The 72,089-nt window shown below is 30.3% G+C and overlaps 3 protein-coding genes and 1 pseudogene across 7 annotated transcripts; 1 reads left to right on the forward strand and 3 right to left on the reverse strand.

Annotated features, from left to right (window-relative positions):
* Window positions 1-10,794: 10,794 nt before the first annotated feature.
* LOC112695122 (uncharacterized) lies at window positions 10,795-17,638 on the reverse strand. 2 transcript variants are annotated; one of them, XM_072196485.1, is made up of 17 exons: window positions 17,410-17,634; window positions 17,151-17,289; window positions 16,222-16,290; window positions 16,015-16,131; window positions 15,835-15,908; window positions 15,180-15,282; window positions 14,794-14,836; window positions 14,370-14,432; window positions 13,845-13,878; window positions 13,649-13,760; window positions 13,067-13,187; window positions 12,887-12,990; window positions 12,514-12,627; window positions 12,265-12,435; window positions 12,012-12,155; window positions 11,780-11,925; window positions 10,795-11,229 (listed from the first exon to the last, which is right to left on the reverse strand). In XM_072196485.1, exons 1-17 carry the CDS (start codon window positions 17,471-17,473, stop codon window positions 11,078-11,080), a joined length of 1,770 nt encoding a protein of 589 aa, XP_072052586.1. In that variant the 5' UTR covers window positions 17,474-17,634; the 3' UTR covers window positions 10,795-11,077. The 2 variants fall into 2 exon arrangements, with proteins under 2 accessions (XP_072052586.1, XP_025603119.1); XM_025747334.3 differs by having other exon boundaries at window positions 13,649-13,878; window positions 17,410-17,638.
* Window positions 17,639-22,357: 4,719 nt separating this feature from the next.
* Window positions 22,358-24,854, reverse strand: LOC112695124 (GDSL esterase/lipase At4g28780-like; annotated as a pseudogene).
* A 5,921-nt stretch (window positions 24,855-30,775) lies between these two features.
* Window positions 30,776-36,400, reverse strand: LOC112695125 (uncharacterized). Of its 4 annotated transcripts, none has more exons than XM_025747336.3 (7): window positions 36,003-36,305; window positions 35,468-35,838; window positions 35,159-35,354; window positions 34,561-34,640; window positions 32,558-34,396; window positions 31,769-31,895; window positions 30,776-31,646 (listed from the first exon to the last, which is right to left on the reverse strand). In XM_025747336.3, exons 3-7 carry the CDS (start codon window positions 35,295-35,297, stop codon window positions 30,919-30,921), a joined length of 2,913 nt encoding a protein of 970 aa, XP_025603121.1. In that variant the 5' UTR covers window positions 35,298-35,354; window positions 35,468-35,838; window positions 36,003-36,305; the 3' UTR covers window positions 30,776-30,918. The 4 variants fall into 4 exon arrangements, with proteins under 4 accessions (XP_025603121.1, XP_072052587.1, XP_025603123.1 ...); XM_072196486.1 differs by having other exon boundaries at window positions 35,159-35,305; window positions 36,003-36,185; XM_025747338.3 differs by lacking the exon at window positions 35,468-35,838 and having other exon boundaries at window positions 35,159-35,305; window positions 36,003-36,400.
* Window positions 36,401-61,011: 24,611 nt separating this feature from the next.
* LOC112695126 (photosystem I reaction center subunit IV A, chloroplastic) lies at window positions 61,012-62,791 on the forward strand. The gene is made up of 3 exons (XM_025747339.3): window positions 61,012-61,544; window positions 62,391-62,456; window positions 62,530-62,791. Exons 1-3 carry the CDS (start codon window positions 61,290-61,292, stop codon window positions 62,632-62,634), a joined length of 426 nt encoding a protein of 141 aa, XP_025603124.1. The 5' UTR covers window positions 61,012-61,289; the 3' UTR covers window positions 62,635-62,791.
* The last annotated feature ends 9,298 nt before the right edge of the window (window positions 62,792-72,089 follow it).

Consider the following 72,089-nt stretch of genomic DNA (forward strand, 5'->3'; position numbering starts at 1 on the left):
TAAAATAAATAAATATAATTAGATAACTCTAGTAATAATATTTACTACAATTATTATCTCAATATAATAGGAATGATTAATATATTTATTAATATTATATATTATAGTATATGAAGAGAAAAGAGAAAGAAGAACTTTATGTATTGCATGTAGAGAGAAGAAATATTTTTATATTTTATTGTGTGTCAAATACCTCAATTTATATTTCTATTTATATATGTGCAAGATTTCACTTTTTTAAATATTGAAAAACATGCCCTGTTTATTCTTTAATGTTTGTACTTCCCAAAAGTACTTGATTGGAAGAATAGATTATGATGAGTAGACACTGAATGGACATCCATATTGTAACACTCTCCTTTGAATGTTTATTTAGGATTATACCTCATTAAAATCTTATTAAAGAAAAATTCAATGGAAAAAAAAACTTTAGTGAAAAAAAAATACAAAATCTTTTGTGATAGAGACTGTCTTATTAAAAACATTGTCAAGAAAAACCAATAGAAAAAAACCTTATTAAGGGAAAAAGAATACAGTCTCCCCCTCTTGTCGACATTATTTAATATCTCGAAATCGGCGCATTCCAATTTGATGTACCAATCTTTTAAAAGAGGATTTTGGGAGTGACTTTGTAAATAAATTTGCCAAATTATTGCTTTAGTGGATTCGTTGGACATCAATTGTCCATTCATTTTGAAGATCATGAGTGAAGAAGAATTTGGGTGAAATATGCTTTGTTCTATGACATTTGATGTATCCACCCTTAAATTGAGCAATGCATGTTGTGTTATCTTTAAACAGGACAGTTGGAGCTATCTTCTGATCAATCAGTCCACATGATGACAGAATATATTGGATCAAACTCCTAAGCCAAAAACACTCGCGACTTGCTTCATGTATCGCTAGTATTTCAGCATGATTAGAGGAAGATGCTGCTATCGTCTGTTTTGTGAACCTCCATGATATAGTTGTACCATCATATGTGAATAGGTATCCTGTTTGAGATCTCCCTTTGTTAGGATCAGACAAATATCCTACATCTGCATGGCCAACTAGTTGTGACTTGGATCCATAGGGATAAAACAATCCCATATCAACCGTTCCATGGAGATATCAAAAAATTTATTTGATTCCATTCCAATGTCTTCTGGTTGGAGAGGAACTATACTTTGCTAGTAAATTTACAGCAAATGATATGTCAGGTCGTGTATTATTAGCAAGGTACATCAATGGCACTAAGATATGGTATTTCAGGACCAAGAATATTTTCATTTTCTTCTTTAGGACGAAATTGATCCTTTTCCACATTCAAAGATCTTACGATTGTCGAAGTACAAGTTTTAAATTTGAATTATTAATATAAATATAATAAACAAAAGATTAAAACTTATTTAATTAATACGAATTACTACAACACAGGCAGAGAATTACAGCAGCCATTTAGCGTCGGTTTACATAACCACCGCCAAATTAAAAGATTGCGGCAGCTTGGTCGGCAGTTTTTTCGGGCGCAACAATTTAGTGGGTGTCCATTAATTTTCTTTCTCTACCTATTCGAACCTCTCTCAAACACCTTAATTCATGTTCTCGTCTCTCTCTCACAAATCCTTATTTCTCACATCACAACACAACACCACACGTTTTCGGATTCGAATTTAAATTGAAATTGCAGCTCAAGGATCATATCTATAGGTTCCCAATTCCCCCAATTTCATTTTCAAGTAATCACTCAAATTCCATTCTATAAACTCTTGAATGCCAGTGCCGTGATCGGACCCACCTTCTGCCGACGACAATGCCAGCTCCGCAGAACATCATGGCAGGTCAATACTGGTAGGTTGCTCCTCAGGGACCTAAAAAACAATGGCGAGGACGACTCCCCTGCCGCCAAGAAGCCAAAATCGGAGAAGTTTTCTCTCAACAGATGCCAATTTGCCGCCACCGTTGTCGTATTCTTCTTTTTTGCCACCGGCCTTCTATATCTACCTCACCGTGCCTGCCTTCGAGTTTGGCTGCATCAAGCTCCGTTGTACCCTTTCCAATCTTCGTCACCTCAAGTAAATAAAGATTCTCCTTTTCTTTATTATGTTATTATCTTCATGGATTTATTTGAATCAAATTAGCATTAGATGAATTTTATTAGACTTATCTCGACCTATATTAGTTGGAACATTATATTAGACAGGTGAAAAAATAGCCTCTTTTTTGGGTAAAAAAAGAATTCTACATACTTACATATCTCTCTTTTTTCAATAAAATTTCATGGCTATTGAAAGCCTACAACTTAGAAAACAAAATCAGTTCAAATATTATTTGTGCGAAAATTGAGTATGCCTTTAGAATTATGTTATTAGTTAAAGGTTTTACAAAGGGCCACCGGTTTACAACATGGAGGAGAGGTATGCAACTTGCCTCTGTGTGTTAGTTTTAGGATCATATTGCATAACATATTTGAATCCTGTTTCTTTTTAGATATCCATTTTCCTATTAATCTCGGTTCGATTTGTTCTATTGATCAAAATAAGTAAGTAACTATATGATTCATCTTAAATTTTGAAGTTGTAGCATTTTTACTATACTGTTCTCATTTATTATTGTTGTTTCTGTTGCTGGTGGAATTTTCTTGTATATGCTTCAGCTAAATAATACATGATCTTCTCCTTAATATTGTTTATTTAGTGTTATTTAATACGACGGTTTAAAACTTTGTAAAGAGAATAAGTTATAGTAAAGAAAAATGGCCTAAACTATTGTAATTATTCAGTTTTTTTATAAGTCCATGTATGAAATTACGACGGTTTAAAACTAGCGCATTTTTTTTAAAAAACCTACATAGACTTGCGGATTTTAAAATCGCTGCAAATTTTTTTACAATCCACTGACTAAATAGCGGCGGTTTGCAACCGTCACAAAATCAAATTTCCTCCTCCTAAATTACAACATTTATGAAACTGTTTGTATATTATTTTGTGGCAGTTAAAAACTGGCACAAATTTCTATGAAAACTATTGTTATTTCGTGTGTTTCTTGTAGTGAATTATAATACTACTTATTTAATAGAAAGCTTCAAAAAGTGAGTCCAGAATTAATAGATTTTAAGAGACCATTAATGTAATGCATAACATTAGTTGAAATTGACGCGCTATAAAATTTGAGGTCTATAATCATGATATTATGACTAGAAATTTTTTATGATAATGATTTTTTGACAAAAAAATTTATAATCATAATTTTTAGCAATGACTATAGTTTTTTTTTTTTTTTTGTAGAGACGTAAAATCTTATTGTCTTAGTTTTGAATTCATTACGATTTATGAAACAAAATGAATGAATAGATTAACTTGGTGTGAGTTATTAGAACCCATCCAATGAAACATGGAAACTTCAATAACGTTAAATGCTTTGTTACAATTTCTTTTGTCAACCTAAAAGTAAAACAATACTGTCAGTGGTAGCCATATATATATCATAAATATGAACTTCATGTTTATATTAAATATCGGTTTACTCCTTTTTATTTAAATTATTTACTTTTATTATATATGAAAAAAATAGAAGAAATTTGATTTGCAAATTTTCTTGTTTGAAACACTCTTCTTATATATATTAAACAAAAATCATTAAGAGAATAGAGTATTTACCACCTTAATTATTTTCATTTTTATTATCATCGTATAATTTAATTTAAAAAAAATAGTTTAATATACATGTTAATATTTATTAATCACTAATATTATGTAATAAGATGGATACGAAAAATATTCTTTTAGGAAGTATCTAATACTAATTTTCTCATATTGTTTGAATAGGATAGCTTTAAGATATTTTTTTTTTGGGTTGACTATATAGCTTTAAAGATTAGTTTAATAAAATTTAAACTCACTGAGCTGAGATTAATTTACTCACAAAGTACTCAGCACTATCATTTATAGCTATGGAAATGTAACAATAATTGACGAGCTTATAATAATATTTTTAAATACACAATGATATTTCACCTATTAAAATTAATCATATTCAATATTTTTGCGATAGTTATTTAATTATATTCATTTTATCAGATCTTAGATCTAAATCTTTAAAAGAAAAACAGAAAAAAAACAAAAATAACTACTAAAAAAATAAAAAAAATAAAAAAAGACGGATGAAAGAAAAAAAATATGCGATGAAAAAGTATAGACGATAAAAAAGTGACCATAATAGAAATATAATTGACAAAAAATAAGAATGAGACTGTAAAAATAGAAAAGATGATAGATGGTAAAAAAAAAAAAAAAAAAAAGGAAGAGGAGAAGATTAAAACTTAAAAGGGAGAGAGCAAAAAAAAAGGAGGGTTACGTAGCTCAGATTGAAGCGGTGGCGAAAAGGTTCATGGTTGTTTTTTTTCCTGGGAGAGATGTTTATCCTATAGCACAGTTTAATATATCAAAATTAGGCCACAGACTAGACAAAATTAGTTAATAACATCATACATTATTGCATTACCATTATTTATTTTCGAAAATAAGCATAAATGTATCAGTTTTGCTACATATTCAATTATTTTTATCAAATAAATCTATTTAAATTGGCTTAAACTTATCAAAATCACTCACATAATATGTGCGTAAATTACGCACTTTTTTTTTTACATTTTTTCTTTTTTTTTACACATATTCTCTTTATCATTGTTCTTTTATTGTTACTATTGTTGTTGTATTATTTTTTTATTTCTTCTTATCCTTTTGTAGGTGGTTATTGTAGTATTTTTTTTGTTTTGTTTAATTTTTTCTTCTATTTTTTTGTTTTTATATATTCAGATTAAAAGGGTGAAACAAAAAGAATTTTGAAAAAGTAAAATAATAAGAAGATAAAAAAAAAGAAAAAAAATAATGATGAAGAAAAAGAAGAAAAAGAGGAGAGCTTTGAATTTATAAAATTTATCAAAAAATAGCATCGTAATTTTTTTAATGTGACACAGAAAATTTCTTAATTTTGGTACTAAAATTTTTCAATTGTGACACAAGTTTTTGTAAGCATGTGAAATAAGAGGAATTATAAAAATGTGAAACAAGAAGTAGATGAAGATGAAAAAGAAAAAAAGGAGGAGGAGAAAAAAGTCTTGTTTTGTGTAGAATTTATTAGAAAAATAGTAACACAATTTTTTAATTGTGACATAAGAAGTTTCTTAATTTTCATATCAAAATTTTTTAAGCGTAATATAGGTTCTTGTTAAGAAAGTAAAAACAAGAAAAATTACAAAAATATAAAATAAGAAGAAAAATTTCTTAACCGTGACACATGTTTTTATTAAGAGAGTAAAATAAGAATTATGAAAATATAAACGAAGAAGAGGAGGAGCTAAGGAGGAAGAGAAAAAAAATTTTAAATTGTGTAAAATTTATTAAAAAAATAACACCAAAATTTTTTAAATATGATATAGAAAATTTTTTAATTTTAATACTAATTTTTTAAAAACAATTTTATGTTATTTATAAAAAAAATTATATATCATTTTTAATAGATTTTTTGTATTATTAACTAAAAATTTTTATGTTGTTTTTGTTATTATTAATTATATGATATTAAATTAAGAAAAAGAAAATAATAATGATAGTGATTATATATGATGGTGATAATTGATAAAGATAGAGAAGGAAAAAGAAATATAAAAAGAGAAAAAATCAAATAAAAAATAAAAAATAAAAAAAGGAAGAAAAAAAGAAAATAATAATAATAATAATAATAATAAAAAGTAGAGCTGAGAAAGAAAAAGAACAAAAATAAAAACAAAAACATAAAACACACATACGTAATTTGATTTGATTGGATATAGTTAAAAAAATTATTTATCTAATATTTTTATAAATTTATTTTATTTAGAAAATGTAATGTGACTAAACTCACTTTGCTTTCCCGAGGGCTTTAATTTATTTCAATATTATCACAGAACCAAAATAATAATTAAGTATGAATTGTCGTGATAAACGGATAATAATTAATATACTAATTGACATCAATTTATCAATAGTAGTGTGAAACTAAGCAACATTACCTAATTCTCGAACTGATCAATTTGGATTAATTAAGTTATTAGTTCATCAATTATTTTAAATAAGTATGGTTGAATTTTATTTTATTTATACAATAATTTATTAATAAATAATAAATTTTTAAATAAAATTTAGATTTATAATAAATTAATCCTTGAAATTAATTTTTCTTTGGATACATTATTATTGAACTTAATAAGATTTTTTTTTAAGTTAATAGTAAAATTTATTCTCAAAAAATCACTCATTTTTTAAATATTCTCCTAAAAATTAAATTAGTTATATTAGTCTCTGAAAAATAATTCATAAGTTAAATTAGTTTTTCTGTGAGTTAGATAAAGATATGTCATATTAAGTGTCACATAGCATGATGATGTCTAATGTTAATAGCAGGTATCATAAGATAATTGGTTGTTGTGTTAGATTAGTGACACATAGCATATTACATGTTATTTGGTATATTATTTTAAATTTATTTAGAGTCAAATTACTTTCTGAAAATACACATATAAGTTGTTTTTATTTTTAAAATTTTAAAAATTTATTAAATTAGTTCTTATATAAATTGTTTTTATTTTTTTCATAATATTAAATTTTTTATTTTTTAATATTATTTTTTAGACTTTAATAAACAAAATTTTCTTTACATAAAATAATAAAAATAATTAAATTATTACAAAATTATATTTGTCATTTGTATTTCAAAATTCTACATTTAAAATTTTTATTTTTCTAGTGAAAATTTTTATTTTACATGATTTTATCAAACTATTATTAATTGAATACTTAAAAATTTAATTTTTTGAATTTCACTAAATAAATATAGTTATTATTTTAAAGTTTAAAATGTTTAGATTTTTAAATTTATTTTTTATTATTATTTAATTTATATAGCAGAACTCAATAATTAAAAAATTAATTTATGAGAATACTCGTTGAATCTTAATATCTTAATGTAATTTTTTTAATATTATTACTACTCAATTATCGTCATTTATTTATGTCTTCTTAATTGTTAGCCTTTTTTTTAAGTTAATTTGTTAAAATGAATTTTAAACTAAAACAAATATAGAAAGATAAATGTAGACAATTAGTGATAGAATGGACTAATAAATTTTGAGTAAAATTCAAAAGATTAAAATTTTTAGTATATAATTAATAATAGTTTAATAAAATTATTTATATAAATAATTTCACTAAAAAAACTAAAATTTGAAAATGTAAAATCTAAAAATATAAATAAAAAAATAACTTTGTAATAATTTGATTATTTTTATTATTTTATCTGAAAAAATTTTGTTTATTAAGATGTAAAAAATGAGATTAAAATTCGTAGGATTAACCGATTAAATAATATTAAAAATTTAATATTATAAAAAATAAGAAAAATTTATATAAAGATTAATTTAATTAATTTTTAAAATTTTATGAATAAAAATGATTTATTTGTGTTTTTTTAAAAACTAATTTGACTCTAGATAAATTCATAACATGTCAAATAATACATGATACACATGTCACTACTTTGACACATTAACTAATTATTTTGTGACACATGTCATTAACCTACTACGTCATCATATTACCAATATTTAGTGTGACACATTATCATCTAACTAAAAAAATCAATTTAATTTATGTTTTTTTTTAGAAATTAATATGACTAATTTAATTTTTTTAAAATCAATTTAAAAAATATATATTTTAGGAACAAATTTAATTATTAACCCATGGGACATATATATATATATATATATATATATATATATATAAAGCCGTGATATGAAATTAAATTACTATAATGTTACTAAATTAATTAATTTTCATCATAAATTGAGGCATCCCCTCTTCAAAGGAACATCTTAAGTCCCAAATGAGCAACAGATAACATTAAAATGGACAAACATATTTTGACCAACTTCGACATCTTAGAAAGCAACTCATTACAAACAACTATAATAACATAATTAAAGTCGAAAACATACATTACTTCTTTTTATCCTAATGTATCATGCACCAGTATGATAAGGAGCAATGCAAAAAGTCAAAAACTATTATACAGAACCTTTCAGAATAATCTATTTCAATTCCCTCGCTTCAATGATGGAATAAATAAAGCTAGGCTTGAAATTAAGGTATTGGAACAATATAATGACACTAGTTCTCACACGTTGTTGATTTTGAAAATTCACGTATTAACTATGGTGTCATTATTAAGTCAGTTCATATCTATCTATATCAAAGATAATGTTAAAAAAAAAGTCCATAACGTTGCTAAAAATGAAAAATATGAGTGGTCTATTTTGGATAAGAGTTAATATTTAAAATGGTTCTTAAAATTTGCTCTCGACATCAATTTAACCTTAGAAATTTTAGTTGGCTCAAATTGAATCTATAAATTTCAAAAGTTTGCTCACATTAGTTTTTCTACTCATCTTCATTAATAGTATACTTAACTAGAACGTTAAATGACACGCTGACAGTTACTAAATGATATCGTTTTAGTCTTGACGTCTAATTCTCTTTCAAATGATGCCGTTTGAGATAACAAGGGACTAAAACATAAATCCACGCCAGTTTTAATGATCAAAACACTGAAAAAAGGATATTCTTCTTTTACTTTATTCCCTCGCATGCTCAATAATGAAGAAGATCAATACCGTTAATGTGGATCTTCGACAAAGCTCGATTTAATATTCCTTCATAAATTACAAACGAAAAGCATAAGAGGCATGAATCATGCAAGAAAATAATTTATGAGAGAACAACTAAATCGAATTTCGTTGAAGACCTACAGTAGTAGCATTGATCTTCCTCATTACTGTGCATGCGAGAGAATGAGGAAGAGTCTCCGTATTTTGATTATTAAAACTAAGGTGGATTTGTGTTTTAATCCCTTGTTGTCTCAAACAACGTTGTTTCAGGGAGGATTAGACGCTAACACTAAAACAACATCATTTAGTAACTGCTAGCGTGTCACTTAATGTTTCAGCTAAACATGCTGTTAACGGAGATAAGCGGAAGGACTAACGCGAGTAGACTTTTGAATTTAGAAGTTCAATTTGAGTCAATTAAAATTTTGAGAGTCAAATTGAAGTCGAAACCAAATTTTAGAGATCATTTTGAATATTAACTCCTTTCATTCGTAATCTTATTAAAAAAATGAAATTATACTCTTACTAATATAGTTTTGACCCAATAAAAAAAAAGGTTGGTTAATAGAAAAATATAAGTAGTGTTTTTTTTTTCTCTCGTTCTCCTTTTTTATTTTATGTTTTTGAAATGTTAGGTAATTAATTAATTAATTAATATATTATTAGAAATTTCAAACAATTACTTAATAAAAATATATTAGATGAGCCAAGTTAATGTTTTATATTAGAACAGATACATTAGCAGTTATGAGTTTTTTTTTTTTTTTCCTCCGAAGACTCGAATTCGCAACCTCTTAAATGAGTATATATATAGGAAGACTCGAATCCGCAACCTCTTAGATGAGTATATATATATAAAACATCCACTAAGATTAGGTAGACTTTTATAGTCGATAAAGTTTCAAAAGAATAATCATAAATATTTACTATAAAAAGATGTTATTACAATAAAAAAGAATTTTTAAATTCATACCAGTATCAGATATATTTTGAACTTTTACCACATGAACCGAGTCACTTTCTCATTAAAAAGTTATGAACTTTTTAGGGTGAATCCTAGTACCGTGGTTGAGTATTGCATGATAAGAAGGTGACCCAACAGACAAGGTTGTTGATGTCCTCATGGTCACCGGTGGGATGTCTTTTTCATTTTCTATTTCACCATCATTACGACCACACTTACTTTTCCTCTGCCACTGTGATCATGCAGCTCCGACAATAGTAGAACTGGAGAAGCTTAATTAGTTAATTACGACTCTATTATTATTTTTATTATATTTTGGTTTTGGTCACAGCATCACCACCTTGGTCTATTACTATTATTTGGCCGAAAGCTTTTTTTTAGATGAATTAGACAATCTTTAATTACTCACACTACATATTCATATACACAACACTTAAGAGTTCTCATCCACTAAATTTTTGAACTCGAATGCAGCATACTAAGAGGCACTCTGGTTTATCACTTGAACTACGACTTCAGCTGCAATGAAGTTAAGAGCTGCAGTGAAGTTAAGGAAAATTAAGCTTGACTCGAGTCTAGCAGTATCAAAAGTAGTCCAGAAAATTAAAAAAGCCTCCAAAGTCCAAGCTTCAAAATCTTCCTGATACCACACCAGACTTCATCCTAGCATTACCAAAAGTTAAAACCCCACCAAAGTCCAAGCCCCAAGAAATATGCATTGTCCAGAGGACTTTCAAGATGCAGTTGAGACTTGTGTATATCCATTTGGAAATTTCAAATTTGACAGATAACCAAGTTAACATGAAAGAATGTGTAGGGATTTACTCATTAAATGATTCACTCAAAAAGGCAATGCAGCATGGCCACATGGGCACTTACATTCCAGTGCAACATCCTAGACCTGACATCAATGCGACTTTTTCCCATTCCAGGTTATGGATTTAATTTGCTATCCAAATGAGGATAAATAGCAACTTCAGTGGACCATAAAACAGTTACATACTTGGGAACAAAACTTTGGCAATGAGGGTAATAAGCTGAAAATCAATCAAAACAATAAAATTCCAGTGACCAAACCAGTTAAGGAAAGAGAAGTTTTCCAATTATGTGATCTGATAGAAGAAATAAAAATGCATTAAAAGGATTAATCCGAAATTCCAAACCACTATGAAAACCAAGTGTTTATTCTGTGTCTTACTACAACAGATTAATAGATTACAACTTATTAAATATGTCCTGTTTCAAAGCATCTAATGAAATGTGCTACTCCCTCTGCCCCCTTCATCAATTTGGGCATGAGTAATAACTGCATTACAATCAAGGCGTTTTACATGAAACGGGTTTGACATTCACAATGGTAAAGAAAGAAACAACTACTACTAGCTTTTACCGTGCAATGTCAATTGAAATGATACTATATACATTTGCTAAGGATCATCGTCATAGGGTACAATAGAGGCTGATGGTAACGGAAGAATCAGCCTAGGTTTGCCATTATGTACAAATTCAGTGTCGATGGAAACACGATCCTGCTGGTAGTCCCATATATGTCCCGACAAGTCCAAGTGCTCAAGATTACCTAAAGCATCATAACTTTACATGGTTAAATCTGAAGGTGGCAAGAATCTTTTAGAGTGTGATCAAAATTTTCAATAGCATATTTTGTACCCTGCCTATGTTTTTCTCTATCATAATTTATGCCAAGAAACTTCCGAGCATTAGGCATGTAACGATTTGCAAAGGTATGAAGATATACTGTCCACATTTCTGCAAGTTAGCATCATGGCATTTTCCTCATAACAGTTTTATTATGTTGCAGCATGTATCAACAGGAAACGCACAAAGTAACAACATTATAGTCAAATATAAGTCGACAATGGTATACAAAATAGTAGCTGTCCTAGTTTCAAACAAAAATTATTCAGTTTCAAACTTCAAGGCATATATTTGTTATCTATATAAAATATGGTTCTAGATCTCCCATTCTGGAAGAAATACATGTCAGGTATTCTCATTTAGTAGAAAGCAGAAATTCAGGCTGTAAAAGGGGTATTCTTATAGCTAAAGTTAGTTATATATTGTGAGTTACTCAACTGGAAGCATCTAAGAGGCATTAGAAGAGATAATACCTTCATAAGATTTTAATGTAGAAAAGATGATGGCCAATGATTCTATCGGCAAAAGATTGCTTGCTGCATTCACATAAACTAGTCGCGGAGCATGTGACAGCAATTTTGACAAAAACTTCAAAGTCTCCATGCCACCACGGTTTTTGCTGTGCAAATTTAAAAGCATGTCAAGTGATTGTATGTGAAACATCAAATAAGAGTGACAGAAGAACTCTTAAGTATTAATCAGAACCTTATATTAATTTTCACCAGCTTAACCTCCTCCTTTATTAGATCTTGAAGCTCCGAAAAACCAGATGAACCCAATCCAATGCCTGCAACATCAAGCACTTCGATAGGGGTGCTCATAAATTTTCCCAAAGCTCCAGCCACTTGACTGTATAGATTATAGCAAAATGCATTCAAAGCAAAATCAACAGATAAATAGTATGGGTGTGTGTGTGTGAGAGACAGAGAGAGTGATATTTGATAGTCTATACTCAGACCTCCCAAGGTAATTGTCAGCAATAGACAGAGATTTCAATGGTCCTTTGAAGGTAGAAAGGGCATCTAGAAGATTATTCACCCCATCATGGGACAGCTCACAATTCTCAAATTTCAAATGCGACAAGTGAGAGCAAGTCTCAGCTGCTCCAACAAAATAGGGAACTAAACTCCTGTAAGTTTGATGATGGGCAATCAGAAACTAATTTTACATCTTCAAAATATACCTAGAAAATGGAAACAAAATTGACCTGATCCCATCATCCTCAATGGAATTGTCACTTATATCCAGTTCCTCCAAGTTAGGCATGTGACCAAGAGCATATCTAAGATTTTCCACGTCATCTTTCTGTAAATTGTTCCCCCTGTAAGACAAAAACCAGATTAGAATATCTTTTTCATCAAACACCAGTCACAATTTATATTTAAATACAACAAGGTCAACCCTTTGTCTTACTGCAGCTCACATTATGTGACCAAAACAAAAAGCAATCAAACATAGAGCACTCTAGTATTAATTTTCCATACACATGTAATTATATTCATCACAGCCAAAAAGAAGTCAATTATACAAGAATCTCATATCACACAGAAAGTACTCAATCATACTTATTATCATGCTACCTCAGGTTGAGTACACGCAACATTTGCAAGGAGTTTCCATTTCCTGGACACAGATTCGAACGGCTTGCAAAAATCCTGTTAACGTCATAAAGCCATCCTCCTATCTTGAAGAGTGCCGGGAACTATATGTTAGCCATCAAATAACACTAATAAAACAAAATATGCAGATTAAAATCTCACCCTATTATCAGAAAGGTCAAGGACAGATATTCTAGGCAAATGGTTCAGAATAGTCACAAGAAGAGATTTTGCAAAACTCCGTCCAAGGTGGCTGTCAGAAAATTTTAATGAGCACAGGGACCTAGCAACAGCACAAAATAAGGTTAAAAGAGAGAGAATCTTTTACCTATATATTTATCCAAGTAAAAGACAGTTATGCAAACAGCAAACTGAACAAAAGATTAAATTAGTTGATGATACAATTGTCATGTGAAACATAGTAGGAGATCTCATTAAAACACATTGAATGTAGTCTACCATAAGATCATTGCTTCTTAACAATTTGGTTAATTCTTCCCTGTCTATCAAATCAATTCCAAATCAAAACTAGCATTGTACAATACTACACGTTGATGGAAAAAGAAAAAACTAGAGAAACAACTCATTGCTCCTTAAGAAATTTAGAACTTCAAGTCTTATTAAGTCTTTCAAGTGGTCCTGATTACTTGGACCACATTCCAAACTCAATGAAATCACAAGGTATAAACAGAGGTGCTAAAAATATAATAAGGAAAATACAGAACTAAACTTATGCTCATATACCTTCCTGAAGACAAAAATGACACAAGTCCACTAGGTAAAGATACTGCACATGGTTCCAGAAAATTTGAGGCAATAATTGAGAAGTTTTGTATCCCATGTCTTTGTACACTCTCTGTGACCATAGAACCACATAATCCATTAATAAAATCGGCTGAAATTGTGCAGTGAACAAATTCCAGGGACGTTAATGTTTTACTATGTTGAGCGAGAAGTTTGCATAATCCATCAATCTGTGAAACATTGCAAGTGAAACCATCAACACCAAGGTCATAATTTTGAGCAAATAAAGAAATACTTCAAGTTATTATCACGATTGTTGGTCATCCAGAGATGATTAGACTTGACGGGCTCCGACTGGACCAACCAGACTACAGTGAAATCTTGGTGTGATTTCTCATTTTATGGTTGTAGTTGTCATGACATGAATAAGCAGCTTCAACTAAATTGAATCAGACAGAACATCAGACTAACAAACTATAAGATTGGAGTAGAGCATAGCAGACCAGCTTAATTTTAGGGTTAAAAAAGAGAGTTTTATTAGCTATATATTGTGTCTATTCTATCCACAGCTAGTTTTAGTTCAGTTTGGCACAATTACTGGACAAGCAAATCCAGGAAATAAAGCTAACCAAAGATATGGAACAGATACATCATATCCATGCAAACTCAAGTACAGATACGTTACAGATCACTCAAATCTATTGGATGAATGAAAGCTTACTTGTTCCTTGGATCTAATACATCTTAGCACCAGAATCTGCAGCTTGCATTCCCTTAATAAATCCTGCAAGTCAGAGCATATAAGATGACATACTGTATCACCTGTTTTAAAGGGATAAAGGAGTTGAAACCTAGGAAGAACAACAGCTACATGAATTTTACTGTAAATTTGTAAATTTAATATTTTGTAGATACTAATTATAGTTTGTGAGCGAAATAAGAAATTTCTTTTCATAACTATTTTTTAGAAAAAAAAATGCTATTACATAATACATACAATTGAAAATGTATGCACAAATCGAAATTAGATATCGCCATTTGATAAGATGAAAATATAATGATTGTCATTCCAAAAGGATAAATATCAAATAGTCTCTGGATTTAATAAAGGATTTCTTCAGGATATTCTAGAAAGCACAACTTACACTAGTTTCTGCAGTACACAGAACATTTTGCAGCCTCAGACGACTGCATGAACACAAACATAAATGAATAAAAGAACTAGTCAAGACAACATGAGGTGGTATACAGTATTACTAATTCATCAGCATGATTATCATTGTAAACAAAGACCGTAAAATCGTAAACCACAGAAAACCAATTTTAACTAGTCAACTGGATCCACTAGACCACTACTGATGAACAAAGCAAGGTTAATCAACAAGCAAGCTTCATTAACAGAAAAAAGGAAGTATTTATCCAAGAATATAAATTAAAAATCCAGAGGACCCTCCCTCGTTCGATATCTAAAGTCAATCTTAACTGATCGTTTCCATATAAATTATGACACAACAATACTATAATGTCTTACCTCGCATGACTGCCAAATCGAAGGCAATGGTAAGATAATTTACAATGGTCACAAGTTGAATGATTTGTTCGTTCCCCAAAACCAATATGTTTCAATATTGTATCTGAAATGAAGATAGTGAAACCAGAATAATTTATGTTTATAAATTAAAGGGATAGAAACAGTGGATGAGGGGGGTTGTGCATCCACAAAAAGATTATTTGTGCACAAAATCAAGATGGAGGGGACCTTAAATATACAGATAGTACAAATGGCATTGATGCAAACACAAACTTTTAAAAACTTTACTTCATCAGAAGGTATAGGGAGGTGGGATTGAGAATACTAAAAGCATCAATTGGCGCTTCAAAGGGTTTCGCAAAAAGGATAGTCAAACAGTTCTAGAAACTTTCAATCACCAATAGCTCATTCATTCTTTATCTTTGGTCAAACCAAGATGGCCTTTGTCTGTTTAAAAAACTTATATGCTTAGAAGTAGAAGTGATATTAACATTGAAACTCAAATATCTTCATGGACACAAAGCAATATTAAGAGCAAAATTAAATGTTTCCATAAATGCTTTAAAAATCAGACGTGAGCAGATTTTTTCCTAAGCTAGAACTAGAAGAAAACTTCACACACAAATTTTCCAGAGGGAGAGAATTATCATTATACCTGGAATCTGTATGTTGCCAAGATACCCATTAAAAGACGGGACTAGTGCTATTTCTGCTGCTTCATCTAAACAGCTGTTATGTCACAAGGTTTTATAAAAGATTAAACTATGAGCAAAGACAATAGTAAATATTAAATAATAAAAATATATTATGAAACTGATATTATGTGTTAGCATACTTCTGTAAATGGTTTTCCCAATAAGCTTGCAGCCAGTCTGCTGGTTGCATCTGGTCAATGAGATGAGGCCACCGTAGTTTAAAAAAATTCCGCCAAATTGTATTTAGATTCCAATCCCTGTATCAGCAAGAAAACACAAGTCACAACAAATAAGAATTTACTTGCACAAAAAGGTAAACTATCTACAAGTACAATGTTCTTTGCAACCTTCCACGTTTCCTCTTGTTGGTTAATTCATCATGAGAAAATCCTTCCTCAATCTGGTCTTGAAATGGCCTGTTACATTAACAACAAGAAGTGTGTCCAACCAATGTAAGATAGAAATCCAGAGGTAAAAATAAAAAGAAAGAGATGTAAAAAAAAGGCAGCTTGTAAGAGCCAAATAAAGAATTGATGCATTACTCACCCTACTACAAAATCATGCTGTTATCAGTAATAAAAACCATATGCTCACATGCAACATCAAGATTATAACATTTTAAGCATATTTAGACGACTGTTGCTTAAAATTTACAAAACCTTCCACCAATCAATCAATAATTCATAATTACTTGTTTAGACAATTCTTAGTTATACTATTACTAGCTACTTGCCAGGAACACATTTTAATGTATTTTTAAATGTACCAGCTATATGTTTTTTATATGATAGAAGAATTGAAAATCAATTATAGTTTAATGGTTAAGAATCATGTGCAAGGTTCATAACTTGGCAGAATCTTTATAAATTTATATTATATATCTAGAATTTAATTTTGATGCACTATCCGTATAAAACTGTTTTATACGTGCATCCAATTACATCACGTGGTGTCAACAAAAACAATTATCTTTTACTTTGATCACGTGAATAGTCATCTAAAAAAAACGAATGTGATTGAACAACATTGTAAAATGTTTTACAATGTAAGAGCATCAAAATTAAATTCATATATCTATATATGTATATGTATGTATAAATCTATAGTATAGAAAAGTAAATTAAAAAGGGAAATGGCGGTTACAAGAGTGTATACCCATTATATATCAAATTATCTATAGAGATCAGATATAGATAGATTATGCGAAAATGAAAGCAACAAACATTGGAGCAAAATGTGATAATAGTAATAGCTGGTAAAAAAGAAAGAAAAATACATGTGAAGGTGGAACTTTAGCAATGCGAATGGAGGCAAACGAGTGATTAAGGTGTTGACCAAATCGAAAGGAAGGTCGTATATAACAGAAATAACAGCACCATCATCGTCGTCGTCGTCGTCGTCATGGTCGTTATCCCCTGCAACCATTGCACATTCAACACTCATCTATAAGCACTCTAGAATCTCCAATCCTATGCAAATTAATTAATTCCAGAACAATAAACGATTAATTGAAAAGAAAAAGGGGGAAATTTTACGGAGGAAGAGTTGGCGAGCGAGTGTGTCGATGCAGAGAGAAACTAAAGAAGGGACCTCCGGCATTTGGGACCGAACTGTGCCACCGATTGGGATGGCGGCGCCGGGAGGGAGAGGAAGACGAAGGCCGAGTTACAACGACGCCGTTTCGTACCAGTGTCTTACGGTCTTACCACTTACTTCCCAGCTTAGTAGATTCTAGATAGAGTTGAATACAGACTTGGATTATGTAAATTTTGAATTTTATTTCAGAGAATAAAATATAATTTTATATTATTTATTTTAAAAATAAAATTAAAAATAAATATAAAAAATATTTAATAATAAAAAATTATATTTTTTTTTAAATAAAAATGTTAAATTTAGAAGATCAAATTCTTTGGTTACAGACTTACAGTTAGTAACGTTTGTCATGGACCTCTCTTACTCAGGTTCATGATACACCATGTCTCTCTGGCCGTTGGATTTGCACTAGACTCCTATTGCACTTTTTGCCAACAAATTGTTCCTAACAAATTTTAGCTCCGATATTTTGGTTGGATCGTTTTTAATCAAATCTTTAATACATGTGACATATTTATTAAATTTTATTATAAAATAAATAGGTCTCAACTTTGATTACTGCATGATTCTGTTATGTCCGCATCATAGTACTTATAAAAGATTACTAAAATGCTTTGAGGTAATATCGAGATATCAATTTTGAGATGCGATGATTTAAAATATATTACTTTTTAAATAGTAGCAGATATTTTTGAAGAAAGATTGTTTCCTGTGGAAAAAGATAATTTATTCTGGTAATAATGAGTCTCCATGAGATGATGTATGTTTACTAAAAAATTCTCTGTAAAAGAGGACAATAGAAAGACATATACGATCTACAAATAAAAGAATAATATGTGAATGATAAGTTGATCAATGGGCTATTCATAGTGGTAGGGAATGAGAAGAGAACGAAATTTTAAGAAGATACATGGTTGTAGTTTGAAAATTTGAAAGTCTTCTTTTCAAGATTATACTCAGTGTCTAATCAACAAGGTTTGGTGACAGAAAATTATGAGTTTTGAAATGATCTAAATTAGATGTGAAACTTTTATTGGAGGAGGGAGCTTCGACAGTAAAAAATAGATTTATTGAATCAGCTTCATGGGCTTTTGCAGTTAGTTAGCTTGTTGAAAGGGAGCAAAGACATCGTGGTGTGGAGTTCAATAGAAAAAAAAAATCTATATTCAACTGATTTTTTTGTATAGGTGCTATAGACAGAGCTGTTATCTGAAGGAGTGATGAGCTATAGCTACACTAATGATATCTAGAGGAGGTTAGTGTCTTCGAGAGTTAAATTGCTCTGTTAGTAGGGGTGGCAAACGGGTCTAAACCCGTCGGGCCGGCCCGCGTAACCCGCCAAAAAAGGCGGGCTGGGCTGGAAAATCGGGACCGCCAAATAGCAAAAGCCCGCCTAACCCGCACCGCTTAAACCGCGGGTTTTGGCGGGCTTTGGCGGGGCGGGGCGGGCTTCCCCGCCGGGCTAAGATTTTTTTTAGTGAGGGGGTATTTTTGCAATTTTTTTTCTAAAACCTAACTTCCCCCAACCTAACTTACAAGAGTATGAAGATAAAAATTGAGTGTTTTGAATTATGTTTATGTTATTTTGGAGACAATATTTATAATTATGTTTTGGATTATATTTATTTTACTTTGGAGAGAATATTTATACTTATATTTTGAATGAAAATTTGGTTTATAATTATATTTATTAGATATTTATAATTACAAAGACTTTAATGTTTGTGAATATAAAAAATATAATTTTTTATGCCATTAGAAATTATAAATTTATTAATATGGTTGTGAAATTATATATATTACTTAGTAGTTAATAGTAAAAAAAAAAAAAAAGAGCTTTAGCGGGCTTAGCCCGCCAGCCCGCCAGCCCGCAGTTAGGCGGGGCGGGCTATGATTCTAGGACCGCCTAATTAGGCGGGGCGGGGCGGGCCAGCCCGCCAAAGGGCGGGCTTCTGGCGGGGCGGGGCGGGGCGGGGCGGGGCGGGCTTCCCCGCTTGCCACCCCTATCTGTTAGTTTGTCTTTTATTGATTGAGTTAATACAAAAGACATCTGAATGAATTGTATATTGCTAAAAGTATAGAAGAATAACGCATAGAGTAAATAATACGAATAGCAGATTAAAGAAAAGATAAAATTAAATTTAAATATGACGAGTTTATGTTTTTGTTAAATTCTTTTCAAAATAACTAGTTTATATTAAATATGGATTTCACACGTTTATTTTTGTGCTAGTGATTGTAAATTTTTTATGTTAAACGGAATGTTTTTTGGTTAATTCATAAGCTGTTTTTTATCAAATGAGTTTTTTTTTATCAAATGAGTCGAATATTCATTTTATTATGTCTGCGGATAAATTTTTTTTATTCTGATATAAATGTTTATTTAGATATACTATTAATATTTTATTTGATTTATTTTGTGCTGCATGTACATACTTCATATATTTATCTTATTATGTAGTTTGGATTAGATTTAGTTTAACATTACTTTAATTCAAGTTGGATTTAAGCTATGCTATACATCTTATATATATATATATATATATATATATATATATATATATATATATATATATATATATATATATATAATTTTTTATTTTTATAAATTAAATAAATATAATAATTATCAAAATAAATAATTTTAAAAATATTTAACGAAATAAATATTTTTCTTTTATCTTGTTTACACTATAAATGAGATAAGACAGATGTATGCGACACGTGTTTATCTCGTTTACACTGTAAACGAGATATATGTATTTTTTTTAAAAAATTGACAATAATAAAAAATATTAATAATATCAATAATCCAAATTTTTGTCATGCAATTAGTACATAAAAAATTTGATAGAATAGATTAAAATGGATATGTTTGATTAATTTTAGTCCATTTTAAATGATAAGGATTAACACGTTTACTTGGAAACCATTAAACTGCCCACTATTAACACGGTTACCTCTTTTCTAACTGTTAAAAATTTAAAATATAATTTAAATACATGTGATTTATTTAATGACCCAATTAATGCATGTCACTATTCTATTCTGAACTCCTAAGACCCACCGCGGCAGCTCGTTGTATGACTCATCCCAATCACCGTAAATATGAGCGACGGCCTTCTGCTTCGCCAACCAGACCCTCCTATAAGTCGGCCTGAACCCAAAGTGTGCCTCCATCGCATTCGGCAGTACCTTGATATAGACGGATGCATCAGCTCTAACCATTGGCATGATGAAAGCCGAGATCACATGATAATCGAGACTCCTATGGTCGCTCGAGATCGACGTCGTGAGACATGTATGATGTCCGTTATACCGTTTTACCTCCCAAATACCCTTGCGCTGCCGGAGACTTAGCCTAATCAACCATGTGCACCCGTTCCCAAACTCAGAACACTTCCCTACATACCGGCGATAGTCGAACTCCACCACTTTGTACTGTACTCCGCATCGGATGCTATACGTCTTCACGCTTAACACAACCTCTTCTTTATCTTGAAACTCTGTAAGACCCCCAGTCCCCTGGGCATCTCTAGCACCAAATCCAATGGGTTCCCCATGAACCCCCACCTGTCTCATGGCATTCAAGTCCAAAGATGAAAAGTGCGGAGGGTATTACTGTGTCCTAGAGCTAAAACCACCGCCAGCCCCAGTTAGATTACTCGCTACAATGTCATCGTCATTGTCATCAGCAATGATGAGGTCTGACTCCACATCATCATCGTCATCATCATCCAGCAATGCATCACCCATACGCGCGGTGCCTTACACTGTAAAGAAGTCGGCACCCTATCCATGATACCAACCTCTCCGCCTCCACTATAGTTTAGATCAACAGCGAACGATAGGGAGGCAACAGTCTCGTTCCGAGGTGCATTCACAGGCACGGACGAAGATGCACCAACATGTCTCGAGCTAGAATTGGCTACCGTGCCTACAGTGTGGGTAATTCGGTTCGAACCCCCGAGTTAGATACCACATCAACCAATTTTGCCAACTACTCAAGTGTCTTAACCTCGGAAAACTGCCGACGACAATGGAAGAGGACCTGCAAATCCTCATCACTCCCTATGGTGAAACAATCGTACTGCACGTCTTCTCGCAGCACTGAGATCGAAATGCGATAAAATAACTTCTGAACTCATTTTACGCCTTGCAGCCCTAGTTTCTGTAATATAGAATTCACGAAGTCATCGAATCTGGTCGTAGGTCTCAAAAATACTGAGAGGATCCTTATCAGTGAACTTCACACCACATCGTGTTTTTCTCTTTATTGATCCTTTATAATGCACTAACACTATAAAACTCTCTTCACTAGCCATTTTGTCATTCTAATGAGAGGAATTCACGTTCACATTATATTTATACACGTCTGTCCCTTCATAATTCGAAACAGCCTATTTCAAATTATTCTCATAGTAATTCGAACCAGCTTGATTTGAATTAGTATGAATTAGTGTGTGTAATTCAAATCAGGTTGATTCAAATTAGTGCTTGAATGCGTACGTGCCTAATTCAAATTAGTGTAATTCGAATTACTATAAATATTTAATTTGAATTGCACTAATTTAAACTACACAAAAATGTCTTCTTGATGAAACTTTATAATATTTTTTTCTTTGGTAGAATCATGTAAATTTTTTCAAACCATGGTTTATATAGGTCATTTGCCCTAAAATTAATCAAACAACATCATAATATTATATATATATATATATATATATATATAAAAGATCATGCAACGCAACTTACACCTCTACGAGGATTTACCTCTTTGAATATCCTTAGTCCTATACACAATTACGAATGAATATTTATTAATCTATCTATGTATTTGAAATGATGAGGACAATTAATTAGTAATTATCATTGTAGCAACTACAATTTGGAAAAGTCTAGGGGCCAGCAATTTTATTACATTTTGGCCAGTATGTAACCAGCAGAGAAATATGAGCTATTGGATAAAATCTCACACCGTCAAATCATCATTGATGGCTAATTGATGGCTACCAATCACAAATATTGTTGGCCCATAGCATTGCTTCTAAAATTTTATTAAAAAATTTGATTAAAAATTAAAAAAATAAATAATATTAAAAATCGCTTAAGATAATGTGTCATCCCTAATAAATATAGAAGCACAAAAAATTTACAATTACAATCAATAAAATTGAAGCCTTTATTTGCATGTTTGGCCCCCTAAACCAATATAAATAAACTAGATTATTGTAGATTAAATGTTGGAGTCCAAGGCCATGACGGTGGTAAGGTTCATAGGGCTCATAACGTCGTTAGTTCCACTAAAGATTGCATCGACGATGAAACCAAGAGCACGTTGTGTTGGGTGGAAAGCATCCCAAAAAGCATAGATATCACGGTTTGGACAAAGGTTCGACAATGAAGTGCACGTTCCAATCCCATTGTATCGACCTTGTCCACAACATGCTACCTTTGATGTAACAAAACCTGCATAATAATGATAATAATAATAATAAGCTATGTATTTGCTACCATGTATAAGAATAACAATATTCAGTTATATATACCAAATGTTTGAGGTTTGGTGATGAAATCCATGTTCATAATGAAGGCATTGACAGCGACAAAAACGTCAGAACCAACTTGGGAGTTGAGATCTTTAGTCATCTGAACAAGGAGAGGGTTGTAAATCTGCGCAGCTTCTTGTAACTCCGGCACACAGTCACCATTGGTGCTCTTTGAGGCAAGCTGTGACGGAACACATCCCAATGGACCTGTTCCTGACACCAACACCCTCCGAGCCCCCAACTCATACAACCTCTGCATTTATTAATTCTTAAATTTTATATTCATACACCACACCAGTACATGTAATGTAATGATATGAAATGAGGAAGTATCAGTAGCTATAAAATGTGTACAATGAGAGTATAGAGATGTTCGATTCAATAAGATCTCAGATGTTTGTTATTTTTTGTACCGGATGGTTAGTCTGGATAGTACGAGTGTATTGTATTAAGCTGAATGTTTATTTTTTAACTATTAGACTAAATAATCTATTGTACACATTATACAAATACCTCCATAATCGGATCCGATAGAAATTATTACCTGGAGAATTTTACTGTACTAAGAAATAAGGTAGCGAGAGAATTGGGAAACGGTGAATTGGCGAGACCTAGGGGAAAATGGAGTGACAAAATAGTTGTTAACGAAGTCGTTACCACCAAGTGTTATCAGCACCAATGCCCCATTCACAATTTTCTTTGCCCTTTCTGACCCCACTTCTGCACTTAAACGTTCTTGGTATTCTTCAAACAACTCAAACTGCTCATACATTCTTAAGATCCTCACCTGCTTATTCACAAATTCGTCATAAAGTAAAAATACATGTATTTTTTATATGATATATTAAGTAATAAAAAATTTTGATTTTAATTTAGAATGTCAATTTAAGAGAGAGTATATGATTACAAATTGGACGCCAGTGTCATTCAGGATTCCAATGCCAGCAGAAGCAAAGTTGGCCCCAACTAAGAGCTTTGGCCCATTTAACTCTGGGCTCAGATACGGTAATGTGGGCTCAGATCCAATTCTCTGGCCTACATAACAAAATATCAACTACCATGAATTGGAAACAATTATTTAAAATTGGTTTAATTATTTTGTTAGTATATGTAATTTCACAAAATTTTTTGTTAAATTTTTATAATTTCAAATTTTATAATTAGATCTTTATATTAGATAAAAATTTATAATTAATTTTTATGTTTTAGTGAAAACATAATAATATTAAAATATTTATTTTTAGAGTATATTCTATAATTTGTTTCACATCAAAGTCTTAAAAATAAAATTGAATGTTTTAGAAAAAGATTTATTTTTCAAAAAAATATTTAGAAAGGATTTAATTGAAAGTTTTAATATAGTATAAAAATTTAATTACAAAATTTTAAACTATAAAAATTATATTAAAAATTTGATAAAACTATAAATTTATAACGATCAAGTAATTAAATTTTTAAAATTAAATCGATATTATTTAATTCTAACCCTTACGTACTTATAATATCAGGTAGGTTGAAGCCATTAGAGAAGCGACCGGTAGGACGATGAGTAGGATAATCGATGCCATAGGGGCGAGAATCGGCGCGTGCGGTGGTTGGCAAGTAATTGTTGTTGCCACTGTCAACGAGGGAGTCTCCAAACACAAAGAAAGCTCTGGGAGCAGCTGCCTCAGCTCTCTTTGGACCAAAAACAACAATAGTCACCACCATTGTGGCCATCACCACCTGCTGGACTCTCATAATCATGTTTTAACAATGTGAATTCTGAAATCTATAAGAGTTCCCTGCAATGCAATGGCCTTATATAATGCCTTATTTGCACTTGTGGTTGGTCCATTTCCTGTTCAAAGAAAATGACACTAAAGATTCATGAGATACGTTTTGAGCAAATCTTATTCAACAAGTTTTGAGTTGTAATGTACTTACAATTTTGGAATTTACTAATAACAAATTTTTAATTATGTTTTCAATTATATATACAAAACATTTAACTATATTGTGTCTCAATAACACAATTTGATATTATAATAATAAATTTTTTTATCTATTTAATACATTATAAATGTAAAAAAAATGCCTTTTCAATAATTTTTAATAAGATATAAGATAAAGAATTATTTTAGTCTTTAATGTTAAGCTAAATTTTAATTTGGTTCTTAATGTTTTAAATATTCTATTTTAATCTTAAATAGTTTTAAACAGGTTCAATATTATTCCACTATTAAATTTGATACAAACAACTAACACATTGAAGATACAATAATACTCAATTTTAATAAGTAAGCGAAATTGACCCTCCAACGATCACCAATATAAATGGCTTACCTTACATTTTAATTTAGAATGTTGATAATCGATTATTAGAATTTGAGATTTTATACGAAAAGGAAAATGAAAACAGGAAGTGTATAAGAAGGTTTTGGTTATGTTTTTCACAAAAATAAAGAGATATGACTTAATTAAAAATGTTGTTAACGTTCAAGTTATCCACTCCATAAATTATTCATATAAAATTTAAAGGTGGACAATATTGAATCCGTTTAAAATTTTATAGGACTAAAATAGAATATTTAAAACGTTACTAATCAAATTAGAATTTAGTATAAATATTAGAGATTAAAATAATATTGTACCTTTGATAGTATTATTAAAATGTGCCTTTAATATATATTAATGGTTAGAAAAAAATAGATATTTATTTTTGTAATTGTTGAAGAGGCAAAGAGACATCAATTTCGTGTGGGTAGGCATCCAATGTGTTAGAGTCCTTTTTGCAATATTAATGGAAAAATGTGGTGATTGTCACGTATGTTGCATTGATACCTTTTAACCTTTTTTGTTGTAGTGTATGACCAATTACACGCTCTAATTTATTAGGTTGGTAAATGAAGTTGAGCACTCATGTGAATTCAATAAATATACATAGTCATCGGCTAAGTTAAATTTAGATCATTCTTAACCTCTTCTTTTTTCTTCCACAGATGGTTTCTTATTACAAAATACATAATCAAAAAATGCATCCAACATCATGGAAACTCTAACTCTCACTTAAATAGGGTCCTTCCACTCTGTAAATTTCCAAAATTTGATATCAACCAGAAAATATATATATATTAAAAGAAAATTCTAAAATAACTTAGTTTAGCAAAAGTGAGTTATTTTATGAACGAATTTTATTTATAAGGTCCATAATGGCATAATTTTAACTTTTTAAAATTCTTTTTAAAAAATGTTATTATCATTTATCATTTTAGATTTTGATGATTTAAAATTTTTTACTTATGATTAACAAAAAATTTAATACTATCATAGATGAAAGTATTTTTTTTTAAACAAAGAAGATCAACACAATAAAATTTAAAACATAAAATCTGTTATAAATTCTTACGTCATTTTTGGCATTATTATTAACAACTGTTGAAATTGATATTCTTTCATTTTTTGTAGTTCTTATCTGATGTAGCAACCACTTCTGCAACATTTGATACCTTTTTTTTTTAAAACACCCTTTAATGGAAATGTCTTCGTTATCCATTAATGGTGGCTCAAAGAAAGAGTTAGTTTTCTTATTAATGTTATTGTTACGAAAAAACCTCCAAAATGGAGAAGAGGGCCTAAACACATTTATCATTGGCATCTATCTACCTTCTGCAATGCCAAATGTTCGATTGAGACTTCTAATAATCGAATATAGTTCTTCTTCGTCAAATTCAGAGCTTGTAATTAATAATGAAGTAAATAGTAATTTTTAATCATGAAAGATTCAATCCCGATAAAATTGATTACGAAAGAACTAAATGAATTTTATATTCATGAAAAATGAAGTTTGGTTTATTTTGTCCAATTAAAAAATATCAATCATAAATAACATTTTTTTCTTTTGGTATTAAAAAATAGATGGAGAATAAGGCCCAAATGTCTACAGACCACAGAAATGCAATATGTTGGAGCCCATATAGGCCCAGAAAATAGAAAGATATAAAGATTTGTGCTTTTGGTTAACCAAAAATAATTTATAATACGAAATAGAATAATAAAACACAATAAAATATATCTCTTTTGTTTTATCATATGAATTAGATAGTCTCTAATCTTAGATATTACAACATTACAAACTCACACACACTACACACTCACATATGTAACATTTAAAGATTTACATTCATTATTTAGTTTCAACTAAGGTTTGAATTTGGGTACAATACCGTAAGAAGTACCAAGATTTACCACTAAGTAAAAATCTCAGCTGCAAATATATCTCTTTATCAACCTTATTTCATTGACTAGACTAGTTCATACATAAGTTCAATTATGTCATAATCATTACTTAGTTTAGCTGCTTCTAATTTCAGCTTGATCGGCAGCTATGAAAAGCTTATATAAATAACATTAAAACCCAACAATTCTGTGAGAAATGTTGGTCAAGGTAATGGCAAGTGACGAGAAAAAGTAGGGGCGGAGCTAGATGAAATATTAGAGAATGGTCAAAAAATATTTATACAATAAAATAAGACTAAAATTTACATATAATTTATATATAAAAAATTAAAATTAGGGGGCATTACCCCATTTCTTCCTATCTGATTCTGCCCCTAAGAAAAAGGAAAAAAGAAAAGAAGTTCACAAGGTGAATATGAATAAATGTCTAATATACTCTAAGAAAAGTAAAAAGTATAATATTTCTTACAAAAAAATGATGACCAGATTGGAAATACTAAACAAATTAATAAGTTTTAATTTTTATTTTTTTTATAAACTTACAAAAAATTAATTAACTTGATTAGTATGCTATTTTTAACTGTTAATATATGTTTGCACTTTGGAATACGGATGAAAGCAACAGTGATATTGATATCTAATATCTTGGTACATATGTGGATATTTTGTTCTTATGTTGCTTCTATTTTTAACATCACAATTGGGATTGATATAAAATGTGGAATACTAGGGCCAACACTTTTAAATGTGAAAAAAAGGAGATAGTTGATTATTGATGATTCATATAAGTTCAACATTTTTTTAATCTACTAAACTCAAAATTAGGCTTATACTTAAAGGAACTAAAATATATCATTTTCACTATTTTGTGTTGGTATGCAAGTTTAGTTTTTGTTTTGAGTATATTATTAAATTTGAGTGTTACAATTTGTAGGGTTTGTTTAGCGCTTTTTTTAAAAAAATATTTTTTAAAATAATATTTTTTTAGAAGATCTTTTATAAAAAAAAGAATGATTTTATGTTTGGATATCTCATATAAAAAAGATTTTTTTATTTATCAATTATGTTTGGATAAAATAAGATAAAAATACTTTTTTGTTTATTTATTATGTGAAAAACATCTTTTTTTAAAAAATCTTTAAAAAAAAGATGTAAATTGTAACTTTTTAAAAAAGATGTTTTTTTTTTTAATTTTTCTAATGCTTTTACTTTTACTATTAGAAATTTGCTAGACATACTAAAAAATAAAAAAAATTATTAATTTAATGGCACCCAAACAAATACATAAAGTGATTTGATATTCATAAAAATTTAGATTAGTTTGACAAAATAATTTAAAATAAGTAATTCGTTGGATAATTCATAATTTTGTTAAATTGACTCAATATTTAATGGGTATTAAATTAGTTTATATGTTTTATGGTTAAAATGATTGACGTTATATTTAGAAATTCAAACAAGACAATTTTCCACTACGATCCATTGTTTAGATTGCTGTAACAAATTATAAAGGCATGCAAGGAAATATAACATGCAAAAGCAAAAGCAGAAAGCTTCTTGTATTCTATCCAAATCACTCTGTCTCTTTTTTGACAGAGAAGTGACAAGTGATGAAAGAAAATAGCAGTCCCTTTCAAGAATCATTCATGCTTAGCCTGTGGTTTAGGATCTCAAGGATGCTCTCAACTTAATTATTCTCCATGCATAAGTTATTATTATTATTATTATTATTCAAAGTCTTAGCAGCAGCTGTCACGGGATTTTTGGGCTATGCTTTCAGTTATTATTATTATTGAGTGATTTTGGATTCTAGCATAGTTAGAAATTGCCATTTGCTATTAACAAATAACAACTGCCACCACTCAGGAATATTCTCCAACTTTTTTTTTCTCATTTTGACAAATGCTTTTTTGTCATTACCCTTTCAAATTTTGGAGAAAAAAAGGTTTGTCTCCTTTGATTCAGGTTTTCAGACTTTTATTATTGGCAGCCTCGTAAGTCATATATGATGTAAGAATCTTTATTCTCTAATTCTTTTTGTTAATAATATTTGATTATGTTCCAGGAGTTGGTGTGCTATGTGGATATAACTATGACAAGTGAACCAACTCTATAACCTGATTGATTATTAATCAGACTTTGATTAATTAATTGTTTTATTGTAATTATTTTTCATGGAGTGTTTTATGCAGTATTAGCTAGCTTGCCAACCAGAACTTTGCACATGTTGAGTCATGAGTGTGTCATGCATATAGTATTCAATTCAGTTGTTGAGCTTGCATATGCATATTTTATAGGATTTGATTTCTATCTATTGTTAGTATAAGAAGAAAAAATGTTATTCAATGTTATGCATTGCCATATACTTATATGATTATATCCACAAAAACGTGGGTTTTGTTTTTTTGAGAAGGCTTTCGTTCTGGCTCATGTAAAACTGAATAATCCCTTTATTGAAAAATAAAAGTATTTAGTTTAAAGGGGATACTTGTTTTGAACTTTAGCATAGTTGTTGGACCACAGCTTTTTTCTTAGTATACGTGACACTCCATGTGTGTAGTAGGAGAATATTATTACATTGAATGTACAATAATACAGTTGAGTAAAAGTATAGTTACAATATGTTGAATTGCGCAATCATTAGTCTTATTTTATAAGAAATGCTTCTACTAAGATTTGGAACAACAAAGTTTCTTGCGATATTTGTTAGGAAGAAAATACAAAATTTAGAGAACAAGTATATGCTATGGTTTTTTTTTTATCTAAAAAACTACATTGAAACTTTGTTGTGTAGTTCAAGTTAGAATGAAGAACATGAAACCGTTATTGTTGATGGATATTGGCAATCCATTGCTAAAGGGAAGAGACAAAAGGAAACAAGGAAAGGGGATTTGAACTGTGATTCTCTTTTGGGGGATGTGGTGGGGGGGTCCATTTTCCATGCAGAGTAGTAATGTTGATGCAGCCTAAAAGCTACACAACTATGGCTACATTTGGACCTGCTGTGACAGGTTGATCATTCATGATGATTGAATTGAGTGCTCAAATACAAGCATGTATTGTTGTCATCTTTAACTGTCACAAACTTTAATTAGAAAATTCACACTTATTGCAATGTATGTGTAGCTTGTATCAATACATACTTACAGAAGTTCTATTGAGTTTGATTCTTTACTAGGGTTGCCATTTCCAAAACCTGGATTTCCTTTTCTGGGTGGAGCTTTAAGTGTTGATGGAATTTCTCCATTGTCACAATCACAATAACAAACTTCTGACCTATTGAAATTTTAGCTACTCACTTTTAGAAATTCATGTAGTAGATGTTATTCTCACTTTCCCAAAAAAAGAAGAGGGAGGACATAAATGTTCAACAGTCACATAAAAACAAGCACCTAACACTTCAAAGAGAAAATCACTCTACACTGGAAAGTAATAAGTTTGTTATAAACCATTAATCACGTTATACCTTGTATTCTCTATCTGGCAAACGCATAGGTAAAGCTATTTATTAGAGTCACTGATATAACATAACTACAAATTGAAACAATTTTAGGTAGCATTTAATAGATTAGGTAAGTAGGGTCATTGGTTGATAATCAAATACAGCAATAATAGTGTTACAATATTTGGAGGAAAAAAAGAAGAAAAAAAAAAGAGAGAACAAGCCAACCAAGAAGCCATTCAAGCCCTGCCTGTCAAATCAAGCACAGCATCCTCCACAAGTTCTTCCAGCAACTTCCCCTCTACCACCTTAACCAAAATATCCATCTCCAGACCCATAAGCTCAACCCACTCATTCCCCACAACCTCTTTTCTGACAACACTCTCCACAACCAGGCTGTTACTGTCCCCACAGTCACCCCAAAGAGACCTCATCCCACCAGATATTAAATCCTTCATCTGGGCCACAATGAGGTCCACCAATGGAGGAGTTGCACCCTCCAGGACTGGGAACATGCAGTGACTATTCCCACCCCACAACCTTACGTACTTCTCCGATCCATAACCGGTAATCTCCATTAGGGCTACATTAACACAATCAAATACTAGCTTCTGGTTGGATCTCCTCTGCCTTCGCCGGGCTTCAGGGAGAGGCTGAGGCTCCTTGTCATCCGGATTGGCGTAGTTATCCCTCAATGATGGATCCAAAGCACTGTCAAGGGAATGCCATCTTGGGTAAAATGAGTCGGACTGCACTTGATTGTCAAGTCCAGCTGCCAATAGTAGTTTATCAACGAGAACAAACCAATCTTGTTCCTCCACCTTGGTGTCTAGGGAGACCAATGATGGTTTTAACGGATAGGGACTTGCTACCTCTGCACAAGAGTCATCCCATGACAGGGTCCGAGCTATTGATTCTATGGGTGGTGATTTATCAATTAAATTAGACTTCATAAGCAGCCGTGATCCTATACAAGTAATACAAGAAATGACAGTCAGTAAATGAACCAATAACGATGACAAAGATTATCAAATAAGAACTTCCTGAAACAGCAAGATAGCAGCAGCCAGAGAAAGGTCTAAGCCTTACCCAGCTGACCACCCTTCATACAGTCTAAGGATCCATGAGCTGCATTCTCATCTTCAAAAGGAGGTTCTAAAACTGAGATTGGACTAGGCTGATCCTGGTTTTCTGTTGATGTCCCAGCCACTGTGGACTTTGATACAAACAAAACAGTATTCAGAATCTTGCACTATATTGCATTACCAATTTCCAGTACAGATAAAAAGGGATTTCACTGATATGAACCCAAAACATTTGGCATTCAGTTTAATATTTAACAAACTGGATATCAAAAAACCAAAGTGATTGTGCTTTGCTGTACTAGTTCTAGGCTCATTTATATAATCAAGTATCCAATAATGTTCACACCAACTATAATTCCTAATTCAATTCTTTCATTATTCAAAGTATTACAGAAAATCCCAAACTGTAGTCAAGTACAATGGGTTGGCTTAATACTTGCCAGGCTGCTTATCATATCATCTAACTTTCTTAACTGTATAGCATGCAACCTACAACTTTGTAAATGCAAGCATATCTACAGTAGCAGAACTTTTCAGGGTTTCCATTACAAATCAATCATTAAGGAACACACATAAGAAACCAAACTTTAAGGACTTTTTGTGGTCTTGCAAACCAAGAACCTCGTACTGGTTTTTATATAATTAAAAAGATAAAACACATTTTTTTTTAAAATCTAGCATTAAAATCCAACATCCTTGAGTTTAGATTGAGCAATATGTAAACTTATGCAGAAATTGCATAATGTGTCACAAGAGATGTAGATTTCAAATGCAGAATAACAGTATTTATTACCTCGAGAGATATTACGCCTTGTCCATCAGAGTCTGAATGTGATTTTCCAGATGATTCATATACAGCTGGAAGAGAACACTCGGCAAAGGCACCGCTGTTGAAGCTTTGAGACTCACCATCTCTAACTCCACGTGAATTTACTGGAGATACTGACGTATCAGTTAGAGTTGACTGAGATTCCTCTTTGGATTGAGATAGAAAAGACTTCTCCTTGGTTGATCTCTTATTTCTTGACAAAAAGAAATTTGTAACTTTCCCTTTAAATGATGATTTCATACTCTTTGACTTTGTCAACTCCTTGGAGACATGTGCTTTTCTAGTATCATGATCACAAACTTCAGTGCTGGGCCCAGTTTCATAGACAGTGGAAGATACAGGGACAGATTTTGACCTAGGAAGATTCTTAGGAGATCCATCCATGCATATTTCTTCACTAATATTACGACTGCAAGAAACAGAGTAGCTAGGTCCTTGGTCTCTGTTAATATCCTCAACCTCAGATATTATAACTTTCTTCATATCTGAAAGAGCGAGCATCTCACCTAATGTAGAGCTTCTCCGAAGATGTCTCTGCTCTTGTGTACCTTTAGTTGATGCCATCATGGCCCATCTTTCAGAAAGTCGTTTCTTGGCCTCTCGGCAAACAGATGACTCAGGAGAACAGGAAGCACGACTGAAGGATGATGAAGAAAAAGGGCTGCCACAGCGATTGATGTAATCCCAAGAATGCCTTGGAGATGGTGACATAAGTTCCAAATCACTCAAATTTCCTGCAGCATACTCATTATCTGATTTGTAAAATGAACTTTCATCTCCGATATATCCATTGGAAAATACTGAAGAATGCAATGTTTCATCTCTTTGATGGCTCCTCAGGCTTTCAGGTATTTGCTGTGCGATTTCGCTTGCATTTGTTGTTTGCTCTAGTGCATCACAATCTTCAAGACCGTGATATAAACTTCCAGGGTGCAGATTCCGAGGAGATGAAGTTGTCGGAGAAAGCACAGCCTTAATCTCATGAGTCTTCCCAGAGCTAGGTTTCAATACCACTATTCGAGTAGGTTGAACCGGGAAATCATCAACTTTCTGGCTGGCTGGAGAATACACAGGACTAGTTTTCTCCCAAGCAGCTGCTTGGCCAATATTTGTTGGTTTCTTAACATATTTATCATTCTTGCCCTTGGCACAGGGTTTTTCACGGTCAACCATCTTCGACGGTTTAAGAACAGTAATACGCTTAGTCTCAGCAATCGGAGTAGACTGAAGCTCATAAAGATTTTGAGAATCCAATAACCGGATTAGTAGGTCATTATTGGAGCTTAAAACTTCCAAGGCTTCATCAAACTCCTTGGACTGGCGCAGTCTCTCATCTGTAGAGAGACGTTTTGCTTCTATAAATTTCTGACGTATGAACGCCATTTTTTTTGCACTAACATCTTCAGTCCACTTTTCTCCATTTGGCATCGTGTCTCTTACATTGTTCATTCTCTGTGATTGAAGCCATATTTCATAAATATCTCTGTAAGCAATCTGTTCTGTGCTCGGATGACCTTCATGAAGCATTTCCTTGTCCATAAATCTATCTTCCAGCTGCCAGTGTCTGAATGGTGTTCCTGAATGACCATGCATATGTTGAGAATAATCTCCTCTGTAGCTTCTCTCCATGGCCAAATTAGGCTCTCCTCGTGGGAGGGCTTCAAGCCCCATTAATTTGGCAACTACATTAGGTGGATTATGCTTGGAAACAATTTCTTTGGACATCTCTTGGTCTATGAGCATCTTGATGGGTGTTCCATTGATTCTCTTCTGTGAAGATCCTCTCATCGAGTCTGAAACCATCTGTAAAGTTCATGATAAGACTTAAAAAACAATAAAATGATTAAAAACAAAGTGTCTAGTGAACCAATAGAACAAACAAAAATTCTTGACATAATCATCTTGTTAATCTTTCCTTTACCCAAATAACATTGAATGATAATGAAGGACTAGAGTCTCAAAATTACCAGCTTATCCTCTAATTGATCACCAAAAGAAGGATTGGTGATCCTTGCCACATCTGATTGACTTCTCAAAAGTGAAGAAGCTGCAAGTCAGGTATAATTTAGTGAGAAGGGATAAAATACCAACTCAGCAACATTTCGAGAGCACAATTTATAAGTACAATGACTTATTTATTCTTAGCTAGCTTCAAGATAGATAATAAACAGTTGACAATTCAAACTAATTACATGTAGAAACAGACAAATCACCAAGAGAGAGGTGTTCGTCGAGACAAAGTCAACAAAAAACCCAAAATAAATTAGCTCCAAATAGAAATTAAGTGGGAAAACAGGGATCAAACGACAAATTATAAATCATCAACTTAAACTAACCAATCCACCAAACGCCAAAACTAAGATCAACAAGAGGAGGAACTAAGTTTAAAATAACCACCATCCGCTAGAATCAGAGAGTTTCAATCATTGTCTAGGCAAGAAGATCATCTAAATAAACAAATAATCCAGCAATCAGCAATAATTAAAGCATTGACTTTGGGCTGTTAAAAAAAGGGGGTAATATGAAGATTTAAAGGGGTAAAACAAAGAGGGTCAAGGAAATCACCATCATGATGTGGCTTATCAGTGAGTAACCTATTTCCAGAAACCCCAGCAGTCAAATCAAAGAGGTTGACCATTCTTCCCAGGCAGCCAGGGAAAGGTTTCTCAACATTGTGAACTCTTCTGTTCTGAACCCCATTCATTTCAACAGCTGCACAAACGCAATTACATGAACATCTGAGTTGATTTTTTGGGAGGATCTGTAACAAAAATGCACATTAAAAAAATTAAAATAAAAAAAGGCAAGATCTAAGAAAGTAAACAAAACACAATTGCAATTAACACATGGAAGAAATCAAGGTTTAAGTTATACTCAGAAAAGGCAGCTGAAAACAAACGTTTGAGAATGAAACTCCAATGTGGAACCTCAGTTGTTACATTTACTCACGAGAGAGAGAGAGAGAACGCAAGAACCAATATATTTGAGCGAATTCAGAGGGAATAATGAAAGGATAAGAAATCAAATCAAGTAAAGTCATGCGTCAGCATAACACAAGACAGAAGAGAAAAACATTGGTCCAAGTTCAGATTCGGAAGAGGAAAAGAAGAGAAGAGAAGAGGAACAACACAGAAGAAAATGCTCCAAAAATAAAAACTCGTTCTCTCTTTCTCTTTCTCTCTGTATTGCCAGTGGTTAGGGTCCCGAAAAAGCGAAACGACAGTCGTTTGGAATTCCAAACACAACTGCAGCACAAGGACGAAAGCGGAATCTCAATTGAAATAAAAAGCAGTTGCAGAGAGAAAAAAAGAAAAAGAAGAAAGAGGGATGACCGAATGGCGAGATCGAGGGATTGGCAACAAAAAACGAAGAAAGCGAAAGGCGCGTGAGTGTGGTGGTGGCAACAGACCTGGCGGTGAGTATCGAAGCTACGGCAACGGTGACATCGAGCGGCGGCAGCGGTGGGATCTGACGTGGCAGTGGGGGAGCGGGGCGGAAGAAGAGAAGTGATGAAGACAACGGCGAGTGCGTGATTGCGTTTCTCTCTCTCTCTCTCTCTCTCTCTCTCTTGGGTGTGTGGGTTTGAGTTATTGGGCTGGCTGCTGTTTGCACCGACTCTCTTTGTCGGATTCCAAAGTGTCTATTCTCATTATTTCATTCTCTTGTTCCTCCTCCTCTTCTTCTTCTTCTAAACTTTCCATTCATATATCAGGTTTTTGGATTAACGGCCATAAACTATTCATACACACACTTAATCACTTATTACTAATTTACTCTCCAAATTACACCCTCTACAAACTTTATATAAATTATAGGTAGATAAATAGGTTCATCAAAAAAGAAAAGATAAATAGCTAAACCTATTTATGCGTTTTTTAACCTTTTGTGGCGTCAAAGTAATCACTGGATTAAATTTCAAGATTTACTAACACTAGAAATTTTTCAACTACTCAGTCAAGTCTCAAGTGGTTTGTGATGTAAGAAGATATATATATTTTTTAAACCAATATACACAAACATTTTTTAATTTATTCAATTTTATCATATGATATAAAAAAAATTAATTTTGTAAAATATTTTATAAAATTACATTTTTTCTATTAATATAAAAGATAATTATTTTTATTGAGATGTTATTACGTAATATACATATATAAAATTATTTTACAAAATACATCTATTTATGTCCTAGTCTAAAATTTCTAAACAGTCCCAAAATAAATAAAGTTCAGTTAAGAGATCCATCTCAATCAACTCATACTCGACCTCCTAAAAGTCGGATACGGCGACAAGAGTATGGCCATACTTATTCAAATAAGTAACCGATTCTTAAGATATCTTACACTCATCTAGAAAGGATATTTCAACAACTTTCCTAAAAAAAGAGAACGGTTATTTATAATCAAAAGTAGAACTACTAATTTAAGAGCCAATCTACTAAAACCTGCTTTAAACTCTTGCTAACTTAAACATCGGAATTATTTGCTAGTATCACTCTTTACCTCCTCATAAGGATCTCAGATGACGACACATCAATATTAGTAGAAATCGAACGATGCCCTCAAAAAAGAGTCTGGACACCTCAGTATTAGTAGAAATCGGACGCTGCCCCCAAAAAAGAGTCTAGACTTCATATTCAGGTCAAAGCCAATTCAATTTCAGATAACCCCAAACAACATCAAAAATAAATTTTATATGCAAATCTATTTTTATTTTTATTTTATATGTTTTTCCTTTCCTACGGTAAATGAAACGAAGGAATATTTGAATTCGCAAATAAAATTTATATATAAAACAAAAAATAGCTATTAAATTAACTATTACATACTTTTATAGAAATTATATATACATACATTATTTTATAAATTTTTAATTTATATTTTATATTTTAATATTTATTTATATCAGCAGTTATTTTTTTTATACATGTGAGATAGATGTACACAAAATTCTACAGTAAAAGTAAAGGATTTTTTAGAGGCTAAAAGTAAGTGAATCAATTTAGGTAATTAATAATAGATTAAAATTAATTTAATAATTTTTTTCTCTAATATTATCGTATCTAAAATAATATAAGAACAAAGAACATACATGATAAAAAATAATATAGAGTAAATAGTCATTTTTAACTATAAAAGATTGAGATACTGACAAAACTGATCATAAAAAATTGAAACTAAAGTTATACTCATATAAATAAATTTTGTTCGACAAAAATAATCAATAATTAAATTTTTATTAATAATTCCGTAAATATCCCCCCTATCCTAAATCGATTCATCCCCTTTCTCATTTTTCCTCTACCACAGCCAGTACCTCATAGAGGTTGACTTGGAGAAACAGGTGTTCATTTTATAGTTTGGGGTTGTATTATATATATAAACATACCCTGGCCGGTCTTAACTTTGCAGGTCGAGTCGGAGCTTGTTATCTGTATCTTGGAATTCTGATCCATATATATTTGTATATATATATTTTAAACCTTCCTTTTGAAACTTGCTGAATAGAGATATTGGCAAAGACATTTAAGTACACTCATACTTTAAAGGAAAACAAAGAGATATTTGCTGAACAGCTGTCTCAGGATCATTATGCGAATAAACATCTGATCTTGTGATATAAAATTAGAGATTAATTATATAGTTGTCGCACTAATCATAATAACATGTATTACACATGAGTCTTACACGTAGAGGTTAGAGGTCGCGACTCAGCAATCTCAGCAAAGCGGGGAGGACGCCGATGGCTCTGCTACTTCAACCGTCGATCCTGATGTAGTTTGGCACGAGCGTGACCACCTCAGCGTCGTACAAGAATCGCATATACAAGTTGGGGTGATTTTTCGCCAGCAACCTCCGCACCTCCACGTTGAGGCCATCGTCCGCCTCTGCCACCAATCAAACCATCGACCCTGAAGAAGGCACTGATTTGAGGTTGCAGGTGCAGGAGTTCACCCATAGCCTTCACGAGCAGGCTCAGTAGCTGACCAATTATCGGAAGAGGTATCAAGAGATCCTCACACGCGTAACAAACACGGATGACCTTAGCTTAGAGTGGAGGGAGCAGCTGGAGTGGCTTCAGCGGATAGAAACTCAGATAGAGGTGACTGGCATTATCCGGTGGCAGTGGTACTGCTGGTGGTAACAGTGTTGTTGGTGGCACATAGACATCACCAACTTCTGCGCCGCTTCAGCAGGACCACGGAAACGACGACGACAACTACCTGGATCTTTAGTGATTAAGGTTTTGTTTTATTATTTCATTGTATTTATTTTACTTTCAATTTATTTGAACATTTGATATTTAATATTACATAATTAGTTTTTGTTACTTATAAATTGACCATTATAATTGTGTGAAAAATAAATTTAAATAAAAAATTAAAATAAAAAAAATTGTTATTAGAATCGGATTTACTGAGGAAATAATTCAATGGTAATAGTAGTGCAGAAAATAATATATTGTGGCATCAAAATTACTGTTTAAAAAAGGCAACGGTAACCAAATTGTTATTTATTAAACATTGATAGATTAATTTATTAAACAATATATTGTGGCACCAAGATTATTGTCCAAAATTACTGTCTAATATACAACATGATTTTATTAAACATTGATAAATTAATTTAGATAAAAAAATATAATATGATATAATATTTTTGAGTAGTATTACGTTACTTAAACCAAGCTATATGTTTTTAATCGATTTTACTATTTTTTTTAAAGAAGAAAAACAAAAAACACGGTATCATATTTGTTACCTAGATTATTTCTTTATTAATAATAGGTTTATCATTGTAATTATTTTTTAGTGAGAGTACATAAAAAAAAGTACATAATATATAAGGTGCAATAACTCAACAAATATTTTTTAAGGGGGATTTTTCATTCTCTCCAACAATGAGAAGAACCTATCTATCTCCCTCTCTTAATCCCTTCTGATTCATCAAACCATCAACATCACAGCTTGAACAGCTTAGGGCATGAGATTTTCTTCATGGTGCGGTGAGCGTGGAGAGCAACCAAGCTGTGAATAAAAAAAAAAGTTGTGAATTGAGATCAATCCAATTTTGCCATTCTCTTTCTATCCCTAATTTTTCTTTCGACATTTTCTTTCCCCCATTCTTACCTCTTCCTTCAAACTCATCCAATAGAGTTTGATGAGAGGCTATTTCGCAAGATTCTTTCTTGGTGAACATAGCTGTTCCGATCAATGAGTTGGAAGGAAGAAGATCTGAATCTCTATTACTATGTGATTCATTGATTTCTCAAAATGGCAAACATGGCAAACAGATCCTCCCATTACAGAGGTCGTGGAGCTACATTGGCTTGCTCTCATTGCAACAAGCAAGGCCACACACAAGATGTATGCTATAAGAAGCATGGGTACTCCTCCCACTTCTACCAATGGCAGCAACATAACACCACCATCAATCACGTGATCCCTGAGGGGCATGATGATATACTCAGTGACAAACAATTCCAGCTCAATTGTCTCCAAGATAACATTGGAATATCAAGATCTGGATTTACTCCAGAGCAAAGATTTGCCTTGTTAGAGTTGATCAAAGACAAAAATGTGCAGCAACAACCTCATAATGCAAATCAAATTTTGACTAATTCCATTCACACTTCCACTCCAGGTAAAACCATTGCATTACATTTTAATGCGAGAATTATGAGCATTATCACTCCAAAATCTGCACTATGGATCATTGATTCCGGTGCAACAGATCATGTGACTTTTGACTTAAAAGATTTTGCAAGTTTTCAAAATATTGATCCAATCAATGTGATATTGCCAAATGGAACCAAAACTGTTAGCACCATCATTGGCACAATCACATTCTCTAAAAATTTTTTTCTCAAAAATGTTTTATACATTCCTTCTTTTGATTTTAAATTGATATCTGTGTCAAAGTTAACCTCAAACTTACATTGCCAATTGTTAATCAATGATAAGTGTTGTGAGATACAAGATAGATCCACATCAAAAATGATTGGCATTGCTGAGTGTATAGAACGGTTATATACAATGAGTAGAGAACCAGAATTCTCTCATTTTCCCCCTCTTCCAACAAAGCAAGCTTCATTGGCGGTAACTACTACTACTACTCATCCCACCACACCTTCACACAGTGAGCACAACAACATTTGGCATCTTAGATTAGGACACATACCCATGCATAAATTGATTTTTCTGAAGAAGTATTATCCTTTTATAGACAGTATTGCTTCAAAATTTCCTTGTGATTCATGTCATTTTGCAAAACAAAAGAAATTATCTTTTAATCTTAGTACAACTAAAATAAAAGATTGTTTTGATTTAGTTCATATGGATATCTGGGGTCCTATTTCTGTCCCTTCCAATGAAGGACATAGGTATTTTCTGACTGTGGTGGATGGTAAGAGCAAATTCACTTGGATTTTTTTTATGAAAACCAAATCTGAAGCATCACAATTGGTTATTAATTTTGTGAATTTTGTCAGAGTACATTTTGAAAAACAAGTTAAGTGTATAAGGACCGACAATGGGCCAGAATTCACTCTAAAATCCTTTTTTGCATCAACTGAAATTTTACACCAAACTTCTTGTGTAGAAACACCAGAGCAAAATGGGATTGTAGAGAGAAAACACCAGCATATTTTAGGTGTTGCTAGAGCACTGCTATTTCAATCAGGAATTCCACATTGTTTTTGGCAATACGCAGTTGCTCACGCCATTCACCTAATTAATAGGCTGCCCAGCACTAACCTGAATAATGCTAGTCCTTATAAGCTTTTGTATGACAATTTACCTGACCTTTCATATTTAAGAGTATTTGGTTCTCTTGCATATGCCTCCACATTAACAAATTCAAGAACAAAATTAGACCCAAGAGCCAGAAAAACAGCTTTTCTTGGTTTTAAATTAGGAACAAAGGGTTTTCGACTTATTGATTTAAAATCAAAGGAAATTTTCATATCCAGAAATGTAATTTTTTATGAAACTCATTTTCCATTTTTACATTCCACTAGCACTGACATTTCTGTAGTGCCCATTCGTACTCCACAATGCATTGATCTTTTTCAATATGATACATCATCCACACATCATTTGCAATCACCCACACATACCACACTCATAGATTCAAATGAACATTTCTCAAGCTCAATGCACTCACCAATTTCCTCACACACCATTGCACCCATTACCACACCACCCACTAATAATGCACCTGCATCACAACACTCTGACATCACACATGACTGCATTACTAGAAAGTCTGAAAGAGTCAAGAAACCGCCTGCTTATTTGAAGGACTATCATTGTATGACAACCCACACAGCTCACTCTAGCAATGTTTCCAACTCTAACTCTTTATATCCTATCTCACAACACTTGTCATATGATAAACTAACCCCGAAATATAAGTCACTTTCTCTAGCCATCACCTCAAATCAAGAACCTAGCACTTATGAGGAAGCGGCTGCACATGAATGTTGGAGAAAGACAATACAAGATGAATTGACAGCTCTAGATCAGAACAGAACTTGGTGTCTCACTGAACTCCCAAAAGACAAGAAGGCTGTGGGTTGCAAATGGGTTTTTCGGGTAAAATTCAATCCCGATGGCACCATAGAAAGGCACAAAGCGAGGCTAGTTGCAAAAGGATTCACTCAAGTGCAAGGAGTAGATTATGGTGATACTTTTAGTCCAGTTGTCAAAATGACTACCCTACGAGTAATGTTAGCATTAGCAGCGGCAAAGAAATGGCATTTGAAACAGCTGGATGTCAACACTGCCTTTCTTCATGGAGATTTGGACAAAGAAGTTTATATGAAGATACCACCCGGTTTGGCTGTGTCACAACCAGGTTTGGTTTGTAAATTGCAAAAATCTCTATATGGGCTTAAGCAAGCAAGCAGGCAATGGAACATTAAGCTCACTCAGACTCTTGTGGATGCTGGTTATAAGCAATTTTTTGATGATCATTCACTCTTCATTAAGAAACAATCTGAAAGCTTCACTGCCATTCTAGTATATGTTGATGACTTGGTTTTAACCGGGAATGACATTGGTGAAATCAATTCCATCAAGCAAGATTTGGATGACAAATTCAAAATAAAGGATCTTGGTGATCTCAAATACTTCTTGGGAATGGAAGTAGCACGCTCTAACTCTGGAATTCACATTTATCAGCGGAAGTACACCATGGACCTTCTCAGAGATTTTGGTTATCTAGATTGCAAGCCTCTCTCTACTCCATTTGATTATAGTCAGAAACTTTCAAAGGAATCAGGTACCATTTTAACAGACAACACTGTTTACAGACAGCTCATCGGCCGACTCCTTTACCTCACAAATACTAGACCCGATATCTCTTATGCTGTGGGACGTTTGAGCCAATTTTTGGACTGTGCAACAACTTCTCACCTACAGGCTGCTTTTCGTGTACTCCGATATTTAAAAGGCCGACCTGCAACTGGTCTCTTCTTCTCCTCTACTTCTAATCTGCATCTCACTGGATTTGCCGATGCTGACTGGGCTACCTGTGCCGATACTCGTCGCTCCGTTTCCGGTTATTGCTTCATGCTTGGGAACTCGCTCATTAGCTGGAAGAGTAAAAAGCAAATCACAGTTGCCAAGTCCTCTGCAGAAGCTGAATATAGGTCTCTTGCTGTTGCCACTTGTGAAGCTAGTTGGTTATCTTTCTTAATGGATTTCATTGGCTTGCCGCTTCAAAAGTCTATCACTCTATTCTGTGACAACCAGTCAGCCATTCACATTGCCAATAATCCCATTTTTCATGAAAGAACTAAACACATTGAAGTGGACTGCCACATTGTTCGTGAAAAGCATTTGTCTGGTCTCATTCATCTTATGCCAGTTCGTTCCAAGGATCAACTTGCTGATTTTCTTACCAAAGCTCTGCCACCGGGTCCTTTTCTTGCCAATGTTTCCAAGCTAGGATTGTTAGATTTACACAATTCTAACTTGCGGGAGGGTGTTACCTAGATTATTTCTTTATCAATAATAGGTTTACCATTGTAATTATTTTTTAGTGAGAGTACATAAAAAAAAGTACATAATATATAAGGTGTAATAACTCAACAAATATTTTTTAAGGTGGATTTTTCATTCTTTCCAACAATGAGAAGAACCTATCTATCTCCCCCTCTTAATCCCTTCTGATTCATCAAACTATCAACATCACAACTTAAACAGCCTAGGACATGAGATTTTCTTCAATATTTTTTTTCAAAAATATTATATATATATATAAAATTATTTATTACATAATTACTTAACTCATTTTTAATATATATTTTATACTTAAATATATATATTTTATATAAGTGACTTATTTTTTATATACATGTAGTATAATTTTAATTTCTTTTAGGTCTAATAAGTTATATCTTTTAATTCTTCATTTCAACAATATATTCGTAATGGTGTGCTAATATTAGAGGTCCAAAAGTCTAAAATCCTAAATAAATTCTTAATTTAATTGTATTTACCTTCATATTTAACCTTAACTAGCTTTCATAAAATTTCTCAATGGAGTATTCTCCGGCTCACATTTTTTTAATAATATTAAAGAATTAATTTTTTTCGGTTAACATTAATTAACTCTATTAAAATTATTTTACTTATTTTAAATTTTCGACTTTCAATCATAAATTTTAGTTATATATCTTAAATTATAAATCCTAAATTCTAAAGGTGATTAGTATTAACTAATTAAAAATAGTTTTTTATATTTTTTTTTTATTAAACATCTAAATTTATTTTCAAAGAATTTATTCCCTAGAAATGCTTGAAAATTACTATCATGGGTGGCAAACGAGCCTAAATCCGCCGAATCAGTCTGCGTAACCCACTACAACAATATAGATTATTTTTTAGGATTATAATGTGTAAAAGAAAATTAAAATTTGTCAAAAAAAACAAATTTTGACACTATTTTAACTATGAAAATATGTTAATAAAAGTTTTGTCAAAAATAGTATTTTTAACATATAAGCGATTGTGAAAAAATTTAAATCTTATTTTGATAAATATTGGCTGTCAAAAATAATTTATTAGAAAATTTTGAGAACATATTTTCTGTGATACTTATTAATTGTCAAAAATACTATTTATTTTGACACTTATTGACTATAAAATATTCTCAACAAAAAATTTTAACAAAGAATGAAATGTGATCTTGAAACTAAAGAATAAATTGAGATTTTGAAGATAAAGAATGAGTAGTATAATCCTAAACTGAGAGCAGTGTGATGTCAAAATTAACAGAGCCCAAAGAAGAAAAAAATAGTAGAGTAAATTAAAAACAAATGAGTGTCAAAATTGAGGAGTAATTTTCTACGGTCAAATTTTTCGTCAAGAAAATATAGAAAATTTAACATTTGTGATATTTGTCAAAAATATATATTAATTTTGACATTTAATTATGGTATTAAAAAATAAAGTGTCAAAATAACTCTATTTTCTTGTAGTGACCCGCTAAAAAAAATGAGTCGGGCTGAAAAATTAGGACCGCTAAAGAACAAAAGCCCGCCTAATTCGTACCACTTAAATCGCAAATTTTGGCGGGACAGAACGGGCTTATCCGTTGGGCTTAGCTTTTTTTGTAAGGGGATATTTTTGTAATTTTTTTGCCAAAATTTAACTTCCGCCAACCCAACTTACAAGAATAAGAAGATGAAAATTGAGTGTTTTGGATTATATTTATATTGTTTTGAAGACAATATTTATAATTATGTTTTGGATTATGTTTGTTTTGCTTTGGAGATAATATTTATAATTATGTTTATTAGATATTTATAATTACAAAGATTTTAATGTTTGTGAATATAAAATATAAAATTTTTTATGCTTTTAGAAATTATAAAGCTATTAATATGGTTGTGAAATTATATATATTATTTAGTAGTTAATAGTAAAAAAAAAAAGAGGAACTTTTGTGGGCTTAGTTCAATTCGTCAGTCCGCAGTTAAACAGAACAGAACGAGACAGCCCGCCAAAAGACAAGCTTCTGACGGGGCAGAACGAATTTTTCCGCTTGACACCTTAATCATGATACATATTACTATATTAGTCTTTTTGTTATTTTTAAGATAGATTGATTTATTATATAATAATTTTTTTTGGACTTAATTGTCTTATAATAAAATTTGTTAGAGACTATTTTTTATGACACATTAAAATTTCACTAAAAACGACTAATTGACCAAATAATTTTCGAAGGCTTTTAATGAAAAAAAAAATTATTAAGGACAAAAATATTTCATATAAAATTTTTTTGAGAATTTATTTTTAAATTTTGTTTTCCCATAAAGTCTTACCCCGCATTGTCGATTGCTCGGTATATGAGAAACAATCGGTGCTTTAGTTATTTGTTAATATTGTTTGTCAAACAAATTGGACTTTGTTGGTTTAGTCATGTGTTGGGTGTTCCTGAAGGTGGCAACCTACCAACAAGGCAACAACTATGAAGACCTTTACATAACCATGATGTGAGTTATGTTGTGGCCTTTAATATTCTTGCTCCAACAAACACGTTTTCCATCAAATTACAATAACAATGCCACTCCTTAACAATCAAAAAATCAAATAAAACCCTTTCAACTTTGTTTAATTTGCGCAAACTAACGTCTATACTTTCCACAATTTTCTCTAGATGTAGTTTGTCATGTACTTTTAGTAGATACTGAAATTAATTTATTGAAATTAAAAAGAAATGATTTATATGTAATAAACTATTATTAGAACAATAAATTGAAATGATTAAAAAATTGTATCAACAAATTAAAATAGAATATTGCAAAAAAAGAAAAAAATATAAAAAACATATTAGCATACTCTAGATTTCTGGTTCTTTTATTTAAATAAATATTTAAAATTATTAATTCTCAAAATACGCATGGTTGAAAAGGAAAATAGAAATACACATGACCATCTTAATGATAACCTTCAACTCAATCTAGGCACCTGCAAAATGGAGGTAAAAGTGTCAGGACCAACTCGGCTGCGTCATACACGAAATGAAAGTCCAATTCAACTGTATCACCCGAAAAATAGAGAACGTACAGGTCTATATACTGTTTCTGGTAGTTGCAAAATGAGTATATTTTTCAACTTCTGCTTTAAATTTTTCTCTTGAAATTCATATTAGCTGGATATGGAAAAATAATTTTTTTCTTTTTATTCTTAGTTCAAGAAATATTTTAATTTTTCAACTTTTTTCTACTGAATTTGTGTTTAACTCTATATTTTACAGCTAGTAAAAAAATAGAGTCCATGCTTGTAGTGAAAATCAAGAAACTCAAATCAGAGTTTTATATGAACAGTAAATACACTGTTAGAATAATACATTTGAACTATACTATCGTTGTGTTGTGAATGTTGAATGGATAATTAAATAAGAATGTCCTGATTTTGTTAATTTTCTAATCTTATTTTGCACATTTTGATAAGTAAAAATAATTGTTTTTTATTTTGCTTATGAGATTTGGACTTTTTTATTGTTGCAGATTTAAAAATCACAGAAGATGTAGTTCATGATTTTGCTCATGCTTATATCAGATATCTAGTTTTAGCTGTTCATTCTTTTAGGACATGCCTCTATGTGTTCTGACTTGAAAATGAAGATTGGCCAGAAATCAAATGTTAAGTTTTATGAAAATATCAGTAAAGATACATTGTCAAGAGACGATCTAGATAATGAAATGCTCAGCAATGGTCTATTTCGCGGACGCCACCCGGAGGTGCTCCATTTCGCAGCACAACCTATGAATTGTCCCAATTCGCAAGCGCCTCATCTATGATTGGACATACCGGCTTCAACTCGCAGGCGCCAGCTTCCATTAGGCAGATGCCTAGGCTGAGTTAAAGGGGAAATCTATTTTACAATCGGTACCAGTGAGATGGCCATGCGTATTTCTGTTTTCCTTTTCAACTGTGTTTATTTTGGAAATTAATAATTTTTAGATATTTATTTAAATAAAAAAGCCCTAGATTACCATTTCAAATGTTGAAAAGAGTTTTTTTTTTTTACAAATATAAAAATAGTCATACAACACTTACAGTTAATAAGAAAAATTAGATCTAAATTTAGAGAAGAAAATTAGATAATTTTTATGTTGAACTAAAACTTGAGAGTGAGTCCAATATTCGATTACAATAAATTTTAATAAATAGAAATAGAGACGATAGAATATTTTTACTTTCTTGATTTACGCAAAAAGTACTACAACATTATGAGATTTCTTTTTCTCTTCTTCAAGTAAATTTAAATTCTTTCCTAATCTAAAAATATTTCGATGGACAAAAGACAATTCTCGATGTTTCATTCTCTCGAATATGCACCACCATATCAAAATTATCCATAAAGAGAATATAAAACACCACAAAAGGAAAGAACCGCCCATAAAAGAGAGGACACGGCAAAAGAAAAGTTATTGAGTATTGAGAACCAGAAGAAAAAAAACCAAAACAACAAAGCAAATAGAAACACAAAAAAAAGAAGGAATGAGAGAAAAGATATGGCGAAAAAGGAGACATAAGAAGAAGAAAGAATGAGAGAAGAAGAGGGTCGAGATGGTATTGGATATTAAGAAGTAGATAAAGAAAAACAAAGTAGAAACTAGTAAAACAAAGAGAAAAGGGAGGGTGAGACGAGAGAATAGAAAGAGGAAAGAAGAAAGGGGTGTATTGGGTAGATCGAGTCCCATAAAGGAGGGATAAAAGAGGAAAGTTCTGTATATTGGGTAGACCGAGTTCTATCTAAGCTATTTAAATATACCCCAATGAGCCTCCAAGAACCGTTCAAAGCAGGATTAGTTATCTTGACAGTTATGAAAAACTCTTTTTCAACAAAAATCTCAACAGCTATACCTTTCTTCTATACTAAAGCCAATTCACTAGCTGTACTTGTCAGATTAACAATCTTCCAATCCGTAAAATAGTAAGATCTCAACTTACTTTCTATGATTTTTTGTTTCACATATAAACACAATATCGGAAGAATGGGATTGACACTTTGATTTAAATCTTCTCAAATTCTGACAGTTCCATAAAAAAACTCTCATGACGAATTAAAAAAAATAAAAAAAATAAAGAAAGAATGGACAAAAGTCAAATATCGACTTAGACAAGATAAAAATTTTGTTTTAGAAAAAATTCTAACAGATCAATTTGAAAGAATACCAACTCAATATCTTATTAATCATTGTGTAAGGAGTATTTTTATTTAAATCTTAAAGGGTAATTGGAAATTTTTACTAATAATGGTGTTAATATAATACCTTTTTGTATTATAAAGTGCCATTAATATTTTCATTTAATATATGCAGTAAATTTCCTTGCTTGTTTCATATTTTATTGGCTTATTGCGTGGATAACGAAATTTTTCAAAAGCGTTAAGCAACCACTTCAATTAGAAAATAAATATTAGTCGAGGACAATTAACATAATAGATTCATTTTTATCTCTTATAATTTTCACAATATAATAAATTAACACAAATGATGTTTGAGACATTTTTTAATTATCATAACAAGACAAAAAATGAAAAATAAGAGTAGAAATAGAGAAGGGACATATTTCGCATGGGATGAATCACCAAATAAGAAAAAAGGATAAAAAATTTTATGATTATAAGAATTAGGAAAATGTTCTCTATTGATAGCATAATCGAGTGAGATATCCTTAATTTTCATAATAAATTAAGTGAGATATTAATCCATTTGTGGTTAATTTTTTTGGATATTATAAATGGAGGAGTGTAATACATTAATATTATGTATTATATTAATTTAGTATAATGCACTGACGGAAGAGTTATTAACCTCACAAAAGATCGTAATTAACGATATCAAAAAAATATAAAATAAATAAAAATGAGACTAATAATTTAAAATAGGACAAAAAATTAATTAAAATGAGATTAATGATTTAAAATAAAATTTTTTTAGAATTAATGAAATCGGTAGTCTCAACTTCTTAAACTGATCTTAACTACTATTAATTAATAATCCAACGATTTTTTATAATTTTTTAGCTTCTCTTTCTTCACTTAAATCGTTAATAACTATTTTTTTAATTATTTTGTTAGTCCCTATAGTTTTGTAAAATTTTTAATTAGATCTCTATACTTTTTTTCCTTTTAATTAGGTCTCTATACGTTAATTTTTTTTTCAATTTAGTCTTTGCCGTGACAAAATCGTTTGAGATAACGAAATATTCTGTTCAAAAATAGAATATTCTCCTAATTAGATTAGAATTACTAATTAAATCCACCCCCATCTTTTTAAAATACCAAAACTAACCCTTAGTATTTTTTTCCCAAAAATGAAGAACCCTAGTGTCTGCTCCGCCTTGCTTCGTGTTGGTGGTGTGTCGCTTCTGTCGCGTTTTCTCGCTGTGGATCGCCTCGCCGCACATCGCGTCGCCGCACCGCGCCTCGTCTGACCGCATTTCACCTTGCTGCTCTGCTCTTCGGATGTCGATGCTAATGGTAGAATCTTCAAGAAACATCCTATTCTAATCTCAGGTTCAGTGGGGAGCTATAGAGCTTATTTGGCTGATGGGTCAGAGAACAGGTGAGATCTTCAAAAGACTAATATCAAGTATTTAAGAATTAGCTGTGATTGCTCTTTACTTGTGGTGTTTGTTATATTTTCTTATCTTTTGTGAAACCAGTTAATTGATCAACATAGTTAATGATATTCTAGATATGATGATATTCCAACCTTTCTTCTTCATCTTGGTGTCCCATTTTAATCTCTTGGTTTTTGAGGAAGAATTGATTGACTGAGATTGGAAATAAGGAGAAGCTGAATATTTTAGGGGTGTTCTATTCGTATTGTGTTGTTTTCAGTTCCTGTCTCTCAAGCTATGAATTCTTAAGTTGTGTGAATTTGTAGTTAAGTTTCAGTTTTGCTTAATTGTTTGTAACTTCTGTTTGTTTCTCAAATTATATTCTAAATTTATATTCTAAATTTTGTTGATGGCTATGATCCATGGATTCTTCAAAATTAAGGATGTATTGTATTGCACTCGTATCTTTTAAAGAGTATTTGAGCCAAAAAAATTGGAGTTCTTGGATTTGACCGATAGTGAGCAGAATGCTATGAATGGGTAAGTTTTCTTTTCTCTTTTACCTGATTATGAATAAAAGCTTTGTAGCTCTAATTGCATGTAACATAGCTGCTTAGAAGGGCTAATAATTGGATTAATTTCTATTTTGTAGAGGTCTAAAGTTAATTTGCTTATCACATACTATTGTATGCCAGACAGGCTATGAGCTACTTAAGAAAATCAAGATACTTAATGTTGTTTTTTTGGTACATACTTAGGCCTTTTAATCTCACTAACACGTATGCATTTTTTAAAAATGTGATATGGCATCATCATTATTACTAGCATCTTGCTGTCATATATAATAAGAGAGGAGGAAGGAGTATAGAACTATCTAGAAGAGACAGAGAAGAGAAAAATGTCACATATCTTTATCCACTGTTGTAACAACTTCAGTTTGGCTGATCCCCAAGCATTTATAGCCATTAGAAGATGCATCACAACACCCTTTGCTGCTAAATCTAGAGGAAAAAATGAAAATTTTATGTTCTTGTAGAGTTTGTAATATAATTAGATTATAGATGTGGATTGAGAGCTTAGTTGACTTTGAAAACCTAAGGTTACATATTGGTTTATTGTGTGTACAAGAAGATGTAGTAGATCAGCCAACAATGTCCACAGTGGATGTGAGACAATGACACTTTCTATTCCTAATTATCCTGCATTTTCAGTTGAAAGAAAGATCAACGAAGAGCCAACATCAAATGCTTTTGATAAGGATCCTTTGGTCAATGAAGTATCAATTTTAAATATTCTACCTACATCATTAGTATAAGTGTTCTGTTTTGAAATTGTACAAATAAATCAGGTCTGCCTTTTTAAATCATTGTTGTTTAAATTTGTTATAGTGTACTAAATTCTACTCATCATTCAAATATATAGTGATAATTTCTTCTTTTTTAGTTGATTGAGTATGTTATATTATCTATTTGTTTAACAAAAATTTGAGTTATTCTGGGTGAAAATCGATTCATTAATTAAATGTTGTAATTATTGAATTGTGTTGAGATTTGAAAAGTGATCCTATAAATTTCTAATATGGCTAATAAGACCATGCCGTTATGTTCTATATTGAGATTAAGATTTTGGCTGCTACTGTAGTATGATATAAAAAGAAGCTGCAAATAGATAAAAGAGATTTTTGGTACAATTTGTATATAAATAAGCAAAAAGAATAATATTGACAAAATAAAAGGAATTATATGAATATCTTTCATTGATTATTTATATTTTCACCGAATTTTCAATTAGGTTCCTATATTTTTTTCTTTTCAATTGAGTTCCTAAAGGTATATAAGTAATTTCACAATTTACTAACATTTTTTTGACGTTTAACGTTAACAGGAACTAAATTGAAATAAAAAATAATGTATAGAGACCTAATTAAAATATATATATATATATATATATATATATATATATATATATATATATATATAAACCTAATTAAAAATTCAATAAAACTATAGAGATCGACAGAATAATTAAATATTTTTTTTAAATAAATGTGATCAACAATTTCTGTAAACATCGTTATAAAATACATATATGTGGATTATACATCTAAAATCTCATTTCGAGATATTACACAAATCTAATTATAATATCAAAAATAATTAGCGTCAATTTGTTCCTAAATTGAGTGAGATTTTACCGATGTAGTCCCTTCTCAAAGGAAAAAATAATTGATATATAATAATGTTAGTTTTAGTTTTAGAAATTAATTTTTTTTACTTCGAAAAAAATTCCTATACAAGATATTAAGGTTTTATTTTTTTCATACTCTTTTGTAAAAGATAAATAAATTTTTATTAGGTGTCATTTTATTTGATAATAATGAAAGATTTTATTAGAATTTTGATATAATATTTGTGATTCTAGTGAGCCATTTTTCATGGAAGATGAAGATAGGCGTTAAAGGGAGAAAATCTTGGATGGGCCACAATCTATGAATGGGTGACGTACAAGCTGCACATGCAAATGATAATGACCCTTTAAATACAAATATTCAATTAATTAATTATCATGACCATAAATAATATTCCTTAATACAAGCAATTAATGCGAAAATAATTCCACCTCTCGGATTCTATAAGCATCATCATAATCTACGTGCAGTACAATTTAGGTATCTTCTTTTTAACTTGCCTTATATTTATCAGAAATATTTATTAAATTTATCAATTAAAAAATAATTATTAAAAGATAAATAAAGTTTATTTTCTTATTATATATTTATTAAAATAAAAATTTAAATTTTATAATAATAATAATAATCTTAACATGTATTTTTTTTACTTAGGAAAACACTGATGTGAATTGAGAGCGACCCTCGTTATTTATTACTAACAACGACTAATGTATTACAATAATTAATGAGCTTTTTTTTATTATTCTGGAAGAAGTTGGAATTTCTGATACGTATATATGATTTGGTGAGTATTATTTAATATGATTTCTTTTTTGACCACGCGCAACATAAAGAACATATTTAAATTCGCTGGGCCATAATAAGGAAAATTTTAAGTACCATATAATATGCTATGATGACTTATGTAATTTTCTCCTTTAAAGTATTGATTATTTATTTTAATTATGGATAAAGTATATTTTTTATTTTTGAAGTTTGGTAAAAATTTTAAAAGTATCTTTAAGTTTTATTTTGTTTCAATTTTGTTCCAATAATTTTCGATTTGCATCAAATATATTCTCGACGGCTAAAATTTTCAAAAGATTTAAGACTAATAATCTAACAATAATGCATGAAAATTATGCTTGATTTGCTTGTGTTGAGGGTTGTTCTTATGAAATTATTGTTGAATTAGTCTAAAAATTTTTAAAAAATTAATTGTTAAAAATATATTTGATACAAATTGAAAATTTTTGGGACAAAATTTAAACAAAATAAAATTTAAGAATATTTTTAAAATTTTGTGTCAAATTTCAAAAAAAAAATAGTTTGCCCTAACCAAATTTAGTAATTAAAAGTGAAGGGATAAGAGTTGAAAAATAAATCCCGAACGAAATATGCAAAGGATAATTAATAATCAACTTATATTAATTAGTTATTTAAAAATGTACATTTAAGGAAACGAATTTAATTTTAATATTGTAAACAGAACACATTTTAATCTTAACGTACGTAGAGAAGACAAGATGTTTGATCCTATAGTTTGGTGTATATTTGCGTGCTTTCCTTCATCGAAAAATAATAAGAAACAAAATGATGTGATAACATGCATTGGGAATTAATCTCATATATATGCAAGATATGTATACATACATAAATTGTGCAATTGGTTAATGGAAATGAATCCTACCTAACTCTGAGAATTTTGTTACCCTTTTCAAGGTTGTGACGCAATTTAATTTCTTCCTCCTTCATAGGCAATGCCTTCAAAGCTTCAACTATCTTTCTTCTACTCCATTATAAATCATCATAACAAAATTGAAATTAGATAGTACAAATGGAACAAGGAAATAAATAAATAAATAATAATTAATAGTAACACTAGCTATGAGTAATTCCATGAGTTACTCTTCCACCACGTTCCTTCATTAATAAGTTTTTGAACCAATTAATATAAGTGCAAAAACTTGCCGGACTCGACTAATAGAGATAATGATGTTCTTTAAGGAGAAAAGGTTAAAATAAAAATATGGATATTGTTGTAAAATAAAAAAGATATAAAGAGAGAAGAATATAAAGAGAGAGAATATTGTTATTAATTGTTATTGCTGTGTATTGTTTTATTCTTTGTTTCTACTATTTAGGTGACAAACTTTTGATTTCAACCTTCATTAATTTTAAACTTGTCTTAAAAAGTTATTCCTTCGGGATATGAAAGATTAGCCGCCTAATTTTATAAATGGGCATTCAATTCGTTCTTATCACAACACTCCTCTTGGATGCTCATTTAGGGTTATTGCCTCGTTAAAATCTTATTAAAGAAAAATCTAATGGGAAAAAACTTTAGTGAAGAAAAAAGAGTATAATATCCTTTGTGATGGGGACTGTCTCATTAAAAATTTTGTTAAGAAAAATCCAATGGAAAAAAAACCTGACCAAGGAAAAAAGAGTACAGTCTCCCCTTATTGTCAACGTCATTTAATGTTTTGAAATCGGTGCATTCCAATCTCATGTACCAATCTTTTAAAGGAGGATTTTGGGAGTGACTTTATGAATAAATCTGCCAGATTATCACTTGAGCGGATCTGTTGGACATCAATTGTCCCTTGATTTTGAAGATCATGAGTGAAGAAGAATTTGGGAGAAATGTGCTTTGTTCTATCGCCTTTGATGTATTCGCTTTTTAAGTTGAGCAATGCATGCTGTATTATCTTCAAACAGGACAGTTGGAGCTATCTTATGATCAATCAGTCCACATGATAAAAGAATATATTGGATCAAACTCCTGAGCTAAAAACACTCGCGACTTGCTACTTGAATCGCTAGTATTTCGGCATGATTAGAGGATGTTGCAGCAATAATCTGTTTCATGGATCTCCATGATATAGCTGTTCCACCATATGTAAACAGGTATCGAGATCTCCCTTTATGTGAATCAGACAAGTATCACGCATTTGCATAGCCAACTAGTTGTGATTTGGATCCATAGGGATAAAACAATCTCATATCAACCGTTCCATGAAGACATCGAAAGATTTGTTTGATTCCATTATAATGTCTTTTGGTTGGAGAGGAACTATATCTTGCTAGTAAATTCACAGTAAATGATATATCGGGTCTTGTATTATTAGCAAGATGCATTAGTGCTCCAATGGCACTAAGATATGGTGCATTAATTATTATGAATTTTGTTTCTTCGAAAAACAAAATTATAGTTCTTCCAGAGCCTTCAATCACATTACCTGAGCCAATAATAATATTAACATATTCTTCTTTTGGCACAAAATGGGTAAAATATATATTACTTTTAAGAATAGTGTGCGAACTTACACTATTCACAAGGCAAATATCTTTACAATATGTCCTTGCCATTTTTCTTTAAAGACAAATAATAATGCACAGTCAAATTGAATTCTTGATTGAAATTATTTTTCTAAGAAATACTGCACATAATGTGATATACTAAAATTTTATTTTAAAACTTGACATTATTAATGATTTCAAAATTCATAATAAACATTGATATTTCATTATTTATATACATCATATTTGAAACTTAAATACATAGAAAATAAAACTTAACAATAAGTTCTTTACATTATTTATTTACATGGATACTTAACAATCCCATATATTAAATTATTCCATCATTGATCAAACGACCGGTATTTCCTTTAGGATCCTCAAAAAAATTAGATACATCATAATGAGTGGTGAAATTTTTAGCATCATTTGAAATAAAATTCATTTCCTTTCCTTTGTTGTCCTTTTTTAAAGATGCTTGATAAAGATCGACTAGGTACCTTGGTGTACGACAGGTACGCGACCAATGACCCTTTCCACTACACGGAAACACTTATCATCTGTTGATTTATTTTGCCCAATATTTCTTTCTTTATCCCACTTCTGGTGAGATCCTCTCTTTTGAACATAATTCCTTTTCCTTCTATAATTTTTCATGTTGTCAAAACCTTACCATTTACCTCTTCTAGGGTAATGATTTGCTGCATTTACTTCAGAAAATGGGGCGGCGCCAGCTAGTCGCGCTTCGTGATTCTTTAAGAGCAACTCAATGTTGCGTTCAGCAACAAGAAGGCAAGAAATTAGCTCAGAATATTTTTAAATCCTTTTTCTCGATACTGCTGCTGCAGGAGCACATTCGAGGCATGAAAGGTCGAGAAAATTTTCTTTAACATATCATTATCATATATATTTTTTCACATAATTTCATTCGTGAGGTGATTCGAAACATTCATGAATTATATTCGTTTATGGATTTAAAATCCTGTAGACGCAAGTGCGTCTATTTATATCGGGTTTGAGAAAGTATTACCGTCTTTTGATGATTATACATTTTTTCAAGGTCTTTCCAAAGATTTGCAAATCTTTCAATATAAGATATTCATTTTTCAATCCTTCGTCAAGATGACGACGAAGAAAAATCATGACTTTGGTTTTATTCTTCTGTGATGCATTATTTTCAGCCTTAATGGTATTTCCAAGATCTATTGAATCAAGATGGATTTTAGCATCTAATATCCATGACAAATAATTGTTTTCAGATATATTAGGAGCATTGAATTCAAGATGAGAAAGCTTCGACATAATGAAAATTTGTTACTTTAGTCTTCCTAAAAATTTGATCAGAGTCTCATGCTGGTAACATGTTGTAAAATAAATAAATAAGGAAGATATAAATATAAGATAGAGAAATATAAAACTCTAATATTAATGTTCACTAATATAATTATCTTGATATAATAAAAATGATATATATATATATATATATATATATATATATATATATATATATATATATTACTAATATAAGTAGTATCTTATGTATAAAGAGAGAAAATATTATTATTAATTGTTATTGCTGAGTATTGTTTTAATCGTTGTTTTTACTATTTATACAGATGACAAATTTTTTATTTTAACCTTCATTAATTTTAAACTTCTCTTGTAAAATTATTTTTTCAGTATAAAAAAAATTAACAGCCAATTTTATAAATAGGCATTCAATTCATTCTTATCACAACAGATATATCTTTTAATCATATATTCATACTATACCAAAAAGTAAAAATACATAACCAAACTTTGCAACAAAATTATATTAATGTATCTTTTTAAAAGAATTGAGTTTTCAAAATAATTAAATATCAGAAGTCTTTTTCTTTTGTTAAAATAAATGAATTTATAATTTGTTCAGTTTTTGCCGCTCGATTATAAGTACTAACTTTATTATTCTCTCGGTTTTTCAATAAAAAAAAGTATAGAGTGATAATTTTTAGTGAGTATGTTTAAAATAAGTACAATAATTTTATACCTATTAAATGTGATATTTTTTATAAACAATTAAATTTTATTAAATGAAAAAGGCTGCTAATAAAAAATAATATTAATGAACTTTAATAAATAAAAAATATATTAATACATAAATAAGCAAATAATTTTTACTATATAATACTTTAAATAACAAATAAATTAAATGTAACTTTTTATTTTTAAAATTTAAATAAATAAATATAAAACATATAAATGCACAAAAATATATTTTTTTCATTAAAATCAATTATTATACAAACAAATTTATAATATTTAAAAATTTATATTAAAATAATATTTTAAATTATAATATAAAAATATAATAAATAATTAAATATTATTTTATATTACTTAACAAATAAGTAGATTATTTTATTAAAATGTATTAATTAATTATTTTTGTTAAAAATAATATTATATAATATAATCTTTTATCAAAATATTTATAAAAATATAATTTATTTAAAATATTATATATAGTACATAAAAATATTGAGTTTTTTTTTCAATTATTTTTTATAAAAACTGCAATTTTTTATAACTTGTTATACATTATATGAATAATTATATTTTTAAAATAATTATATATCTTTTAATGATAAAAGGTTATACTACTTAATAATATTTTTAACAAAAACAGTTAGATAATAATTTTTTAATAAAATAATTTAATTATTTTAAATAATATAAAATAAAATTTAATTATTTTATATTTTTATGTTGTAATTTAAAATATACTATTTTAATATTATAAAACTTCTACTGCATAATAGTTAATCTTAATAAATACAAAAATTATATTTTTGTGTATTTATGTATTTTATATATTATATATTTTTGCATCTATTGAAGGAGATGATTGATCCTAGGTTTTAATATATAGGATTGGATCCTCATACAGAGGGGGCATAAAGAAACCATATTCAATTATTCACAATAATGCCCTGAACCCTCTACCATGTCTTCCATCATTTCACCATCAATATACACCTCACTTTGGTGCCTCAATTATCTCTCTCTTCCTCAAACAATCTTCCAAACTCAATCATCAACTCATAATTCATCTCTCCAATCTTTCGCACCATGTTCCATCAAATTTATACCCAAGAACATAGAGAAAGCAGGGGCCAAGCTAGGTTAAATTTTAAGGAAGAACCAAAAATTAATTTTATAATAAAAAAAGTAAAATAAAATTTATTAGGAGACTAATTTTATATAGCCTTTGTATTTGAGATATTTTTTAAGTATATGTTTAAATAGATTTTTAAAAAAATTTCTATCAAATATTTTTGTTCCAAAATTTTTTTATTACATTGCGATATCTGAACTTTATAAAAGTAAGATATATAAAGTTCTACCTTAATTAAATCTGTTATTTTTATTTAGATAAATAGATCATAAAAAATGTGACGTAATTATTTATACGTCTTATCTTTGTAAAATTCAAACATTTTAACATAAAAAGTTTTTCTTAAGAACAAAAATGTAAGATGCAAAACTTTTCAGGAATTTATTTAAATATATACTCTATTTTTTTATATCTGCTTTATGTTTAATAACTTATAAGCTCATCTTTTTTGCATGTGTATTTTTTTTAACGAGAGGTTTGATTATAAAGAGGTTAATAAGACATTTGTTTATGAACTTAACATCCTACTTGACTTGATATTTTTTAGGTACTTTGAAGGTACGGGTGTTATACGTACTTTCTTATTTACGTATTAATATATTTCATATTTATCAAAATCTATTACTGCTCTTTTTAAATAGTAACTTTTGATTTTTATTTAATAAAATCTAATAATTTATAAAAAGTAGGGCATTCAATATGTATAAAATTATTAGGTTTATTTTACACACACCTACTTTTCGTTAATTAATATTGGTTTTTTTTAATTATAAAAGTTTTATTTTTTAAAAATTTAAGATTTGAATTTTAGAATTTATAATTTATAGTTTAAAATTGAGAAATTATAATTTAGAATCTAAAATTTAAGAAAAATAAAATAATTTCAAAAAATAGACTAATCTAAAAAATTGCCCCCTAACGTTACTCTTTCCAATAACAATCACTCTTATTTTTCATTTTTAGAAATATTCGAAAAGTAATAATGGAAATAATTGAAATAAGTGAAGAGTATTTTTTTTAAAAAAGCATATGATGTGTGTTAGATTAATGGCTTTGAAATAGTGATTTATTGCACTCAAAAAAGAAAAACAACGGTGGCTAAAGTTGTAATAACGACAAGTTAATTATGATAGATAAACGGAAATAATCACTGTTTTGTTTTCCAAAAAAAAAAAAGTAAGAAGAAGAAAAGAAAATAAGTTTTTCTTTTTACACTTTGGTTTAAACTAAATTTTGATGATGTGATGAGTGATGAGGACTAACCATATTACATGTCCTATAAAGATAAGGATCTATTTTAATCAAATAAAAAAGAAAACATAAATAAAAAGATCAACCCATTTTGGGTACACAGAAAATAACAACTTTAATTTATATTCACCATCATTGTCGTTTAAATAACTAATCATTGTTTTATATGAAATTTGGGGGGAATGGTTATCGTTTAGTTAAATTATGAAATTTAAGATTTATTGAATTTTCTTGACAAAAATACTCAGGAAAAATACCAAGTTAGTAAAATCAATCGGTAATCAAACTTAAATCTCAATACATAAAATTTTAATATTCTTTTTTGGAACACAAGACCTAAATTTTTAAGTATCCGTCTCCACTCTCCATAGTCCATAGATAGAGTGCTAACCATGAACCTGCTGCATATATGTGTCTCTAAATATCAAACTCAACAGATAACACTTTTTTTTTCGTAGTTAAAAGTGAGATTCGAATTTGAGATTTGTATGTGAGGATGAAAAATTATGTCATTTGAACTATAGCTTGTTGACAACTCAATATATAACACTTAAAAATCTAACAACTATCATTTGTATTAAATTCAAACATAATAGAATTCCAATTCTTTTATGATATTTTAGAACTTGACATACTACAAAATTAATCTATTAAAAATTTGAATTTCATTTAAGAATTTATTGTTGACCAGTAAATATTCACCGGACGGGATTGCAATGTTTAGTGTTTTTTTTTTTTTGGTCAGTGATTGCAGTGTTTGGTTGTTTACACTTATTTTTGGTGCAAAAGATATACTAGCTTATAGTGTTGAGCCCTTGGGCCTTTGAATGTGAACATTGATTCTTCAAAACAATTAGGATAAAGTAAATGGGCCATCTAATGTTTTGGGTTGGGCCAATTTTCAAAATTACCCTATTTAAATATGCTATAAGTTGTAACAGCATTTCCTGTCCAAAAACAATACAATTTTGTAACAACGTTATCCAAAGGAATATGATTTGGTTGCACAGGTGGCATCATTGTAATGGAGGAAACGATTCATGGTTCGGGAGATTAGATAATTCTCATGAATTAAAACAAACTGAAATTTTAGTTTCACTGAAAGCCTCTCAATCTTTGTTCGCTCTTGTCTCTATCTTAGATATTTAATACTTACTTTGTTGCCACTCTATTAGTATTAGTATCTAAAAGAGAGAGAGAGGAACTGAATTGTAGCAATTATATTATGGCTAGTTGTAACATGGCTTCAACTGCATCTAGATTGGTGCTGTCACCTAATAAAGTTGCTTGCAAAACAAACATAAACACGGTTATGTGGTTCCCTACAAAAAAGAACATTATTAATACTTCTAGGCTTATTGTGAGAGCGGAAGAAGAGGCTGCCGCTGCCACATCTGAAACCGCGGAACCCCCTCCACGGGAAGACGAAGCAGCTCCAAAACCCAAGCCACCACCAATTGGTCCCAAGAGAGGTGCTAAGGTAATAACTAATAAATGACCAAATACTTGATTTTTTCATCATGCGTTTCAGAGAGTGTACCATATTATATATGACCTATTTACCTTATCTTAGCAGTAATAATATATATTATTTAAATTATTTTTAATATATATTTTACACAAATGAATTATTTGATACTATGATGCATGGAGACGGAGCACGCGGACACACACTGAATATATTAACACCCAAATTTAAAATTTTTATAAAAGACGGAGATACGGTATATATATAAAATATAAAGTATTTTTTAGTTAAATTAAAATGATATTTTAGTATTTTATTGATATTAAAATATAAATTAATTTTTAATTATTTTTAATATATTTTTTAATTATATAAAGTATTTAAAATATATTTTATTTTAATAATTAATAATATATACTATTTATAAACTCATTTCAAGAATACATCTTAAAAATAAGACTGAATATGCTGATACATGATGGTATTTAAATGTGTAAATGTATTAAAAATTTTATTTTTTCTTTTTTATTAAGACAAACACAAAAGATAAGCATATCAGATCAATATCAATCGTATTTAAAATGTGTCTAATATAAAGACACAATAAATTAAAATAGTATCCGTGCTTTATAATTTTGATAACTGAGTTTTTGTGTATGCATAGAACAGTTATAAGCTATTATGGCTAGGAAGATGACTGGATTGAAAAAAGATTTGGTGAATAATAATTATCGCCTTAGTTAATCTCATATTTATTATTTTTATACACGCCAGTGTATGATATATAACTATATATAATCTCTTGAATTCGGTTATTGATTGAAAATTGAAAATTGCATTGGATTGGACATATGGCAGGTTAAGATTGTTAGGAAGGAATCATACTGGTACAACGGCATTGGTTCAGTTGTGGCTGTAGATCAGGTTAGTGCTTTAATTAATTAAATAAGGACCTAGCAATGCCCTCAATTTATAATAATTGGTAAAATATATATAGGACCCGAAGACAAGGTACCCAGTGGTGGTTCGATTCAACAAAGTTAACTATGCCAATGTATCAACCAACAACTATGCTTTGGATGAGATTCAGGAAGTTAATTGATGATTTCATCCATGCAACTTATTATATATCTTCCATAACTAGCTACTCTTACAATGAATGTGTATAATATAATGGCTTATTTTTCTGTTCATGTAAATGTATATATATGTGCGTGGAAGCAGTTAGTTTTGTGAATAGTAAACTGAAGGGTTAACTACTTTTTTCTTTTTTTTTTTTATCTCTAAGTTCTTTGTGAAAATCAAATTCGTTATTGATTTTTTTTTATTAAAATCATCTTTAACGTTATAAAATTTTATAATATATTTAAAAAATTTTATATTAATAAATAATAATATATATTATTTCTAACCTCATTTAAAAATTTAGACTAAGATTAAAGCTGGATATATCAACATATAATGATAATTAAATATGTCTAAATATGTCAAAAAAAAATTTTAATTAAGACATAATTGATTATAAAGGACGATAAGTTAGGACGGTCAAACGAGTTAATCTAACCCATTTAGGAATAACCTATATAAGCCTTATTTGTTTACGGCTAATAATTTTTCAATCAAAACTATTTATAACTAATCTGATGAGTTAAATGGATTTGTCTGTTTATTTATTATTTTATTCTTTAAAAACATATTTTGACCAAAAATATTATTTTTGAATAAAAAATTTTAAACAAATAATTTTTTAAATTGATGCATCAAGATTTTAGGTCTAATAAAAAATATTGACAAAAAATACTAATTTTTTATAAAAAATAAAAAAATAAACAGACTACTCATTTAGTCTATAGATAACCCTTTTAATTTACTATTTTTTTAGTTAATTAGATTCAACCTATTTAACTGAAAATTTAAATGAGTCAAATTTTAAAGATAAAATCTCTCTTATTTAAATAGGTAAATGAGTTTACCTAACAAGTTTGAAGACAAAAAATAAATGTTATCTTTAAAATATATCATATATATAAATACGACAACTCTATTACTGTTTCATAGAAGCTAACACATAACTAAAGAATCATTGCGCCTGATTAGATAAATCTCACGAATTTGCTAAAATTTTTCAATCGCCATTACAAATTTGCAGGCAAAATCAAAGTGATAACGTCAATAAGTAATTAATAACAATGCTAACTTTTTATTTTTCTTCTCATAAAGTTAACTTGATATCATAATTTTAAAGAGTATTTTATTTCTATTTTCAATATAATTTTTTTAAAAAATATAAATACGAATCAAATTATACCTTATATTTTCTCAATAACGAATAAAAATGTGAGAAAGAATGGGATATAAATAATAAAAAATTACAATATTGTTTTTGTGTAGGGAAAGATTTTCAATCTTATCTTGTGGCCCAAACAGTTTGAAGTTATTTTTCAAATGTTGAAGCCCATTTAAACATAAAACATACAACTAGCATGTTTTTCTTTGAAAAAAACTACTTAAGCCATGTAGCCAAAACTGGTATCTTGTCCATTAAACACTCCAAAAATTTTTAGTTGTTTGATTTCTATACAAAAAGAAATCAATCCAATTATCAAAGTCCACGCGTTCGGAAAAAGCCTATCGAAGTCCACATCTAAATTTTTGTTTTTTTTATCAAAATCAAACTTGAATTATGGTACAGTTAGGGTTCTTGAACCACACTCTGTTACTGAAAGTGTTATGTATCTATAATGTTACAAAATTTCTAATCAAAAAACCTTGAATTATGGTGTTCATGTTTCCATGGTTTGTGTTTTTGGATAAGACACAGGGACATAAACACTAAATGTCTAGAAAGTGTTTAGAGATATAGACACTAGACATAGTTTTTTTTTTTTTTTTTTTGCAATGTGAACACAAATTTTTAACAAACTGAAAAAAAAGAATTGGATTTTTCTTTTATTAATATGCTTTATGAAGGACTGTGTTTGTATTTAAAGTTGCTATTTGATTAAATAAGAAAGTGTGTGTGAAAGAGAGAGAGTTACGTTGCACTTAACAGAAAGTTAGTCATTGATCATTCTCAAGATCTTTAATCTTGCTATCTTGATCTTTAGTCTTACTATATACATTATTTCAAAACATCCAAAGAACGTCCACATACATTCATCATTTTGGTCAAATTCATTTTACCTTTTAAAATATGATTTTTTTGGTAACCGAAATAAATTAAACAAAAAAAAAAACAAAATAAATAAAATAAATAAATTGCTTAAATAGAGAGACAATCCCATTTAAAATTATTATTAAACTCCTTCTAAGGTGAAGGAAGCTTCACATGAGAAAATTGTAATTTCATCGTCATTTTTTCATAGTGTCCGCCACTGTGTTTGCATCTCTCATAATCAAACGAAAATTAACACGCCAATTCCAATGCATGATATCTCTTATTTTGAGTACCAATTGATCAATAAACCCAAAACCATCTTGGTGATTAATAACAAGATTAAACGCTTCCACACAATCTATCTCACAAATAAAATCTCATTAACCCACATCCCAGACTAAGAGATATCCTCTCCAAATAACAAACAATTCCCCTTAAAGAATACTATTACTCTCAATCATTCCCAAACACCCCATTTATCAACTTCTATTACAATTTCTAATAACACAAGCAAAATCAATACTATCACCCGAACCAAGATAATTAGCATCACAATTAATCTTGAAAGTACTAATGGATGAGGGATTCTAAAAATTATTTACGTTATGTTTGGTTGGAATGAAAAAAATAGAGATAAAGAAAATAGAAAGGAAAGAAAGGAAAAGAAAGAAATTGAGTGGATTTTTATTTTCTTTAGATGTGTTTGGATGGAAAAAAATAAGAAGGAAAGAAATGTTATAAAAAGACAATTTTACCCATATATTATAATATATATTAAAAAAGTGAAGGAATAGTATTGGAAATAGAAAGAAAAATGTTAGTTTTCTCTCCATTTTCTTTCTAATGTTTGAGAGAAAAAAATTGGTAGGCCCCGCCAGTTTTTTTCCATCCATTTTTTCCCTCTAATTTTCCTCCTCAACCAAACAATGGAAAATAATCATTTTCCTTCCCATTTTCTTTCCTCCCTTTTCTTTCCTTCCATTTTCCTCTCAAACAAACATAGTATTAGAGTAGAGGGAATGAACATACGTTGTAATTCAAAAATATTCCTAAACTCCTTTTCTGAAATTAATGCCAGACAAATCTTTTTTTTTTTTCGGAGGCCAAGTTTCATGAGAATTAAAGATGTCATTATTCCTTACTTGCTATATTCACCAAAGTTCCGAAAAAAACTTGAACGGATGCTCTCTGCTATGATACAAGAACCAATTCTTCAAATCCAAAGGATGACTAGAAATATCCAACATATGCCATACAAGCTGAACTTTTAGACAATCCCGAATGCAATGTAAACCGATTCCTGCCTAGAAAGATATATTGGGCACCTATCCGATGACGACATCCCTCTTCTGAAACGAAAACTTACAGTAGGAAGAGTCTCTTTAAGACACAACCAAACCAAAAACTTGTGCTTTTTCGGAGCAAGTTGGCGCCAAAGCCAAAGCCAATTCTCCCGCTCTTTCCAGCCAAACAGTTGCTTACACAATCACAAGTAACCATTGCGTGAGTCATCGACTTTGACAGGAAACTCAAACCAATACTAATCCACTTCAGAACTTGCTTGCACATCTGGATTGTAAGAGAGAATATTATTTTTAAGATTTTGAGATAAAGAACAATAAAAAGTATCCAAATGTTACTTACCAACCGACCAAATATCCTGTATACGAAAATTCGAATAAGAAATGTGAATATAATCTATTTCATTAGACAGTGTTTCTCTCCTCCAGCTAGAAAATAAAAAATCCTTCTGTATATAAGAAAAGAAAAAGAGAATTAGAAGAGAAGAATATGAGAGATAACAAAAAGAAGAGTGAGGATAGTTATTGGTTATTAATAAAAATGAATCTACACTATTAGTTAGTTACAAAATCCTACTATATATAACAATCTAATGATAGGTGGCACACTCTTAAGTGTATAGAGAGTCTAACTAACTTCCAGCTCATATAACTAACTCTCAGCACACTTAACTACTCTATACTCTATCACAAACATAACACTATCCTCGAAACTTTAATCTAAGAGTTGTAAACGATAGAATTTCGTTACTGACACCCATGACTTTTTTTTAAATCAACATTATCTTATATTCTGAAATTACACAACATATAAAGCCGTCATTTCAAAAAAGTGCTGCATCTATACACATGTTGGTACTATTTGTGAGATCCCACCATTGGTGTCATTGTCTTATATATACAGTGGTAGTAAATTAATAAACATGGTGGAATGGGCTAGCTGCTCATAATAACCAAGTCATTTATCACACTGCCATTGTCTACCCAACATCTTCATTATCATCATCACTCATCTTGCTACCTATGTCTTATTTCTAATACATTTATTATATACTTGCCTATTACTCCTAATTAACTATTTCATTTAACTCTCAAAATATTGTTACAAACATTTCCGTTATTATTTAAATAGAAAAGAAATAAGATTTTCGTGTCATTTAATTTAGATATATATTGAGCATCATTATATTAATTAGTAGTAGTAGTAGTGGTACTTTTTGGTCAGGAGTACTTATTGAATGGTACTAATACTACTAACTATAGCACAACACTTTTATGATGAGTGACGTCTCCTCATCATGTTACTCAAAATCTTGGGACATAATCTGAAAATCATGTATTAGATTTAGATTTTGCTGAATATAAATACATGTTAGCTAGATTATTGGTATATATGCCTATATATGGCGCAGCATTCTTGTAATGCATATGGATGCACATTTTTCATTTTATTTTATTTTTTACCACTTACTCGTTGAAGAAGCGCAGGACCACCTTGTTCAAGTCTGTTGTAGTCTTGTAGACATTCCCATGTGAAGAGATACAAGAGAAGCTGCAAGTACATAGTTTGAGGAAGCTAAGCAAAACAATGGGACAAATACTTGTATATATTTAATCCATAAATTACGTCACTACCTATATATTTTTACTGTTTTAGTTTTAATTTAGATATTTTTAGGGTTAAGTATGATTTTGGTCCTTAATACAGGGGTTGAAAATTTTTTTCGTCCCCAATTTTTTTTGCATATAAAATCATCTCTAAGATTTAACTTAGTTTTAAAATCGTCTTTTTCACCAAAATTTTAGTTTTTATTACTAAACTACCCCTAATTAAAAAAATTATAAAATAAAAAAAAAACAAGAAAAAGAACACGGGAAAAGGGAAAGGACAGAAAGGAAGAAAAAGAAAGGGGAAGGTCGGAGGGAAAGACGAAGAAGGGGGGAGAGTGAGGGACGAACGTACATTGAAGCCAGCAGATCCCCGCAGGTGGACGTCGCGCCCTGCTCGCCATTTCTGCTCCTCCTTCTTGCTCGGTCGTCGGTCGTCCCTGATTGTTGCCAGTCGCCGCTGCTCTTCGTCACTTGTCATTGTGCTTCGCGTCTTTACCGGTCGTCGCTGTGCTTCCGTTCTCGCCGCTGGTCCTTTCTAGGGTTCCAATTCTGCTTCTGATTTGTTGATTTTGTTAATTACATTGTTGATTCTTCTGTTAATTATACTGTTGAATTTTTTATTTGTGGATTTGTTAATTTTGTTAATTACATTATTTCTGATTATGATTCTATTATTTTTGTTGATTCTAATTTCATTCTGCTTTCATAGTTTTTTTGCTTCTGATTCTGATTTTATTATCCATTATTGTTATTGATGCTTCTGGTTGCTTCTGTTTCTGTTTCTTTCATTATCCGTTGCTTTTGTTGTTGTTGTTCTTTGGAGTTGAGAGAGATAGCGATGGAGATTTGTTTTTGAATGCAAATTTTTAAACCAAGTTAAATCTTAGAGACAAATTCAAATGCAAAAAAAAAGTTGGAGGACGAAAAAATTTTTAACCCCTAACTTAAGGATTAAAATCGTACTTAACCCATATTTTTTTTAAAGTTTCAGATAATTTTTTTATATTAAATATTGACTATAATATTAATTGTATAATATTAACTCTCAAGACTTTCTGTTTTTTTTTTTTATTATTTACCATTTTATCTTAAAAAAATAGATATATTGAATATATGTAGAAAACATGTAAGGACTATTTGTGAGTTGTGAGAGAATGATGGGCCTTTGCGGTGGAGGGAGAGAACAATAGCCACCCCATGTGTTAAACTTGAATGCTTTTTTATTCATTAGTGAATGTTGTCACATGAGTAATAAGAAGAAGTAGGAAACATCTATTGAAATTCCAATAGAAACAAGACAACACATTACTGTGCCTCTTCAATGCATTAGTGTTTGTATGTAGTAGTCAAGTTTGAAGTTTGAAGAGAGAAACTGAATCAATGTCTCTGATCTCTAGGGTTGTTGTGCTATGAAGAAGAATTTATATGGGACCAATAATAATATGATTTCAGTAGTTTTAAATTTTCTTTAATTTTCTCTAGAATCATAAAGGCATGGGCACTCATATGGCATGTTTCTAGTTGCTATGTTCGGTTAAAGAAGTTGAACAAATGATATAAATGTATCAATACTATAATGAATGTCGAAGATTTTTGTTTTTGTTTTTATTTTCAATACACAACATAAATATAAAAATATAAATTTTAAGTCTTCCTTTTTATAAAGGTTTAAATAAAAAAAAAAATACACAACATTCACTAATAAAATGAGTATTCTTAAACATATATAATTCCGTGTTTTTCAAATTTAACACGTACATTTCCAAAAACGTGTGTATTGTGGGGGACAAATTAAATAGTTGTTTTTTGACTTTGAAACTTCGAATTCCTATAATAGAGTATGTAACATAGACATCGACATAATTAAACTCTCATTTTTTAACACATAAATTATATCTCAGCAAAGGGAACGTTGAGCGTTTTGGTGATCAATTTAGTGCATATGAATAGAAATCATGTTAGAAAAATCTGTTGAAGGGTTTTTCATTAAGTGAAGAGATTATCTGAATAAAAAGATTTCATATTTTTCAAAATGAAAAGACATGTCCCCAGAAACCTTGGGCCACAGCTGCCCCTAACCCACCTGCGAAGCTGGGCCATATCACGAGTCAACCATTCATAGTCTATAAGATGTTAACTATTTAATCGGGATTCGTATCCCACATTATAAATAAAATAATCTATTATCAGAAATAAATTTTTAAATGAAACTTCGATCGACGGCTACAAATTAGTCTTTAATTTATCAGACTAAAAAATACTATAAAAAAATATTAACTACTTAATTAACTTGAGTTAATCGAATAATTAATTTATTTATCTAAATTAAGCAAATAATGAAAAGTTTAAATATTATTTTATATATACAATATTTTATTAAATTCTTGAACTATTGAATTAAAAACTACTATAAACAAATATTAACTACTCAATCTTGCATGATATTTATCATTTATCATGATGCTCTTTTTTTCCATAGTAATTTTTAACACAAGCAGACGCATATCTCAAAAGTAATTTTACTTAATTGAGGTAGAATCAACTATTATTATTGTTGAGTTTTAAAAAAATAATTAATTGATAATAAATAAATATTATTATTAAAATTAAAAGTCAAATTATGTGTGTAATCAGATTTTTTTTTTGGTATTAAGACGAGGTCAGAGTTAAAAAAAAAATTACACTAAGACTAAACGAGGCAGAGATGTCCCTTGTTCATCATCTACTAATAATCTAAGTACCTCTCTAGAGGAGTATCCCAAAAGTGAAATCCTGGGTCTAGATTCAAACTTTTGCGCGCCAGACAATCTGCACATATATTGCCTTCTTTATAAATATTCACAAAACTAATTTGCCGCATCTATTGTGCAATAATTCATAGAAAGGAAACTGACCTACTAACAAGCCTAAGGCCCATAAGCTTTCTCTCTCATGATTCAAAAAAATGGTTGTTAATCACAAATTATACCAACACTTCTCATCAGAATCAAAAACAAGCTTAAGGTCAAGTAATGATACAAGCCTAAATTCACATCATTTGTTCATGGCCTATAGAATTAGTAACTAATTAAGATTGGTTGCTTCATTTTCATCTGAACTAAACTCAAATCAACCGAACCAATTTTTTCTCTTCTTTCTCACCCACGTAATTACTCCCAAGAGTAAGCAAGAAAATGTAGTTCTGATTAGAGCTCAAATAAAAAAGAAAAAGAGTTTACCAAAATCAAGAAACAAATGAAAAGAAGAAAAATGTCAGAAATTAGGGTACCAAAAAGCAACGATCAAATTCAAGGTTATTCATAAGATTATTTTCATCTTTATACTTCATAAATTGCTTGTTAAAAATACTTTCCTCTCTCAAGCATCAAACTAAAAAATTGAAGAAAGTCAAGATTATGAAACTCTGCTGTGTATCAAGGGTCAAGAATTAAACTTGAAGCCAAAGTTTTGATATACGGCTCATATCCTTGAAGAAGATTAAAAAAAGATAAAAGAGAAGAAGCAAGGTTTGGTTGCATGTTTGTTTTAATCAATACTATTGATTTTGGAAAGAAGAAGTCAACATGCTGAAGCCTAGGTTCAAGTTTTGAAAGCTTTACTCCTCTATTAAAGGGATAAACGTCTAGAGATTGATTCAAGGAGTGAGAGTACAAAGTTTAGATTTCTATAGCTTACAAAGTTATACCTTCTTCTCCTTCATGGTTCTCTATTGAATATTCTACTTTCTCAGTTTTATCTTTCTTTATTTCAATGGAAAAAAGCATTAATGTGAGAAATTAAGAAAAAGCCATTGAGAGAAAGGAAAAAAGAGTTAGACTTGAAGAAAAGCTAAATATTTATTTAAGATATCCTTTGAATGTTTTTCTTATTTTGTAATCATGATCCTGACGGAATTTTTTTACTAAATTGGGTGAGCACTTAATAGTTGAAAATTTAGGAAGTCAACATAGTCAAATATAACTTGGCTAGAAACTGGGTTTGTCCCAGATAAGATTGGGTTGAATCATAGGAAAATTGGTGTTTGTAATCTCTGAAAGATAGTAAAAATTTCACCACAAGTTATGAAGGAGACTGGATGTAGGTCACATTGTACATGGTGCCTGAATTAGGATATATGACTGTGTCACTCTTCCTTCTTTGTTCTAATTCTGGTTCTATTTTTCAAGAAACAAATTAAAATTGTCTCCTATTTATTCCATTCACCAAGACGTCACAGCAACTCTGCTCCTATATAATTCTGTTTTGACTCCTCTATCAACCACATATAAAATAAAAGTGTCTCCTGCATTTTTAACAAAAGTAGACTTTACAGATTGTCTAAGTTCCATCCACTTTGAAATAAAAGCAATTAAAATAAAAAGAGGCATAAATTTAACCCCCCTCCTTCTCTAAGCCATTAATAACCATCAATTGGTATCAGAGATTAGTCTCAAGACATCAAGCTTCACAATCACAGCTCGAAACAAAGATCAGATGGCCAACAACATG

Source organism: Arachis hypogaea, chromosome 6, assembly GCF_003086295.3.
Source record: "Arachis hypogaea cultivar Tifrunner chromosome 6, arahy.Tifrunner.gnm2.J5K5, whole genome shotgun sequence".
In the NCBI taxonomy this organism is placed as follows: Eukaryota; Viridiplantae; Streptophyta; class Magnoliopsida; order Fabales; family Fabaceae; genus Arachis; species Arachis hypogaea.

Bases quoted from the DNA above. Each gene is read 5' to 3' on its own strand.
- LOC112695125 (XM_025747338.3), bottom strand. From the start codon at position 35,297: ATGAATGGGGTTCAGAACAGAAGAGTTCACAATGTTGAGAAACCTTTC. The intron at 34,397-34,560 runs GTAATTTTGAGA...TGAACTTTACAG, and splicing joins ATCAATTAGAGGATAAGCTG to ATGGTTTCAGACTCGATGAG. The intron at 31,896-32,557 runs GTAATAAATACT...TTTGTATCAAAG, and splicing joins AAGGCGTAATATCTCTCGAG to TCCACAGTGGCTGGGACATC.
- LOC112695122 (XM_025747334.3), bottom strand. From the start codon at position 17,473: ATGCCGGAGGTCCCTTCTTTAGTTTCTCTCTGCATCGACACACTCGCT. The intron at 16,291-17,150 runs GTATTTTTCTTT...TTAATGTAACAG, and splicing joins CTAAAGTTCCACCTTCACAT to GCCATTTCAAGACCAGATTG. The intron at 15,283-15,834 runs GTATAATGATAA...TCTTCATTTCAG, and splicing joins TGGCAACATACAGATTCCAG to ATACAATATTGAAACATATT.
- LOC112695126 (XM_025747339.3), top strand. From the start codon at position 61,290: ATGGCTAGTTGTAACATGGCTTCAACTGCATCTAGATTGGTGCTGTCA. The intron at 61,545-62,390 runs GTAATAACTAAT...GACATATGGCAG, and splicing joins GTCCCAAGAGAGGTGCTAAG to GTTAAGATTGTTAGGAAGGA. The intron at 62,457-62,529 runs GTTAGTGCTTTA...AAATATATATAG, and splicing joins CAGTTGTGGCTGTAGATCAG to GACCCGAAGACAAGGTACCC.